The sequence below is a fragment of the Haliotis rubra genome, unplaced genomic scaffold (assembly GCF_003918875.1).
Source record: "Haliotis rubra isolate DU_JTF1 unplaced genomic scaffold, ASM391887v1 Scf203, whole genome shotgun sequence".
Classification (NCBI taxonomy): domain Eukaryota; kingdom Metazoa; phylum Mollusca; class Gastropoda; order Lepetellida; family Haliotidae; genus Haliotis; species Haliotis rubra.
Genome location: NW_025766037.1, coordinates 1,342,832 through 1,414,920, shown reverse-complemented (window position 1 = coordinate 1,414,920; position 72,089 = coordinate 1,342,832). Strand labels below are relative to the sequence as shown.

General features: G+C 42.1%; 4 protein-coding genes across 4 annotated transcripts in view; 1 reads left to right on the top strand and 3 right to left on the bottom strand.

Annotated features, from left to right (window-relative positions):
- LOC124275858 (putative ankyrin repeat protein RF_0381) overlaps window positions 1-4,041 on the bottom strand; it is a 20,762-nt gene extending 16,721 nt beyond the window's left edge. The window contains exon 1 of the mRNA XM_046711540.1: window positions 3,657-4,041. Coding sequence (XP_046567496.1) covers window positions 3,657-4,041 — 385 coding nt within the window. The remainder of the gene's footprint in view (window positions 1-3,656) is intronic.
- Window positions 4,042-13,081: 9,040 nt separating this feature from the next.
- On the bottom strand, window positions 13,082-39,568 carry LOC124275847 (probable methyltransferase-like protein 24). Its single transcript, XM_046711528.1, has 9 exons — window positions 39,551-39,568; window positions 26,260-26,283; window positions 22,462-22,563; window positions 20,691-20,831; window positions 17,284-17,351; window positions 16,645-16,773; window positions 16,235-16,309; window positions 14,671-14,812; window positions 13,082-13,424 (listed from the first exon to the last, which is right to left on the bottom strand). The coding sequence occupies exons 2-9, from the start codon at window positions 26,278-26,280 to the stop codon at window positions 13,125-13,127; spliced, it is 978 nt and encodes a 325-aa protein (XP_046567484.1). The 5' UTR covers window positions 26,281-26,283; window positions 39,551-39,568; the 3' UTR covers window positions 13,082-13,124.
- Window positions 39,569-40,240: 672 nt separating this feature from the next.
- LOC124275857 (extensin-like) lies at window positions 40,241-43,443 on the bottom strand. Its single transcript, XM_046711539.1, has 4 exons — window positions 43,400-43,443; window positions 41,794-42,697; window positions 40,492-41,640; window positions 40,241-40,258 (listed from the first exon to the last, which is right to left on the bottom strand). The coding sequence occupies exons 1-4, from the start codon at window positions 43,441-43,443 to the stop codon at window positions 40,241-40,243; spliced, it is 2,115 nt and encodes a 704-aa protein (XP_046567495.1).
- Window positions 43,444-46,061: 2,618 nt separating this feature from the next.
- On the top strand, window positions 46,062-61,333 carry LOC124275846 (1-acyl-sn-glycerol-3-phosphate acyltransferase alpha-like). The gene is made up of 6 exons (XM_046711526.1): window positions 46,062-46,266; window positions 53,283-53,416; window positions 56,545-56,720; window positions 57,243-57,338; window positions 59,760-59,832; window positions 60,829-61,333. The coding sequence occupies exons 1-6, from the start codon at window positions 46,082-46,084 to the stop codon at window positions 60,987-60,989; spliced, it is 825 nt and encodes a 274-aa protein (XP_046567482.1). The 5' UTR covers window positions 46,062-46,081; the 3' UTR covers window positions 60,990-61,333.
- The last annotated feature ends 10,756 nt before the right edge of the window (window positions 61,334-72,089 follow it).

The window sequence follows — 72,089 nt, the reverse complement described above, 5'->3', positions numbered from 1 at the left end:
TATGTGCCAATAAAACAAGACATTGAGTTTTGTCTGTGACAACGACATATCTATATCACAGTTAGAAATTCTGTCAACGCTAAATAATGACATTGCTTTTAAGTATCGAACTGAGAAAGTGACTCGGTAAGAAGAACGTGTGGTGAAATAGACAAATGAAATTATATAAACAGTTAAATCGGTAATCTACTGTCATAACATATAAAAAGCTCGCGCCTGTGAAATATCAACAAAACATTAGAAAAATAGCTCACACCAAAGCCTTCAACGAATATTCACCGGACAACCCGCTTCTCAGCTCCGCGCATGTGCTATGAGCGCAGCCCAGCTGTTGAAACCACTTGAATTTCCCCACGCGCTGGGGGAAAGTTAGTGAATCGTTTGAACTACGATTTCGCGCGGGTTTTTTCATCGCATTATTTTTCAACTTTATAAGTTGAATTTGCATTTTTGATGATTTGTTTCGGTAAGTCCATACCGAAAGGTATCAGAATCTGCAAAGTTGTGTTTTACGTTGCATGTGACCTTTAAATAAAACCAATGGAGGCAGCTGAAGGAAGACACAAGATGATTGATAGCATCCTGGGCCATGTTCCAAATGTAGGATTGGATCAACTGCGCCGGCAATGTGGTCTTGATAGTATGCGCCATTCAAATTGCAATTACGAATGAAAAGTAATGTTCCTCCATGAGTTCCGATGCCATCTCATAGCATTACACTTCAATACGTAAAGGACCCGTGAAGGTTGCGGGTTAGAATGAACCTTCAGTAACCCATGCTTATCGTAAGAGGTGACTAACGGGATCGGGTGGTCAGGCTCGCTGGCTTGGTTGACACATGTCATCGGTTCCCAATTGCGCAGGTCGATGCTCATGCTGTTGATCACTGGATTGTCTGGTCCAGACTCGATTATTTACAGACCGCCGCCATATAGCTGGAATATTGCTGAGTGGGGCGGAAAACTAAACTCACTCACTCACTCCAAGCAATCTCTGAATCGCATCTTTCTGATCACCATCGTTGCTGGGTGTCATGTTAAACGGTTTAACGCCGCACTCTGGACAATCTGGTCCAGACCCTAACATTAAAAGACCAGCCTCATACAGCTGCAATATTGTTGAGTGAGACGCTAAACACACAGACAAACCTGCAATCAGAGCTTCACAATTCCTTTATGGAATCCCTTCGGATTTCTTCCAATTCTGTATTATTTCTGTAACTGTAAATCCAACACATCCCCAAAGGTAAAAATGGTCCAATGGGACAATCAATGAATTGACAAATCTACATGATGGGGATACATGAATAAACGCAACGGGATTGGCGTAACCACCTTCTTGTCCATTTCCCTCCAACAGTTCCAAGCGTTGAGATCATGTAAACCTGTGACAGTTATTCAACTTCCGTGACTCAGGGACGACGTGCAGACATTTTTATAATTTATTTTTTATTCCATTTTAAGTTGCATGTACAGACAAAAGGGTGACATGTGTTGGCAGTTACATCATCAAATTAGTACAAAATTGTATACACATATGAGGGTGCACATATGTAGATAATTTTATTGATAAAATAGGAGAATAGTTTGATTAAGTCAAGTTGTATGTGTGCTAAATTAAAATGTCAGGGTACGGTATCTAAGGGATGCCGTTTCCTAGTAAAACAACTAAATTTATTATTTTTCATTGCAATAAACCTTTCGATATAGCATATGTCCTTACATCCTCGATAATCTCCAGGGTATACCTTCCGATAAATCTCCACTATACCCTGGATGCATCTACGGGTCGAGCCGATGATTTTATTACCTGCATTGGTTGGCTTTTTATCCAATCAGGTGTCTACGCTGGGACGTTGAGCGTACCAATCACAACTCACTTTCGCTTTCTAAATTATCTAACCGATTAAACTTGGCAACACAATAATATATTGTTGCAGAGGTACTCTGAAAGAGGTAGAAGAAGTTCTTGCATATATTTTTGTAAGATTTCAGACCTGTCAATTTGTCTGTATGTTTTCCCCCAAAATCTGAGTCGCACTGCGAACAAACTTTCGCGGCTGCGATCGCTATCTTTGTTGATACTGGCAAGCTCGGTTGTAATGGCGGCTTATCTGATTGGCTACTGTGAGAATGCGGAGCCAGCAAAGGGACGTAATAAAATTATCGGCTCGAGCCGTAGATGCATCCAGAGTATAGTGGAGATTTATCGGAACGTATACCATGGAGATTATCGAGGAGGATGTCCTTGAGCAACATGAGAAATCCTGCGAAGAATATATCTGGCTGTTTAAGACTTGAAGTATAGATTAATCTTTTGGCAAGTAGTAAAAATGTGATTTACTACTTGGTTGTTTGATGACAGTCCAAACATTATAATGAATTTAGATAGTGTCAGATTGGTTTGGAGGTTATCATTCAGGAATTCTTTAACTTTAAGCCAAAGGTTCTGAACAAGTTGACATTAAAAAAAACCATGTGATATATCTTCTGAGGCAGTTTTACAAAATGTACATGTATCATCATTTGTACATTTCCTATAATAGCTAAATACATCTCTACCCAGTGAATCTCATGCAGAAAGACAGTGTTCCCATATTCTAAGGACTTTGGTGTAGTATCATTTTTAATTAGTTCATCATAGAATTTCCTTGAACCTTTAGCATCACAGATAATATATTTGTATATATTATTAAGATGTGATTGATCGAATGTACGTGTTCTGTTTCTGATCTGATATCTCCAGTTATTTCGAATATTGTTAAACAAGAGTTGGTAGTCTAAGAAAGTTCCCTGTATATTTAGAAAGCCATTTTCATCACATATATCTTTTATACTATGTATACCGCGACTAAAGCAGTTTTTTTTATATTATAGGATTATTTAAAGAAATGGTTCAACCAAAGTGGTCGAGTCAAGATTTGGTCTACATCATTTTCTTCAAAAGTGACGTCCAGACACTATCCTGAAGTGTACATGGCCTCTTGGGCAATGACTGAGGGGTCGGGCGACTGTCAAAATCAGATTCACACACTGGCATATATTCATTCAATGATAACCGCCATTTATGCCAGGATCAGCACGGTTTGCTGAAGATCAATTCTAAAATTCAGTTCTTTCGTCTTTTGACAAAGGAAATTTGGAACAAGTTGGTCAGTTATTATGTAACTAGTTCAGGAATTGGTATCATGTTATTGCGTAGATCAATGCTCATGATCTCAATTACTGGTCTGGTCCAGACTCGATTATTTACAGACCACAAACATAAAACAAATTATAATGTATTAAATGAAAATATATCTTGAGTCATTCAAGACTTCTTTCCAATGTGCACTCTAAATTAGTGAGTGAGTGAGTTTAGTTTTACGCCGCTTTTAGCAATATTTCAGCAACATCACAGCGGGGGACACCAGAAATGGGCTTCACACATTGCACCCATGTTGGGAATCGAACCCGGGCCTTCGGTGTGACAAGCAACAGCTTTAACCACTAGGCTACCCCACTACATTAAGACTATGCTATGTGTTCTGCTTAACTCTCAACATCACACACTTTTTTCCTACAGTGTCCCTTTTTACTTGTAAACGCCAAATGAAGGAAGAAGATCATTTATTCTACCAAAACCTTTGTCTCTGGCTAGGTCTGCTGCTGTCTTACCGCCTTTATTCCTGGCATAAATGTCTGCTCGACGACGTGACAAAAGATGCTGCACAACCATCACATTTCCTCCAAGACAGGCGCAGTGGAGGACGTTGTTACCGGAATTGTCCACTGGTGACATGTCAGCTCCTTCCAAAAGAAGCAAGTCCACCACTCCACTATGCTTATGGATTGCGGCCAACATCAATGACGTTTTTCCGTTATGTCCCTTACTGTTGATGTCCAACACGTCCCGTGAGAGAAGATAGTTCACAATCTGCACATCTCCTCCGATACAGGCGCCGTGGAGGACGTTGTTATGGAATTGGTCCACAAGTGACAAATCTGCACCTTCGTTCACAAGGAACTCAACAACGTCTCTATGTCTCCACCTCGCCGCCATCATCACAGGTGGCTTTTGATGGGATTTAAATAAGTTGATGTCTACTCCTTCTTCCGACAAGATGAGTTTGACCTTGGATAAGTCTCCTGCCCTACAGGCACGAATGAGGTGGTCTTGCGCTTTTGTGTGACGTCGACGTGCAGAAGCAAGAGTCACTGATCAATAAAAGATGGAAACATTGTGAGTGAGTTTGTAAGATCATGAGTTCGTGCGTGCGTGGGTGAGCATGTGAGGTTTTACGCCGCCTCCAGTAATATTCCAGCAATATCACGGCGGGGAATACCACAAATGGGTCTCACACATTTTACCCATGTGGGGAATCGAACCCAGGTCTTCGGCCTGATGAGCGCACGCCTTAACCACTAGGCTACCCCACCGCCCCTGGAAACTTTATTAGAAAGATGGATTGAGTTTGAAAAGGGTTTCAGTGATATCAGAACATGTTAGCTTCAGGCAGGAGTAAGTAAGTGAGTGAGTAAGTGAGTGAGTGAGTGAGTAAGTAAGTGAGTATGGTGTTACTGAACTTTTAGCAATATTCCAGCAATATCATTCTAAATAATGATTAATTAGCATGTACCCACTGTAACAGCGTTTTTGAATGGACGGAAGGTGAGCGAGTATGATATTTGTACACCGCTTTTAGCAAGATTCCAACAATATCACCGCGGAGACTAGAAATGGGCTTGACACATTGTACCCATGGGAGAAAACGAACCCGGGTCTTCGGTGGGATGACCTTTAACCTGTGGGCTACCCTGCGCCCCAATGGTGAGTGGGTGTATTTATCATTATTCCACTTTTAGCCTGATTCTGACAATATCACGGCGGGAGAATAGAAATGGGCTTGACACATTGTACCCATGTGATAAAACGAACCTGGGTCTTGGGTGGGATGAGCCTTAACCACTGGACGACCCCTGCGCCCCAATGGACGGAGGAACGTCTTGGCCCTGGCATGATCACGTCCACTTTCTGTAGTACCAAGGTTCAGTGATGCCCTTTCATGCTCAGAGGTTCCTATAGTCGATGCTGGAGACAGATATATCACTTTCAGAAACAACAAAACCATTTTTTGTCTTGTCAAGAAACATGATGTGGAATTAGTGGCAATGAACATTTCATATTGGGTCTGTAAATGTAACGAGTGGCCATTGAACGACTTGCATAACATTCTGATTTGTATTCAAACACTTTTGTCCTAGTTTTAGATGTAATGTTCAGCAACTAATTAAACTAGGTTACACCATCGACTCGCTTGAGGCAGGAAGAGAACCTCGGGTCTGGCGATGAAGAAATGAACGCCAGGCCAACATCAACGTAAGACCACATGATCGAAGTTCCCCTACTTTTTTAAAGAGTATTTTTAATGAAACCCATGAGCACGGGTCGGCGTTGACGAACAGAAAAACAATCAGGTTGCACCTGCAAAAATGAAACTGATTGAAATAATTAAAAGAAAAGGAAAGACTATTTTAGTAGTTACATTTGAATATGATTGTAAGAAAAAAAGGAAAAAAACATGATTAATTAACATATACCCTGGATAACGGCATATTTGAATGAACGGAAGGTGAGTAAGTGTGTTTTTATTATTACGCCACTCTTAACAAGATTCTAACAATATCACAGCGGAAACTAGAAATGGGCTTGACACGTTCTACCCATATGAGAAAACGAACCTGGGTCTTCTGTGGGATGAGCTGTAACCACTGGGCTACCCTTGCGCTCCAATGGACGGAGGAATGTCTTAGTACTGGCATGATCATGTCCACTTTCTGTAGTACCAAGGTCCAGTGATGTACTTGCATGCTCAGTGGTTCCACTAGTCAATGCTGAAGACAGATATATCACCTTCTGATGATCACTGGATTGTCTGGTCCAGACTCGATTATTTACAGACCGCCGCCATATAGCTGGAATATTGCTGAGTGTGGCGTAAAACTAAACTCACTCACTCTAAATGATACTGAATCATAGATCAGTAGATCAATGCTCATCATTTCAATCACTGTATTGTCTGGTCTGGACTCCATTATTAATAGACTGCCGTCATATAGCTGGACCATTTGCTGAGTGCTGCGTTAAACAATGAACAAAACCACAAAAGGTACAAAATTAAACATAAAGCATCAACACGAGATGATATCCAGTCTCAATTTTCCATCGAAACGAATCAATTTGGGCCCAAGGCAAAATAGCGTTGACAAGTATACAAATGGTTTGCAGAAATTTTTTGGTGTTTGAGTAAAAAGGTGATTATCACTACTTGTAGCACCCACAAGCACACAGGTTTCACAGTGATGATCACCATGTACACAATTGTCATGAAATAAGTAGGTGATGTGGTTTGCCGTACGCAACATGCGGCAATTTGCCTGCAAGACGAAGTTAAAACCTTCTGCTGTCCTAACATGTCTGAGAATATAGTGTTGGCAGCGAAAATGCGGACTTATAACTGACTTGAAGATGTCCAGTTTGGCTGCACTACTCACAAGCGACGCAGGCTGTATTTCGTATGACGTAGGTGAGTTTATAACACTTCGGACAGCACTGGCTCTCACCCATATCCTGAAACAAAGAAGTGTGTTATGTACACAAAGAACCAAAAGTACTAATTACCCACAAGCCTAAACTTTGCCTGAAGGTCTACAAACATAATGTTGCATTTATCATGTTAATGGACCACTTTCCATTTAAGACACTATGGTATTCATATAGAACAGGAGGAGGAGGCGGAGAGGAGGAGGAGGAGGAGGAAGGTTGAGGAGGAGGAGGAGAGGGAGAATGAGGAGAGGAGGAGGAGGTTGATGATGATAAGGAGAGGAGGAGGAGGAGGATAATGAGGAGGAGGAGGAGAAGAGGAGGAGGAGGAAAGGAGGAGGAGGATGGTTGAGGAGGATGAGGAGGAGAGGGGGGAGGAAGAGGAGAGAAGGAGGAGATTATGATGAGGAGGAGGAGAAGGAGGAGAGGAGGAGGTTGATGAGGAGGAGGAGAATGATGAGGAGGAGGAGGGGAGGATGAGGATGATGAGGATAAGGAGGAGAGGAGGAGGAGGGGAGAGTAGGAGGATGAGGATAGGAGGAGAAGAGAGGAGGAGAGGAGGATAAGGAGGAAGAGGAGAGGATAAGGAGGAAGAGGAGAGGAGGAGGAGAACACTTGGAAAGAGCCCTGATTAATTTGTTTTCTTAGGTGTGCAAGATATATCTAAGAATAGGTCAGTGAAAATACATCTGTATTACCGGTGATTAATAGTGTACCAAGAAACATTGCAGACCATCTGGTTGCTCCCTACTGACAGTTATTTGTTACCTGTATTAGGACCTTCTTTGGAGTGCACATGATACCACCTTCCGTTGAAGACTCAGTGGTACGTAAAACACACTTCGAATCATAAAACAGGAACTGCGAGCACCCTGTGGTACGTCTACAAAGGAATGCGCACATCTTTGATCCAAATAGCCTCTTGAAGTTGGTGATGGTTTCTGATGACCCGTTAGTCACTGACAGTAACATCAGTGAACTCACGCATATAAGCAGCCATAGTTGAATTGCCATTGTGTCTCTAAAAACGATGCGCCTGGTGGAGAAAAGAATAGCATCAGACAGACAGACACACAGACACACAGACAGACAGGTTTATTCACTAATTTAGGCCCAAGGCCCATAATACATACATTTGGCAAAAGTAAACACATTCTGAGTAAAGCTGAGAGTAGTTTAGTATTGATTAATGTTAGATTTTTTTCATTCCTTACATGGCAAACTTGATTTTAACATATGGATAACAACGAATAATGAACTCAAAGTGACCACTAACTTAGTTCTTCCTAACCGCAGTTTGTTATACGCATTTAGACTATGACACACAGCAAGTTGCCAGGACAAAAAGACCCAGTTCGTTACATCCGTCAGTAAGCGTGTTTGCTATAAACGTAGTCGACTATTAGAATTGGTTTGCAGCAACTCGTGTTTGTCGTAAGAGGCTCACGCAAATCAAGACTGGGATAAAGTTTTCTTTTCTGATGAAAGTTCTGTTATGTTTCCCAATCTGTGTGAAAATATGGACAAAAAATCTCCCAATGCCCAAAACACAGCCCCCAAAATTTCACGTTGGGTGGGATATCATCACGTGGAGTGACGCCGTTGTGTACTTTCACTGGAAATTTGATGAAAGAAAGATATGTTGACATCTTAAATGATCACTTCCTTCCAATGTTTCATTAATAGTTGGATTTTCTTGCGTGATAACAACCCAAAAACAAACTGCGGGCTACACACAAGAGTTGTTCTCAGAAGAAAATGTTCAAGTTTTAAATTGGCCCAGCTACAGCCCAGATCTTAATCCTGTTGAGAATGTGTGGGGACTAATGAAGGACAGAACAAACCAAAAATGTCTGAGGAATATTGATATGAAGAAAGAATAGGTCTAATAGTGGGATACGCTATGACACGATTTTCTACAAACTTGATCGGTAGTGTACCTAGGCGCATTCAGTCGTGTATTGCATGGCAAGGCAGTCGCACAACTACTGAAAAGACACTTAGACTGTAAGAGAATCATATCTTAACATATTCAAAAAAGTAAAACTTCTATAGTTTATATACATGTATTAGATATTTGCCGAAACAACATTCTCAGTAATTTCTGGGAATACTGTGAGACTTCAAGATGAGAAATACAAACAATACCAGTCTTCGTGTATGAATCAGTTATTATACAGTGTAAGACCTAAAGATGAGAAATACAAACAATGAAAAACACAATCACATTCAATACTAGTCTTCATGTATGAATCAGTTATTCCACGGCGTAAGACTTAAAGATGAGAAATACAAACAATGAAAAAGACAATCACATTCAATGCTAGTCTACATGTATAAATCAGTTATTCCACGGCGTAAGACTTAAAGATGAGAAATACAAACAATGAAAAAGACAATCACATTCAATACTAGTCTTCATGTATGAATCAGTTATTCCACAATGTAAGACTTCAAGATGAGAAATACAAACAATGAAAAACACAATCACATTCAATACTAGTCTTCATGTATGAATCAGTTATTCCACGGCGTAAGACTTAAAGATGAGAAATACAAACAATGAAAAAGACAATCACATTCAATACTAGTCTTCATGTATAAATCAGTTATTATACAGTGTGAGACCTAAAGATGAGAAATAAAAACAATGAAAAACACAATCACTTTCAAAACTAGTCTTCATGTAGAAATCAGTCATTATACAGTGTAAGACCTAAAGATGAAAAGTACAAACAAAGAAAAACACAATCACATTCAATATTTGTCTTCATGTATAAATCAGTCATTATACAGTGTAAGACCTAAAGATGAGAAATACAAACAATGAAAAACACAATTACATTCAATACTAGTCTTCATGTATAAATCAGTCATTATACAGTGTAAGACCTAAAGATAAGAAATAAAAACAATGAAAAACACAATCACATTCAATACTACTTTACATGTATAAATCAGTTATTCCACGGCGTAAGACTTCAAAATGAGAAATGCAAACAAAGAAAACACAATCACATTCAATACTTGTCTTCATGTATAAATCTGTCATTAGACAGTGTAAGACCTAAAGATGAGAAATACAAACAATGAAAAACACAATCACATTCAATGCTAGCCTACATGTGTGAATCAGTTATTCCACGGTGTAAGACTTCAAGATCAGAAATACAAACAATAAAAAACACAATCACTTTCAATACTAGTATTCATGTATAAATCAGTCATTATACAGTGTAAGACCTAAAGATGAAAAATACAAACAAAGAAAAACACAATCACATCCAATACTAGTTTACATGTTTAAATCAGTTATTCCATGGCGTAAGACCTAAAGATGAGAAATACAAACAATGAAAAACACAATTACATTCAATGCTAGTCTCCATGTATGAATCAGTTATTATACAGTGTGAGACCTAAAGATGAGAAATAAAAACAATGAAAAACACAATCACTTTCAATACTAGTCTTCATGTAGAAATCAGTCATTAGACAGTGTAAGACCTAAAGATAAGAAATACAAACAAAGAAAAACACAATTACATTCAATACTAGTCTCCATGTATGAATCAGTTATTATACAGTGTGAGACCTAAAGATGAGAAATAAAAACAATGAAAAACACAATCACATTAAATATTTGTCTTCATGTATAAATCAGTCATTATACAGCGTAAAACCTAAATGTGAGAAATACAAAGCAAGGAAAACACAATCACATTCAATGCTAGTCTACATGTGTGAATCAGTTATTCCACGGTGTAAGACTTCAAGATGAGAAATGCAAACAATGAAAAACACAATCACTTTCAATACTTGTCTTCATGTATAAATCAGTCATTATACAGTGTAAGACCTAAAGATGAGAAATACAAACAATGAAAACCACAATGACATTCAATACTTGTGTTCATGTATAAATCAGTCATTAGACAGTTTAAGACCTAAAGATGAGAAATACAAACAATGAAAAAGCAGAATCACATTCAACACTACCTTTCATATATGAACAAATTGTCAAACAGCCTACGACTGTGAGATGAGAGAAACACATACATGAAAAACAGAATCACAATCAAACCGAAACAAGTATAAAACAATTACCATGCAACATAGGACTGTGAGGTGTGATGTACAAGCGCGAACAACACAGTCACACTCAACACCAGCCTTCACCTAGGAACCAGTTTTCCAGTCATGCAAACGGATATTGGTATGATCGAAACATTCATGTGATGTTTCGACTGACTACATTTTTGCCTCTCACAACATATCAGAGAAGGTATTTTGTTTCCCATTAAGATATTCAACGTTTCGTAATCCGATCCAATGAATAATTTACGCCATTAAATGGCAATCAGTCAGAAAACCACATTTGACATTTTAATAAATCGTTGTTATGCCCCAGTGACAATACTGCACGATTAGATTACTCCTGAACAGAAAACAGGGATGTATAACTGCAAACAGTCATGAGGAACTCAAGCAATACTTTGTTTCTCCATGTAATTGGTTTTGGTGCATGGATACCTTTCCTACACAGTTAGCAAACATGCGAACAAGGACAACGTGGAAAACTTGCAAGGACAACGTGGAAACCACTGCTCGAGGATCTGAGTAGCCACAAGAACAGTACATCAACATTCATGAAAATACTCTAATCCATATACAGCCACCACAAGTTTTCAAAAATGATTTAACGGCTTATTTTAAGCAGATGAATGGAGGAAATTTGTGAAAATGGGAAAGTATTTCAACAATAGGTTTAGGTGAGGAGAGGTAAAATAGGGTTTAACATCGCACTTAAGAATATTTCGCTCATATGACGACGTGCATGCGTGTGTATGTGTGGCTGCTTGTACTTGCCCAGACTTAAACTGATTTTATAGTGCCAGCTCACTGAGATACCATGCCGCGATTAAACATGAATATCCCACTCAGACATATTATACTGACTCCGAGCCGACCAGTCCTTGTTGTACCCATTAATGCCCAGCGCCAGGCAGGGACCAACAAGTACCATTCTATTGGTATGACGCAGCCGGGAATCGAACCCGCGACCTTCTGCTCTCCGAGCAGCATCTCTAACCACTACACCACGGAGGCGGTCAATAGGTTTAGGTTTCTGAGTCAGTCAGTCAGTCTTATTCCAAGACCTGATGAACATATTTCATGTCAGTATCCACTGTTTATCCTGTGACCGGGTGTAAAAACCCTAGAGTCAACTTTGTGTGCAGAATCTTTCAGTGTTGTCACAACCCCTAGTGTACAGTACACAACCCAGTGCACTCAAAGAACCTACGAATCCGTTGGTAAATGACCAGATGGCGGCCACACTACTTGCGGGTACAGCAACGTCCAGTAAACTGACTATGTGTCCCAGTCCACCCAGCTGTGAATGGGTACCTCGTAAGGATTCGGAAAGCCACATCAACTTGGTGCACCCAGTGGCTGCACGAGATGTACGATCCTCAGCGAGGTGAGATTGAAAATACGATGTGCTGTTGACATTGACATACAATGATCGGGGGAAATAAAGCGCTTTGAGTATACATGTAGATGGGATGGACCATAGCGGTATATAAATACCCATATAACCATATAATAACAAACTCCTTAACCAAATACCCTCTAACATCTTTGTAACAACTAAACTAACGGCCAAAAGAAACGATACCAAGACAAAATCACTGATATTACAAAACGACAAACCACCATTGTGAAAAAGGAAAAGGAATTTTAATAACAGGTTATCGTTTCTTTTGCCCGTTACTTTGTATCCCAAACGTCTGCTGCCTTCCCTCTAAGATATTTGAACAACTATCGGCTTGTACTAAACAGCCTACCCTCTAAGATATTTGCACAGATATCCCCCCCTATCCTTTGCGTCTACTATCGAAGATTCTTGAAAAAATATCTCCCTACCTTCTGCAGCTACCCGTTAAGACGTTAGAACCAATGAGTCTTCCAAAGTTAGTTCATATCCCTTGTTTAGCTACTTCCGTGAGTGAGTGAGTTAGTTATTTTTTACGCAATTAGTTAGCAATATTCCAGCTATATGGCGTAAATAATCGAGTCTGGACCAGACAATCCAGTGATCAACAGCATGAGCACAATCTACGCAATTGGGATACGATGACATGTGTCAGTGAGCCTGACCACCTGATCCCGTTTGTCGCCTCTTACGACAAGCATTGGTTACTGAAGTCACATTCGAAACCGGATCTTCACCTGTTAATGAAGATAAATTCTAAGTCGGATCTTCACCTGTTACTGAAGATAACTTCTAAGCCGGATCTTCACGGTTACTGAAGATCAATTCTAAGCCGGATCTTAACAGGTTACTGAAGATCAATTCTAAGCCGGATCTTCACAGGTTACTGAAGATCAATTCTAAGCCGGATCTTCGCGGGTTACTGACACCGTTGTAGTACCGGTGAAGTGATGACGTAGCGGAACTCACCTTACCAACTTTATAGTCAAAACAGTACAGTGGTTCTCTCTCCAACAGTTTAATGTCTACAACAGTACACAGACGCCTACTCCAGCAGGTTATGGTTCACAAAGTGAACCTCGTAGCAGCTGGTTCTCATGACAGGGAACTCTTTCCACCTGAACCGGCAAACGCGGTTCTTGTGGACATAGAACTTCCGGAAGCCCATGGCGTGCAGATCCGCCAACAGGTTGAGGGCAGGTAGGGAGGCAGCCCTGGTCTTGAATGCCCCGTGGAACTCAATCAGCAGCTGCCGCACCCGGTTTAGCTCCCACGACGTCACCAGCTGCGGCATGGCCCTCCATTCCGCACTCTCCACGTCCATCTTCAACACGTCGATGATGCGCTGCATGGCAACCATAGTTAATTCAGTCTTCATATCGGGTTTAACACATGGGGATTTACAATTGTGTATATTAGCGGGTTATAACAATGACGTTAATGTCGGCTCTGCCATCAATATATGGGACACTAATAGATTCAGTGAGTGAGTTTAGTTTTACGCCGCTTTTAGCAATATTCCAGCAATATAAGGGCGGGGGACTCCTGTTTAGTAGTGCCTTTGGGAAACCTGTAAACGAAGGTGAGACCTCTCGTCAAAAATCGAATATATTCTGCTTCCGCCATAAACTTAGGAAATACAACATATACTCAAAATAATTTTTTTTTCCAGATTTGGACTCCATAACACAAGTAAAGTTAGCTAAGAACCGCGTCTTTTGGTATGATGCGGTCGGGGATCGAACCCGCGACCTTCCGCTCTCCGGGCGGACGCTCTAACCACTACACTACGGAGGCGGGCCCAAAATGATTGGAATTCATGTTGATTTTATGATGATATTGTTCAATTACAAAATACCACTGATTTTCATGCAAAACCATGTTTGTACAAGTATGGCCCTGGAATGTTTGATATTGCATTTATTGGTGAATGTGAAGATTCAAAATGTCATTTTGCGTGTCTTGTACGATTCAAGGTCAATACTGAGTGTAACCTCTATGTGACTGTATGACATCCAGCACTCTCCTCCTCATACCCCCTGTCATCCACCTGATCCTCTGAAAGGGCAGTCTACGCCATTCCTCGTGTAAAGCAGCTTCCAATTGGGCCAGGTTCTATACAGACGGATCCCTTTGTTGCACACGACGACCAGTCATGTCCCAGATGTTATCCAAAGGGTTAAGATCGGGGCTTATTCAATTCTTATATATATCAGGGGTGCTTAACTTAATTCTTTGTGTATATATATTATATCAGGTGTTACAGTTACTAAGACACCTCGTCATTAAAAGGTTGAAAGAGCAGTCTGAAGGTCTAGAGTTCTAGTCGGCGGAAATAATTAAGAACAAAACTTGTTTGTCTTCGGGTTGGCGGCGAAACTGAGAAATTGTTGGTCTATGAGAAACACAATAATAAGAAAATGTCTCCGTGCACTGTGTGGACTGAGGGAAGGAAACAGGCTAAAGTCTATGTTAAAGTATGGGAGTAACGACAGTAATAGCGCTACGATCGCTTGAGGAACAGGGCCCAGGATTGCTTCTGTATGTTGAGTGCATTGAGGGAAGGGATCAGGCTTAATTTCGAGTCTTACCTCTGTGTGATTAAATTGTCGTTTCAATGATGACAATGATCGGAGTTGCCAGCCCTTTTCCGGTGCAACCCTGTCAGATTCAGCAATGCCAAGGTCATAGAAATGAACCAGCGGCGACCTCTGGTAGCTTTTCTTGTTCATACTGCAAAACAAGGTGAATCGCCAAACATTCCGTTAAATATGTACGTTGGTATGTTGGGGCATTGAGAAATTTCTCATAACCTGCAGTTGTCATATGGCTAGTTTTGTGACAACTTATCAAGACGGTGGCTAGCCATTTTGACTGCCGCTTAGTCTCTGAATATATATAATTATGATAGAAACAAATAGACCTATCTACATGGAAATGGAGACACAGTGAGAAGGGACATTCAGAACCTGAGGAAATCTTGACTTGCTTCATTCAGGGCTTAGTATTGCAGGGAGGGTTGGGCTGTAGTGAAAATAATATGGTTCAGGGACCGTGAGACAGACTACTAGCCTGTCGGTAGCAGGGTCCAATACAAGGAATAATGTAATGACATAAATCCTGTCTGCATGCTTTCTCTCCTCTCAACATAAGGATTAGACAGTCTTCCTCCTCGTCATCGTTGTTGTTTCAGCCGGTAACAACCACGTGTTTGGTTTGTTTGTTGTTTAACGCCACTCAGCAATATTCCAGCTATATGGCGGCGGTCTTTAAATAATCGTGTCTGGACCAGACAATCCAGTGACAACAGCAGGAGCATGAAACCACGTGGTTGGGATACGATGACATGTGTCAACTAAGTCAGTGAGCCTGATCACTCGATCCAGGGTTTTACACAGACTTTTGAAAATGGGAGTCATGGTGACTCACAGTATTCATTTTTGGGAGTCATTTTCAATATTTTGGAGTCATGAAAATTTTAATATTTCTTTATGTTAATCATTCTCAGTATGTAACTGTGTATGTCACACCACCAAATGCCAGGATTGTTCAATGACTCTCTCTGAGTTCTCTGGAATAATCTGACAGCTCTGTAAAAGTCAAACTATCATCGAACAATATCATTTTTGCTTATCAAATCGATTTTATTGAACTGAATTGTCATAAAACTTGCGTCAAGGTTGATAATATTTTGAGGGTCGTTTACGAAATCGTTGTGTCAAATACGCAGGAATCACGCGTCATGTAAAACCCTGCCCGATCCCGTTATTCACCTCTGCGACAAGCATGTGTTACTGTAGAACAATTCTAACCCGGATCTTCATGGGTTGGTTGGCCGGTTGTTTTACGCCGCACTCAGCAATATTCCAGCTATATGGCCGCGGATTGTAAATGATTGAGTCTGGACCACACAATCCAGTGATCATCAGCAGGAGTATCGATCTAAGCAATTCAGATACGATGACATGTGTCAATCTTCATTGGTAACAACCATGCGAGTACACCTTCGGCAAAGATGGGGATGAAGCGAAAAGATAATACACTTGGTAGGTGTATTGTTGTTGGTTTTTATTGAAAAATAACGTATAAATAACGCATGAGGTTAGTTAAATAACATGAGTTATTTGGCGACACATTGTAACAGTTTGACTCTACCTCGGGTCAAAGGACAAGACTTGGCACTGGTAGTACTTGGCGACGTCATCGTCAAATGTGAAGTCGTTGTTTATGCTGCAGATAAAATGCGATACATTAACTACATAAAGCCATAGAGATGTATAGAGGGATGGGGTGAGTATATTGATGAAACTTGGAAGAGTGAGCAAGCTTTTACGCCGCTTTTAGCAATATTCCAGCAATATCACGGCGGGAGACACCAGAAATGGGCTTCACACAGAGTACCCATGTGGGGAATCGGACCCGGGTCTTCGGCAGGCAAGCAAACGCTTGGACCACTAGGCTACCCCACCGCCCTGTTTACGTATGAATATACGACACATACACAATCGCATCAACTCATTAGGACTTAAAGCCCAGCGGAGATGAATAGAAGATATTTCTCTTACCCAAAGGAATATACAAGACAAGGTGCGATTGGTCGAAATTCTTCATCGTCGCACACTTCCCATCCTCCATCACCGACCCTCCCCATCCGCAACCTCCGGTGACACATGTGGTTCGTGTTGTCAAGGTAACTAAAACATACACAATATTCACGTCAAGTGAGTGAGAGAGTGAGTTGAGTTTTACACCGCACTCAGCAATATTCCAGCTATATGGCGGCGGTCTGTAATTAATCGAGTCTGGACCAGACAATCCAATGATCAACAGCATGAGCATCGATCTGCGCAATTGGGAACCGATGACATGTGTCAACCAAATCAGCGAGCTTGACCACCCAATCCCGTTAATTGCCTCTTACAACACGCATGGGTTACTGAAGGCAAAACAAGTCTTTTACCCGCCGCTTTTGAGGAGTGAGCAGCAATATTCCAGCAATATCACGGCGGAGTAAATCAGAAATTTGCTTCACACAGTGTACCCATGCCGGGAATCGAACACGGGCTTAGGCGTTACGAGCGAACGCCTTAACCAATAGGCTACCCAACGAAGCGGGGACAAGGTAGCTGACACACAGGACATACCATGGCGTGCTACCCTCGAGGACAGATGTGGAGCTTGTTGAGAGTAGGAATCATGTTTACCTGTGGTAGATCTTGAACAACCTGGAACTGTTCAGTTTATCCAGTACGTCTTTGGAAGGAATGTCCAGCTGTCGAAATATAAAGAGTGAGTGAATAAGTGAGTTAAGCTTTACGCCGAACTCAGCAATATTCCGCTATATGGCGGCGGTCTGTAAATAATCGAGTCCGGACCAGAAAATCCAGTGATCAACAGCATGAGCATCGATCTGCGCAATGGGGAACCGGTGACATGCGCCAACCAAACCGGCGAGCCTGATCACCCGATCCCGATAGTCGACAAGCATGGGTTACAGAAGGCCAATTCTAACCCGGACCTTCACGGGTCTGAAATACAAAGAAGTTGAACGACGCTGACGTAACACGACTAACTTGTCACACCATGAAACGCCACTTAGGTGACATGGTACCAAGATAAAGTGAGGGAGTGAGTGAGTTTGGTTTTCGCAGCTTTTTAGCACACCAGAAATGTACTCATGTGGGGAATCGAACCAGGGTCTTCGGCATGACAAACGAACACTTTAACCACTACTTTACCCTACCGCCCCACCAAGATAACGCTTCATCCCAAAGCGTGAAAATATATAACACGTAACATGACACCTATAAGGAGTTCTAGCTTAACACGTAACATGGCACCTATATGGAGTTCTAGCCTAACACGTAACATGACACCTATATGGAGCTCTAGCCTAACACGTAACATGGCACCTATATGGAGCTCTAGCCTAACACGTAACATGACACCTATATGGAGCTCTAGCCTAACACGTAACATGACACCTATATTGAGCTCTAACCTAACACGTAACATGGCACCTCTATGGAGCTCTAGCCAAACACGTAACATGACACCTATATGGAGTTCTAGCCTAACAGGTAACATAACACCTATATGAGTTCTAGCCTAACACGTAACATGACACCTATAAGGAGCTCTAGCCTAACACGTAACATGACACCTATAAGGAGCTCTAGCCTAACACGTAACATAACACCTATATGAGTTCTAGCCTAACACGTAACATGGCACCTATAAGGAGCTCTAGCCTAACACGTAACATGGCACCTATATGGAGCTCTAGCCTAACACGTAACATGACACCTATATGGAGTTCTAGCCTAACAGGTAACATGACACCTATAAGGAGTTCTAGCCTAACACGTAACATGGCACCTATATGGAGTTCTAGCCTAACACGTAACATGACACCTATATGGAGTTCTAGCCTAACACGTAACATGACACCTATATGGAGTTCTAGCCTAACACGTAACATGACACCTATATGGAGTTCTAGCCTAACACGTAACATGGCACCTATATGGAGTTCTAGCCTAACACGTAACATGACACCTATAAGGAGTTCTAGCTTAGCACGTAACATGACACCTACAAGGAGTTCTAGCTTAGCACGTAACATGACACCTATAAGGAGCTCTAGCCTAACACGTAACATGGCACCTATATGGAGCTCTAGCCTAACACGTAACATGACACCTATAAGGAGCTGACCGTGAAGATCCGGGTTAGAAGAGTCTGCAACAACCCATGCTTGTTGTAAGAGGCGACTAACGGGATCGGTAGGTTATGCACGCTGACTTGGTTGACACATGTCATCGTATCCCAGTTGCGTAGATCGATGCTCATGATGTCAGCATTCGAAATTAACGTCGCTCCTTAGGCCAGAAGCCAAGTGAAAACCAAGAAATGAACAAGGCATTCCATGAATCGACGGTTATCTTGAAATAGTGGTCATCTTGAAAAGTGGTATCTCTACATGCAAGGTATTTAGATTATGAAGTGGGAAAACAAAATGATATATTATCGGAAAATTATATATTCGTCTTTTTTCAATCCGTGAGGTCTGTAATGCCTTTGCAATAATACTAAAGTACTGTCGAAAATGCTAGAAAAATGCTTTTTAGGCTTAATATCTTTAGGAAGGTGATAAATGTATTATGTTGTCAATATATCAACTCACCTATAGTCTACCTAATTTTTATTTCAATTGATTTAACATTCCCATGCATCCAAAGGGCAGTTTACAGGAGAGAATTCGGTACCAAAACAACAACTTAAGATTTTTTCAGAGTTCAACAACAGAAATCTGAAATAGTCTTTACATTTATGCTAATAATACAGGTGGCGTAAAAATATAAATGAACGTTTTCCTTAAACAAATAAATGTTGAATGTTTGTGTTACTTTACTTAATTATCGTTTCTTTATTGAAGAAATATTAATATAAATGTTAAGTCTTGATAAATAGGTTTCCCGTCATGCATGCACATCTTTATCACAGCGTCCACTATGGCCAACTATTTGCAGGCGATTGTTGCAAAGGTTTATAAGTTTTTTGTGCTTGAAAAAGACAGAGGTAAACCTTTCATTAGTATAGAAATGGTTTAATACAGAACTTATAGAGCTGTTGGTATGTCTTACCAACAAGTTTACAATATTGTTAACAAATCAGACGAGACAGGGACCGTCTCAAATGCAAAACCGGGACGTAAAACCATCCTTGACAACTTTGACAAGGGAGTACTTAGACGGGCGGTCTACAAACTTTAGGAGAAGAAGAATATATATATTCTAAAGAAGCTACACCAGTGACTTCGATAAATCTTTGGCCAGTGTTCACAACTAGATTAAACTGACCGAATTACATCCATATTTTTTCAATGAAATATACTGTTGACATGCCAAACATTTATTAAAACTTTGCACATTTCTACAATCAATCGATAAGATAACACAAGTGATAGGATTCTTTCCAATTTACAGTAATTCGTATGTTTACTTCACAACAAACACACATGCACAAATGATCCCTTCCATAACCAATGCGTATACTATACGTACACATATTCAACATTTTGAAGAAATCATCTATTGAGATGACCCCTCGCCCGAGCGTGTGCTCAGGTGTCAATTTCACCTGTCGATACCGTGCATGCTGATGACGTAACACAGGCAGTTAATGTTTGTATCAAATAACGTTCCACTACTCCTTTTTTTCTAAGTTTTTAGTATTTTCATCAGTAAAAACGCATTTTAGGGCATGTCTCACAATTTATTCCCTCGGTCTACATTAGGTAGATGTTTCTTAAAGTGATATTTGTTATTAAAGTAACTGTAATACCTCTGAATTTTAAATATAAGTCAAAAAGCATTTTTCTAGCATTTCCGACAGTACTTGAATTAAAATAGGGGATCCTTGAGAAAAGGAGAAACTGAAAAATGTAGTGGTAAAATCCTTCCTAAATTTTGTAAATATGCATTTTACAAATTTATAACTTTTTGTAAATCATCGGGTTTTTTTATGTGTAAATTTTCCATGCTGGTTTTTGTATTAACAGGCTTTTGAATAATGGCACTGGTCTTGTCCCTCGTACTAAAATTCTTACCGAACCAAGGCGACGGAGACTGGCGAGTGGCGATTTATCAACCAAAGGCACGCGTCGTTTATGTGACTGGAAAGTTTTCTCATCGACGTTGCCTTTACTGACGACTGGTGGTGGAACAATCACACTACTGGGTCTTCTTACCTGCGAAACATGAAGCATGACCCTTTAACGTTGAATTGAACTTGATCGTTGGCATGAGGTGAACTTCGCGACGTTGAAAGAACGTTACACTGTAATGTGTGAGTGCGTGTGTTTTTACGCCGCTTTAGCATTATTCTAGCAATATTATGGAGGGGGACACCAGAAATGGGCTCCACACATTGTACCCACGACACCTACCAACGCTGTAACCACTAGGTTACCCCACAGCCCCTACTCTTCAATGATGAAACAACATTACTGTTTGACGGTGAAATTGTCCCAGTTCATCTAACGTTTGGCGTAAACGTCGCGCCATTTCATCCCAAGCGTGCTCGATAGGGCACAGGTCCGGAGAAACAGCTGGCCAGGAGAGTACCGGAATGTTCTGCTGTCTCAGGAAATCTGTCACAACACGGGCGACATGTGGATGGGCATCATCTTACTGAAGCTTGGAGTAACGTCTCTGTCCTTGAATGAGCTGCTGCACATGAGGCTCAATGATATCATCCCTGTGTCGCAGACCTGACAGATTGCCATTGACAAGGACAAGTTGTGTCCGACCAGGAGATGTGATGTCTCCCCATACCATAACGTTTACACCACCGTACTGTCGACGTTGAACAACGCGCGCGTCAGTATACCGTTCACATTGTTCTCTGTACACACTTGTCCTATCATCGGAGCTGTGAGGATGAAATCTCGACTCCACCTGCTCATCTACATGTCTAACACCTACCTGCTCATCTACTTGAGTGACACCTACCTGTCTATCTACATATGTGACACCTACCTGTCTATTTACATGTGTGACACCTACCTGCTCATCTACATGTGTGACACCTACCTGCTCATCTACATGTGTGACACCTACCTGCTCATCTACTTGAGTGACACCTACCTGCTCATCTTCATGTGTGACACCTATCTGTCTATTTACATGTGACACCTACCTGTCTATTTACACGTGTGACACCTACCTGTTTATCTACATGTGTGACACCTACCTGTCTATCTACATGTGTGACACCTACCTGTCAATTTACATGTGTGACACCTACCTTCTCATCTACATGTGTGACACCTACCTGTCTATCTACATGTGTGACACCTACCTGTCAATTTACATGTGTGACACCTACCTTCTCATCTACATGTGTGACACCTACCTGTCTATCTACATGTGTGACACCTACCTGCTCATCTACATGTGTGACACTTACCTGCTCATCTACATATCTGACACCTACCTGCTCATCTACATGTGTGACACCTACCTGCTCATCTACATGTGTGACACCTACCTGCTCATCTACATGTGTGACACCTACCTGTCCATTTACATGTGTGACACCTACCTGCTCATCTACATGTGTGACACCTACCTGCTCATCTACATGTGTGACGTCAATATGTAAAAAGCAAACTCGACCAAGTTTTGACAGACGTGCTGAACATGTTTTACTCGATATAATTGTACTCACAGATGTGCTTATACTCTCTTCCAACCTTCGCCCTCTCTCCGCCCTCAAATCAAATCCCCATCCACCTTCTCCAAAATGCTGAACTCTATTAGTACATGTTTATTGATGCGTTTGTTACAAATATCCTTCTCCACGATACTGTCACTTACCAGAGGGGAATGAAACAGGAACAGTGTCACCATCACGATTGCACAGGTGCTGGCAATGACGCCGCGGTCCCTTCTCGACAGCATGTTGTAGACGTGTGATTTCTGAAAGCATGAAACAATATATCCTTACTCACAGGGGCACACTACCACACAGAGACGCGGAAAGTGTTTTATAAAAGCACCCTCCAAATGATACTCCTACCCACATTCAGTTCATTTGACCTTTCTCACTATGAATTGATACACTTGTGCATTTCATCACGAAAAACTACTATAATAACGTTTACACAGTATTTCACTACCGTGAGCAACTGCTATAGTTACTCTTCCGTGAATACATTACATCATGTGCAACTACCATAGCAACTCTTCCGTGAATACATTACATCATATACAACCATGAAACTACTATAGTAACTCTTCCGTGAATACATCTACACCATCCGTGCAAGTACACCATATGCAAGTAAAGTAGTAACCCTTCCGTGAATACATCTACACCATGTGCAACTACTGTAGTAACTCTTCCGTGAATACATCTACACCATGTGCAAGTACTGTAGTAACTCTTCCGTGAATACATTACACCATGTGCAACTACTGTAGTAACTCTTCCGTAGTAACTCAAATCCGTGAATACTCTTCCGTGAATACATCTACACCATGTGCAAGTACTGTCGTAACTCTTCCGTGAATACATCTACACCATGTGCAAGTACTGTAGTAACTCTTCCGTGAATACATTACACCATATACAACTACTGTAGTAACTCCTCCGTGAATACATTACACCATATACAACTAATGCAGTAACTCCTCCGTGAATACATTACACCATATACAACTACTGTAGTAACTCTCCGTGAATACATTACACCATATACAACTAATGCAGTAACTCCTCCGTGAATACATTACACCATATACAACTAATGCAGTAACTCCTCCGTGAATACATTACACCATATACAACTAATGCAGTAACTCCTCCGTGAATACATTACACCATATACAACTAATGCAGTAACTCCTCCGTGAATACATTACACCATATACAACTAATGCAGTAACTCTTCCGTGAATACATTACACCATATACAACTAATGCAGTAACTCTTCCGTGAATACATTACACCATATACAACTAATGCAGTAACTCCTCCGTGAATACATTACACCATATACAACTAATGCAGTAACTCTTCCGTGAATACATTACACCATATACAACTAATGCAGTAACTCTTCCGTGAATACATTACACCATACAACAACTAATGCAGTAACTCTTCCGTGAATACATTACACCATATACAACTAATGCAGTAACTCTTCCGTGAATACATTACACCATATACAACTAATGCAGTAACTCCTCCGTGAATACATTACACCATATACAACTAATGCAGTAACTCCTCCGTGAATACATTACACCATATACAACTAATGCAGTAACTCCTCCGTGAATACATTACACCATATACAACTAATGCAGTAACTCCTCCGTGAATACATTACACCATATACAACTAATGCAGTAACTCCTCCGTGAATACATTACACCATATACAACTAATGCAGTAACTCCTCCGTGAATACATTACACCATATACAACTAATGCAGTAACTCCTCCGTGAATACATTACACCATATACAACTAATGCAGTAACTCCTCCGTGAATACATTACACCATATACAACTAATGCAGTAACTCCTCCGTGAATACATTACACCATATACAACTAATGCAGTAACTCCTCCGTGAATACATTACACCATATACAACTAATGCAGTAACTCTTCCGTGAATACATTACACCATATACAACTAATGCAGTAACTCTTCCGTGAATACATTACATCATGTGCAACTACTATAGTAACTCTTCCATGAAGATGTAACTTTTGTTACACTCACGTGTTACGGGCACCGGGTACATTACCTTCTTCCCTGCTACATTGTCCAGACTGTACGATTATCCGTATCCTTACATTTGTCTGAACGAATGGGTGACACTTAACAGTATGTACACTGGATGCAGGTGCGCTACTACAGTGTTGAATCAGATGAATGGTGCAAACAGCATTAGCTTTGTCTAAAGTGTGTTATTGATTCCGTCTTGGACATTTAACACCTTTTGTGAATCCCTATACGTAGTTTTCTGTGCATTACTTGCCCATCAGAGCACAACCTGCCACATAGAGCGTTACTCGTCCAATAGCATAACTGTCCACCAGAGCATTACTCGCCCACATGTATAACCCATTCGCCTTCTTGTGCATTGTTCACCCTCTTGTGCGTTGTTCGTCCTCTTGTGCATTGTTCGCCCTCTTGTGCATTGTTCGCCCTCTTGTGCATTGTTCGCCCTCTTGTGCGTTGTTCGCCCTCTTGTGCATTGTTCGCCCTCTTGTGCATTGTTCGCCCTCTTGTGCACTGTTCGTCCTTTTGTGAACTGTTCGCCCTCCTGTGCACTGTTCGCCCTCTTGTGCCCTCTTCGCCCTCTTGTGCACTGTTCCCACTATTGTGCACTGTTCCCACTATTGTGCACTGTCCGTCCTCTTGTGAACTGTTCGCCCTCTTGTGCACTGTTCGCCCTCTTCTGCAGTGTTCGTCCTCTTGTGCACAGTTTGCCCTCTTGTGCACTGTTTGCCCTCTTGTGCACTGTTCGTCCTCCTGTGCATTGTTCGTCCTCTTGTGAACTGTTCGCCCTCTTGTGCATTGTTCGTCCTCTTGTGCCCTCTTCGCCCTCCTGTCAACTGTTCGCCCTCTTGTGCATTGTTCGCCCTCTTGTGCGTTGTTCGCCCTCTTGTGCGTTGTTCGCCCTCTTGTGCATTGTTCGCCCTCTTGTGCATTGTTCGCCCTCTTGTGCATTGTTCGCCCTCTTGTGCCCTCTTCGCCCTCCTGTCAACTGTTCGCCCTCTTGTGCGTTGTTCGCCCTCTTGTGCATTGTTCGCCCTCTTGTGCATTGTTCGCCCTCCTGTGCACTGTTCGTCCCTCTTGTGCCCTCTTCGCCCTCTTGTGAACTGCATCTGTTCGCCCTCTTGTGCACTGTTCGTCCTCTTCTGAACTCCTGTCAACTGTTAGCCATCTTGTTGCATTGTTTGTCCTCTTGTGCATGTTGTTCGTGCATTGTTCGTCCTCTTGTGCCCTCTTCGCCCTCCTGTCAACTGTTCGTGTAAGCCCTCTTGTACATTGTTCGTCCTCTTGTGCAGTGTTCGCCCTCCTGTGCATTGTTCGTCCTCTTGTGCCCTCTTGGCCCTACTGTGCACTGTTCGCCTACCTGTGCACTGTTCGCCCTACTGTGCACTGTTCGTCCTCTTGTGCACTGTTCGTCCTCTTGTGGTGTTCATTGTTACGCGTTCGCCTTATCTTACTATCAGTGACCAGACAATAACATACAACCACCCTCCATGGTGTTGAAAATATCTACTATAGAACCAGACAATAATATACAACCCACCCTCCCTCCTGGTGTTGAAAATATCTACTATAGAACCAGACAATAATATACAACCCACCCTCCCTGGTGTTGAAAATATCTACTATAGAACCAGACAATAATATACAACCCACCCTCCTGGTGTTGAAAATATCTACTATAGAACCAGACAATAATATACAACCCACCCTCCCTGGTGTTGAAAATATCTACTATAGAACCAGACAATAATATACAACCCACCCTCCCTGGTGTTGAAAATATCTACTATAGAACCAGACAATAATATACAACCCACCCTCCCTGGTGTTGAAAATATCTACTATAGAACCAGACAATAAGATACAACTCACCCTCCCTGGTGTTGACAGCATCACCTGTAGAACCAGACAATAATATACAATTCACCCTCCCTGGTGTTGAAAATATCTACTATAGAACCAGACAATAAGATACAACCCACCCTCCCTGGTGTTGAAAATATCTACTATAGAACCAGACAATAATATACAACCCACCCTCCCTGGTGTTGAAAATATCTACTATAGAACCAGACAATAAGATACAACTCACCCTCCCTGGTGTTGAAAATATCTACTATAGAACCAGACAATAATATACAACCCACCCTCCCTGGTGTTGAAAATATCTACTATAGAACCAGACAATAATATACAACCCACCCTCCCTGGTGTTGAAAATATCTACTATAGAACCAGACAATAAGATACAACTCACCCTCCCTGGTGTTGAAAATATCTACTATAGAACCAGACAATAATAAGATACAATTCACCCTCCCTCCTGGTGTTGGTGTTGAAGCTATCTACTATAGAACCAGACAATAATATACAACCCACCCTCCCTGGTGTTGAAAATATCTACTATAGAACCAGACAATAAGATACAACTCACCCTCCCTGGTGTTGAAAATATCTACTATAGAACCAGACAATAATATACAACCCACCCTCCCTGGTGTTGAAAATATCTACTATAGAACCAGACAATAATATACAACCCACCCTCCCTGGTGTTGAAAATATCTACTATAGAACCAGACAATAATATACAACCCACCCTCCCTGGTGTTGAAAATATCTACTATAGAACCAGACAATAATATACAACCCACCCTCCCTGGTGTTGAAAATATCTACTATAGAACCAGACAATAAGATACAACCCACCCTCCCTGGTGTTGAAAATATCTACTATAGAACCAGACAATAATATACAACCCACCCTCCCTGGTGTTGAAAATATCTACTATAGAACCAGACAATAAGATACAACCCACCCTCCCTGGTGTTGACAATATCTACTATAGAACCAGACAATAAGATACAACTCACCCTCCTGGTGTTGACCCAAAAATATCTACTATAGAACCAGACAATAATATACAACCCACCCTCCCTGGTGTTGAAAATATCTACTATAGAACCAGACAATAATATACAACCCACCCTCCCTGGTGTTGAAAATATCTACTATAGAACCAGACAATAATATACAACTCACCCTCCCTGGTGTTGAAAATATCTACTATAGAACCAGACAATAATATACAACCCACCCTCCCTGGTGTTGAAAATATCTACTATAGAACCAGACAATAAGATACAACTCACCCTCCTTGGTGTTGAAAATATCTACTATAGAACCAGACAATAATATACAACCCACCCTCCCTGGTGTTGAAAATATCTACTATAGAACCAGACAATAATATACAACTCACCCTCCCTGGTGTTGACAGTATCGCCTTTTCAACCCACCCTCCCTGGTATTGAAAATATCTACTATAGAACCAGACAATAATATACAACTCACCCTCCCTGGTGTTGACAGTATCGCCTCTTCAACCCACCCTCCCTGGTGTTGAAAATATCTACTATAGAACCAGACAATAATATACAACCCACCCTCCCTGGTGTTGAAAATATCTACTATAGAACCAGACAATAATATACAACCCACCCTCCCTGGTGTTGAAAATATCTACTATAGAACCAGACAATAATATACAACCCACCCTCCCTGGTGTTGAAAATATCTACTATAGAACCAGACAATAAGATACAACCCACCCTCCCTGGTGTTGAAAATATCTACTATAGAACCAGACAATAATAATATACAACCCACCCTCCCTGGTGTTGAAAATATCTACTATAGAACCAGACAATAATATACAACCCACCCTCCCTGGTGTTGAAAATATCTACTATAGAACCAGACAATAATATACAACCCACCCTCTCTGGTGTTGAAAATATCTACTATAGAACCAGACAATAATATACAACCCACCCTCCCTGGTGTTGAAAATATCTACTATAGAACCAGACAATAAGATACAACTCACCCTCCCTGGTGTTGAAAATATCTACTATAGAAGCAGACAAGAATATACAACCCACCCTCCCTGGTGTTGAAAATATCTACTATAGAACCAGACAATAAGATACAACTCACCCTCCCTGGTGTTGAAAATATCTACTATAGAACCAGACAATAATATACAACCCTCTCCTGGTGTTGAAAGTATCTACTATAGAACCAGACAATAAGATACAACCCACCCTCCCTGGTGTTGAAAATATCTACTATAGAACCAGACAATAATATACAACCCACCCTCCCTGGTGTTGAAAATATCTACTATAGAACCAGACAATAATATACAACTCACCCTCCCTGGTGTTGAAAATATCTACTATAGAAGCAGACAAGAATATACAACCCACCCTCCCTGGTGTTGAAAATATCTACTATAGAACCAGACAATAAGATACAACTCACCCTCCCTGGTGTTGACAGTATCACCTTTTCAACCCACCCTCCCTGGTATTGAAAATATCTACTATAGAACCAGACAATAATATACAACCCACCCTCCCTGGTGTTGAAAATATCTACTATAGAACCAGACAATAATATACAACCCACCCTCCCTGGTGTTGAAAATATCTACTATAGAACCAGACAATAAAATATACAACCCACCCTCCCTGGTGTTGAAAATATCTACTATAGAACCAGACAATAATATACAACCCACCCTCCCTGGTGTTGAAAATATCTACTATAGAACCAGACAATAAGATACAACCCACCCTCCCTGGTGTTGAAAATATCTACTATAGAACCAGACAATAATATACAACCCACCCTCCCTGGTGTTGAAAATATCTACTATAGAACCAGGTATTGAAAATATCTACTATAGAACCAGACAATCTATACAACCCACCTGAAAATATCTAAAATATCTACTATAGAACCAGACAATAATATACAACCCACCCTCCTGGTGTTGAAAATATCTACTATAGAACCAGACAATAATATACAACCCACCCTCCCTGGTGTTGAAAGTATCTACTATAGAACCAGACAATAAGATACAACTCACCCTCCCTGGTTTTGACAGTATCACCTTTTCAACCCACCCTCCCTGGTGTTGAAAATATCTACTATAGAACCAGACAATAAGATACAACTCACCCTCCCTGGTGTTGACAGTATCTACTATAGAACCAGACAATAATATACAACCCACCCTCCCTGGTGTTGAAAATATCTACTATAGAACCAGACAATAATATACAACCCACCCTCCCTGGTGTTGAAAATATCTACTATAGAACCAGACAATAATATACAACCCACCCTCCCTGGTGTTGAAAATATCGCCTTTTCAACCCACCCTCCCTGGTGTTGAAAATATCTACTATAGAACCAGACAATAATATACAACCCACCCTCCCTGGTGTTGATATCAACCCACCAACTCACCCTCCCTGGTGTTGAAAATATCTACTATAGAACCAGACAATAATATACAACCCACCCTCCCTGGTGTTGAAAATATCTACTATAGAACCAGACAATAAGATACAACTCACCCTCACTGGTGTTGAAAGTATCTACTATAGAACCAGACAATAAGATACAACTCACCCTCCCTGGTGTTGACAGTATCAACCTCCCTCTATAGAACCAGACAATGGTGTTGAAAAATATCTACTATAGAACCAGACAATAATATACAACCCACCCTCCCTGGTGTTGAAAATATCTACTATAGAACCAGACAATAATATACAACCCACCCTCCCTGGTGTGTTGAAAATATCTACTATAGAACCAGACAATAATATACAACTCACCCTCCCTGGTGTTGACAAATCCTGGTGTTGAAAATATCTACTATAGAACCAGACAATAATATACAACCCACCCTCCCTGGTGTTGAAAATATCTACTATAGAACCAGACAATAAGATACAACCCACCCTCCCTGGTGTTGACAGTATGTCATGTAGAACCAGACAATAATATACAATTCACCCTCCCTGGTGTTGAAAATATCTACTATAGAACCAGACAATAAGATACAACCCACCCTCCCTGGTGTTGACAGTATCACCTGTAGAACCAGACAATAATATACAATTCACCCTCCCTGATGTTGAAAATATCTACTATAGAACCAGACAATAAGATACAACCCACCCTCCCTGGTGTTGACATGTTGAAAATTGAAAATATCTACTATAGAACCAGACAATAATATACAACTCACCCTCCCTGGTGTTGAAACCCAACCAGACAATCCTGGTGTTGAAAAATATCTACTATAGAACCAGACAATAATATACAACCCACCCTCCTGGTGTTGAAAATATCTACTATAGAACCAGACAATAATATACAACCCACCCTCCCTGGTGTTGAAAATATCTACTATAGAACCAGACAATAATATACAACCCACCCTCCCTGGTGTTGAAAATATCTACTATAGAACCAGACAATAATATACAACCCACCCTCCCTGGTGTTGAAAATATCTACTATAGAACCAGACAATTATCTACTAAGAACCAGACAATAAGATACAACTCACCCTCCCTGGTGTTGAAAATATCTACTATAGAACCAGACAATAAGATACAACCCACCCTCCCTGGTGTTGACAGTATCTACTATAGGACCAGACAACAGTATCACCTTTTCAACCCACCCTCCCTGGTGTTGAAAATATCTACTATAGAACCAGACAATAAGATACAACTCACCCTCCCTGGTGTTGACAGTATCGCCTTTTCAACCCACCCTCCCTGGTATTGAAAATATCTACTATAGAACCAGACAATAATATACAACCCACCTCCCTGGTGTTGAAAATATCTACTATAGAACCAGACAATAATATACAACTCACCCTCCCTGGTGTTGACAGTATCGCCTTTTCAACCCACCCTCCCTGGTATTGAAAATATCTACTATAGAACCAGACAATAATATACAACCCACCCTCCCTGGTGTTGAAAATATCTACTATAGAACCAGACAATAATATACAACCCACCCTCCCTGGTGTTGAAAATATCTACTATAGAACCAGACAATAAGATACAACTCACCCTCCCTGGTGTTGAAAATATCTACTATAGAACCAGACAATAATATACAACCCACCCTCCCTGGTGTTGAAAATATCTACTATAGAACCAGACAATAAGATACAACTCACCCTCCCTGGTGTTGACAGTATCACCTTTTCAACCCACCCTCCCTGGTGTTGAAAATATCTACTATAGAACCAGACAATAAGATACAACCAACACTCCCTGGTGTTGACAGTATCACCTTTTCAACCCACCCTCCCTGGTGTTGAAAATATCTACTATAGAACCAGACAATAAGATACAACTCACCCTCCCTGGTGTTGACAGTATCGCCTTTTCAACCCACCCTCCCTGGTATTGAAAATATCTACTATAGAACCAGACAATAATATACAACCCACCCTCTCTGGTGTTGAAAATATCTACTATAGAACCAGACAATAATATACAACCCACCCTCCCTGGTGTTGAAAATATCTACTATAGAACCAGACAATAAGATACAACCCACCCTCCCTGGTGTTGAAAATATCTACTATAGAACCAGACAATAATATACAACCCACCCTCACTGGTGTTGAAAATATCTACTATAGAACCAGACAATAAGATACAACTCACCACCTCCCCACCCGGTGGTGTTGAAAATATCTACTATAGAACCAGACAAGAATATACAACCCACCCTCACTGGTGTTGAAAATATCTACTATAGAACCAGACAATAAGATACAACTCACCCTCCCTGGTGTTGACAGTATCACCTTTTCAACCCACCCTCCCTGGTGTTGAAAATATCTACTATAGAACCAGACAATAAGATACAACCCACCCTCCCTGGTGTTGAAAATATCTACTATAGAACCAGACAATAATATACAACCCACCCTCCCTGGTGTTGAAAATATCTACTATAGAACCAGACAATAAGATACAACTCACCCTCCCTGGTGTTGAAAATATCTACTATAGAACCAGACAATAAGATACAACTCACCCTCCCTGGTGTTGACAATATCTACTATAGAACCAGACAATAATATACAACCCACCCTCCTGGTGTTGAAAATATCTACTATAGAACCAGACAATAATATACAACCCACCCTCCCTGGTGTTGAAAATATCTACTATAGAACCAGACAATAAGATACAACTCACCCTCCCTGGTGTTGAAAATATCTACTATAGAAGCAGACAAGAATATACAACCCACCCTCACTGGTGTTGAAAGTATCTACTATAGAACCAGACAATAAGATACAACTCACCCTCCCTGGTTTTGACAGTATCACCTTTTCAACCCACCCTCCCTGGTGTTGAAAATATCTACTATAGAACCAGACAATAAGATACAACCAACACTCCCTGGTGTTGACAGTATCACCTTTTCAACCCACCCTCCCTGGTGTTGAAAATATCTACTATAGAACCAGACAATAAGATACAACTCACCCTCCCTGGTGTTGACAGTATCGCCTTTTCAACCCACCCTCCCTGGTGTTGAAAATATCTACTATAGAACCAGACAATAATATACAACCCACCCTCCCTGGTGTTGAAAATATCTACTATAGAACCAGACAATAATATACAACCCACCCTCCCTGGTGTTGAAAATATCTACTATAGAACCAGACAATAAGTATACAACCCACCCTCCCTGGTGTTGAAAAAATATCTACTATAGAACCAGACAATAAGATACAACTCACCCTCCCTGGTGTTGACAGAATATCTATAGCCTTTTCAACCCACCCTCCCTGGTATTGAAAATATCTACTATAGAACCAGACAATAATATACAACCCAGCCTCTCTGGTGTTGAAAATATCTACTATAGAACCAGACAATAATATACAACCCACCCTCCCTGGTGTTGAAAATATCTACTATAGAACCAGACAATAAGATACAACTCACCCTCCCTGGTGTTGAAAATATCTACTATAGAAGCAGACAAGAATATACAACCCACCCTCCTGGTGTTGAAAATATCTACTATAGAACCAGACAATAAGATACAACTCACCCTCCCTGGTGTTGACAGTATCACCTTTTCAACCCACCCTCCCTGGTATTGAAAATATCTACTATAGAACCAGACAATAATATACAACCCACCCTCTGTGGTGTTGAAAATATCTACTACAGAACCAGACAATAATATACAACCCACCCTCCCTGGTGTTGAAAATATCTACTATAGAACCAGACAATAAGATACAACTCACCCTCCCTGGTGTTGAAAATATCTACTATAGAACCAGACAATAATATACAACCCACCCTCACTGGTGTTGAAAATATCTACATAGAACCAGACCACAATAACAGTATCACCTCACTGGTGTTGAAAATATCTACTATAGAACCAGACAATAAGATACAACCCACCCTCCCTGGTGTTGAAAATATCTACTATAGAACCAGACAATAATATACAACCCACCCTCACTGGTGTTGAAAATATCTACTATAGAACCAGACAATAAGATACAACTCACCCTCCCTGGTGTTGACAGTATCACCTTTTCAACCCACCCTCCCTGGTGTTGAAAATATCTACTATAGAACCAGACAATAAGATACAACCCACCCTCACTGGTGTTGAAAATATCTACTATAGAACCAGACAATAATATACAACCCACCCTCCCTGGTGTTGAAAATATCTACTATAGAACCAGACAATAAGATACAACTCACCCTCCCTGGTGTTGAAAATATCTACTATAGAACCAGACAATAATATACAACCCACCCTCACTGGTGTTGAAAATATCTACTATAGAACCAGACAATAAGATACAACTCACCCTCCCTGGTGTTGACAGTATCACCTTTTCAACCCACCCTCCCTGGTGTTGAAAATATCTACTATAGAACCAGACAATAAGATACAACCAACCCTCTCTGGTGTTGACAGTAATATCTACTCCAGACCTTAATATACAACCCACCCTCCCTGGTGTTGAAAATATCTACTATAGAACCAGACAATAAGATACAACTCACCCTCCCTGGTGTTGACAGTATGTCATGTAGAACCAGACAATAATATACAACCCACCCTCCCTGGTGTTGAAAATATCTACTATAGAACCAGACAATAAGATACAACCCACCCTCCCTGGTGTTGAAAATATCTACTATAGAACCAGACAATAAGATACAACTCACCCTCCCTGGTGTTGAAAATATCTACTATAGAAGCAGACAAGAATATACAACCCACCCTCACTGGTGTTGAAAATATCTACTATAGAACCAGACAATAAGATACAACTCACCCTCCCTGGTTTTGACAGTATCACCTTTTCAACCCACCCTCCCTGGTGTTGAAAATATCTACTATAGAACCAGACAATAAGATACAACCAACACTCCCTGGTGTTGACAGTATCACCTTTTCAACCCACCCTCCCCTCCCTGGTGTTGAAAATATCTACTATAGAACCAGACAATAAGATACAACCCACCCTCCCTGGTGTTGACAGTATCTACTATTCAACCCAATAATATACAACCTCCCCTGGTGTTGAAAATATCTACTATAGAACCAGACAATAATATACAACCCACCCTCCCTGGTGTTGAAAATATCTACTATAGAACCAGACAATAATATACAACCCACCCTCCCTGGTGTTGAAAATATCTACTATAGAACCAGACAATAATATACAACCCACCCTCCCTGGTGTTGAAAATATCTACTATAGAACCAGACAATAAGATACAACTCACCCTCCCTGGTGTTGACAGTATCACCTTTTCAACCCACCCTCCCTGGTGTTGAAAATATCTACTATAGAACCAGACAATAATATACAACCCACCCTCCTGGTGTTGAAAATATCTACTATAGAACCAGACAATAATATACAACCCACCCTCCCTGGTGTTGAAAATATCTACTATAGAACCAGACAATAAGATACAACCCACCCTCCCTGGTGTTGAAAATATCTACTATAGAACCAGACAATAATATACAACTCACCCTCCCTGGTGTTGAAAATATCTACTATAGAACCAGACAATAAGACAACCCACCCTCCCTGGTGTTGAAAATATCTACTATAGAACCAGACAATAATATACAACCACACCTCCCTGTGGTGTTGAAAGACAATATCTACTATAGAACCAGACAATAATATACAACTCACCCTCCCTGGTGTTGAAAATATCTACCAACTCAACCCACCCTCCTGGTGTTGAAAATATCTACTATAGAACCAGACAACAATAATATACAACCCACCCTCCCTGGTGTTGAAAATATCTACTATAGAACCAGACAATAATATACAACCCACCCTCCCTGGTGTTGAAAATATCTACTATAGAACCAGACAATAATATACAACCCACCCTCCCTGGTGTTGAAAATATCTACTATAGAACCAGACAATAAGATACAACTCACCCTCCCTGGTGTTGAAAATATCTACTATAGAAGCAGACAAGAATATACAACCCACCCTCACTGGTGTTGAAAGTATCTACTATAGAACCAGACAATAAGATACAACTCACCCTCCCTGGTTTTGACAGTATCACCTTTTCAACCCACCCTCCCTGGTGTTGAAAATATCTACTATAGAACCAGACAATAAGATACAACCAACACTCCCTGGTGTTGACAGTATCACCTGTAGAACCAGACAATAATATACAACCCACCCTCCCTGGTGTTGAAAATATCTACTATAGAACCAGACAATAAGATACAACCCACCCTCCCTGGTGTTGAAAATATCTACTATAGAACCAGACAATAATATACAACTCACCCTCCCTGGTGTTGACAGTATCTACTATAGAACCAGACAATAATATACAACCCACCCTCCCTGGTGTTGAAAATATCTACTATAGAACCAGACAATAAGATACAACTCACCCTCCCTGGTGTTGAAAATATCTACTATAGAACCAGACAATAAGATATATACAACCCACCCTCACTGGTGTTGAAAGTATCTACTATAGAACCAGACAATAAGATACAACTCACCCTCCCTGGTGTTGACAGTATCGCCTTTTCAACCCACCCTCCCTGGTGTTGAAAATATCTACTATAGAACCAGACAATAATATACAACCACCCTCACTGGTGTTGAAAATAAGAGACCAGACAATAAGATACAACCAACACTCCCTGGTGTTGACAGTATCACCTTTTCAACCCACCCTCCCTGGTGTTGAAAATATCTACTATAGAACCAGACAATAATATACAACCCACCCTCTCTGGTGTTGAAAATATCTACTATAGAACCAGACAATAATATACAACCCACCCTCCCTGGTGTTGAAAATATCTACTATAGAACCAGACAATAAGATACAACCCACACTCCTGGTGTTGAAAATATCAGTATCAACTTTTTCAACCACCCTCCTGGTGTTGAAAAATATCTACTATAGAACCAGACAATAATATACAACCCAGCCTCTCTGGTGTTGAAAATATCTACTACAGAACCAGACAATAATATACAACCCACCCTCCCTGGTGTTGAAAATATCTACTATAGAACCAGACAATAAGATACAACTCACCCTCCCTGGTGTTGAAAATATCTACTATAGAACCAGACAATAATATACAACCCACCCTCACTGGTGTTGAAAATATCTACTATAGAACCAGACAATAAGATACAACTCACCCTCCCTGGTGTTGAAAATATCTACTATAGAAGCAGACAAGAATATACAACCCACCCTCACTGGTGTTGAAAATATCTACTATAGAACCAGACAATAAGATACAACTCACCCTCCCTGGTGTTGACAGTATCACCTTTTCAACCCACCCTCCCTGGTGTTGAAAATATCTACTATAGAACCAGACAATAAGATACAACCCACCCTCACTGGTGTTGAAAATATCTACTATAGAACCAGACAATAATATACAACCCACCCTCCTGGTGTTGAAAATATCTACTATAGAACCAGACAATAAGATACAACTCACCCTCCCTGGTGTTGAAAATATCTACTATAGAACCAGACAATAAGATACAACCCACCCTCCCTGGTGTTGAAAATATCTACTGTAGAACCAGACAATAATATACAACCCACCCTCCCTGGTGTTGAAAATATCTACCATAGAACCAGACAATAAGATACAACACACCCTCCCTGGTGTTGAAAATATCTACTATAGAACCAGACAATAAGATACAACTCACCCTCCCTGGTGTTGAAAATATCTACTATAGAACCAGACAATAATATACAACCCACCCTCCCTGGTGTTGAAAATATCTACTATAGAACCAGACAATAAGATACAACTCACCCTCCCTGGTGTTGACAGTATCTACTATAGAACCAGACAATAATATACAACCCACCCTCCCTGTGTGTGTTGAAAATATCTACTATAGAACCAGACAATAAGATACAACTCACCCTCCCTGGTGTTGACAGTATCACCTTTTCAACCCACCCTCCCTGGTATTGAAAATATCTACTATAGAACCAGACAATAATATACAACCCAGCCTCTCTGGTGTTGAAAATATCTACTACAGAACCAGACAATAATATACAACCCACCCTCCCTGGTGTTGAAAATATCTACTATAGAACCAGACAATACAACCCACCACTCCCTGGTGTTGAACCACCCTCCCCTGGTTCAATCCCACCCTCCCTGGTGTTGAAAATATCTACTATAGAACCAGACAAGATACAATAATATACAACCTCCTGGTGTTGAAAATATCTACTATAGAACCAGACAATAATATAACTGGGTGTGACAGTATCACCTTTTCAACCCCCTCCCTGGTGTTGAAAATATCTACTATAGAACCAGACAATAAGATACAACTCCAGACAATAAGATACCTCACCCTGGTGTTGAAAATATCTACTATAGAACCAGACAATAATATACAACCCACCCTCTCTGGTGTTGAAAATATCTACTATAGAACCAGCCAATAAGATACAACTCACCCTCCCTGGTGTTGAAAATATCTACTATAGAAGCAGACAAGAATATACAACCCACCCTCACTGGTGTTGAAAGTATCTACTATAGAACCAGACAATAAGATACAACTCACCCTCCCTGGTTTTGACAGTATCACCTTTTCAACCCACCCTCCCTGGTGTTGAAAATATCTACTATAGAACCAGACAATAAGATACAACCAACACTCCCTGGTGTTGACAGTATCACCTTTTCAACCCACCCTCCCTGGTGTTGAAAATATCTACTATAGAACCAGACAATAATATACAACCCACCCTCCCTGGTGTTGAAAATATCTACTATAGAACCAGACAATAAGATACAACTCACCCTCCCTGGTGTTGAAAATATCTACTATAGAACCAGACAATAATATACAACCCACCCTCCCTGGTGTTGAAAATATCTACTATAGAACCAGACAATAAGATACAACCCACCCTCACTGGTGTTGAAAAATATCTACTATAGAACCAGACAATAAGATACAACCCACCCTCCCTGGTGTTGAAAATATCTACTATAGAACCAGACAAGAATATACAACCCACCCTCACTGGTGTTGAAAATATCTACTATAGAACCAGACAATAAGATACAACTCACCCTCCCTGGTGTTGACAGTATCGACCTTTTCAACCCACCCTCCCTGGTGTTGAAAATATCTACTATAGAACCAGACAATAAGATACAACCAACCCTCCCTGGTGTTGACAGTATCACCTTTTCAACCCACCCTCCCTGGTGTTGAAAATATCTACTATAGAACCAGACAATAATATACAACCCAGCCTCTCTGGTGTTGAAAATATCTACTATAGAACCAGACAATAATATACAACCCACCCTCCCTGGTGTTGAAAATATCTACTATAGAACCAGACAATAATATACAACCCACCCTCCTGGTGTTGAAAATATCTACTATAGAACCAGACAATAATATACAACCCACCCTCCCTGGTGTTGAAAATATCTACTATAGAACCAGACAATAAGATACAACTCACCCTCCCTGGTGTTGACAGTATCACCTTTTCAACCCACCCTCCCTGGTGTTGAAAATATCTACTATAGAACCAGACAATAAGATACAACTCACCCTCCCTGGTGTTGAAAATATCTACTATAGAACCAGACAATAATATACAACCCACCCTCCCTGGTGTTGAAAATATCTACTATAGAACCAGACAATAAGATACAACTCACCCTCCCTGGTGTTGACAGTATCACCTTTTCAACCCACCCTCCCTGGTGTTGAAAATATCCTCCCTGGTGTTGAAAATATCTACTATAGAACCAGACAATAAGATACAACCCAACACTCTCCTGGTGTTGACAGTATCACCTTTAGAACCCACCAATAATATGGTGTTGAAAATATCTACTATAGAACCAGACAATAATATACAACCCACCCTCCCTGGTGTTGAAAATATCTACTATAGAACCAGACAATAATATACAACCCACCCTCCCTGGTGTTGAAAATATCTACTATAGAACCAGACAATAAGATACAACTCAACCCTCCCTGGTGTTGACAGTATCACCTTTTCAACCCACCCTCCCTGGTGTTGAAAATATCTACTATAGAACCAGACAATAAGATACAACCAACCCTCCCTGGTGTTGACAGTATCACCTTTTCAACCCACCCTCCCTGGTATTGAAAATATCTACTATAGAACCAGACAATAATATACAACCCACCCTCCCTGGTGTTGAAAATATCTACTATAGAACCAGACAATAAGATACAACTCACCCTCCCTGGTGTTGAACCTATAGAACCAGACAATAATATACAACCCACCCTCCCTGGTGTTGAAAATATCTACTATAGAACCAGACAATAATATACAACTCACCCTCCTGGTGTTGGATGGTATCGCCTTTTCAATACACCCACTCTCCCTGGTGTTGAAAATATCTACTATAGAACCAGACAATAATATACAACTCAGCCTCTCTGGTGTTGAAAATATCTACTACCTAGAACTCAGACAATAATAATACAACCCACCCTCCCTGGTGTTGAAACCAGACAATATCTACTATAGAACCAGACAATAAGATACAACTCACCCTCCCTGGTGTGAAAATATCTACTATAGAACCAGACAATAATATACAACCCACCCACTGACAGGCCCGGGGACAAGGTGGGGCGAAGACTGACCAGTCTGGGACATGGAGGGAGGAACACTGACCGGCCTGGGACAAGGAGGGAGGAACACTGACCGGCCTGGTACAAGGAGGGAGGAACACTGACCGGCCTGGGACAAGGTGGGGCGAACATTGACCGGCCTGGGACAAGGTGGGAGGAACACTGACCAGTCTGGGACAAGGAGGGACGGACACTGACCAGCCTGGGACAAGGTGGGGAGAACACTGACCGGCCTGGGACAAGGTAGGAGGAACACTGACCAGTCTGGGACAAGGAGGGAGGAACACTGACCGGCCTGGGACAAGGTGGGGCGAACACTGACCGGCCTGGGACAAGGAGGGAGGAACACTGACCAGTCTGGGACATGGAGGGACGGACACTGACCAGTCTGGGACATGGAGGGACGGACACTGACCGGCCTGGGACAAGGAGGGCGAACACTGACCGGCCTGGGACAAGGTGGGAGGAACACTGACCGGCTTTGGACAAGGTGGGGCGAAAACTGACCTGCCTGGGACAAGGTGGGGCGAACAATGACCAGTCTGGGACATGGACGGACGAACACTGACCGGCCTAGGACAAGGAGTGAGGAACACTGACCAGCCTGGGACATGGAGGGACGAACACTGACCGGCTTGGGACAAGGTGGGGCGAAAACTGTCCAGCCTGGACAAGGATGGACGAACACTGACCAGTCTGGGACAAGGAGGGAGGAACACTGACCGGCCTGGGACAAAGAGGGAGGAACACTGGCCAGTCTGGGACAAGGAGGGAGGAACACTGGCCAGCCTGGGACAAGAAGGGAGGAACACTGACCAGCCTGGGACAAGGGGGCACGAACACTGGCCGGCCTGGAACAAGGTGGGGCGAACACTGACAAGCCGGAGACAAGGAGGGAGGAACACTGGCCAGTCTTGGACAAAAACGGAGGAACACTGACCAGCCGGGGACAAAGAGGGACGAACACTGGCCGGCCTGGGACAAAGAGGGAGGAACACTGACCAGCCTGGGACAAGGAGGGAGGAACACTGGCCGGCCTGGGACAAGGTGGGGCGAACACTGACCAGCCGGGGACAAGGAGGGAGGAACACTGGCCAGTCTGGGACAAGAACGGAGGAACACTGACCAGCTTGGGACAAAGAGGGACGAACACTTACCGGCCTGGGACAAGGTGGGGCGAACACTTACCGGCCTGGGACAAGGTGGGGCGAACACTGACCGGCCTGGTACAAGGAGGGACGAACACTGACCGGCTTGGGACAAGGTGGGGCGAAAAACTGACCTGCCTGGGACAAAGAGGGACGAACACTGACCGGCTTGGGACAAGGTGGGGCGAAAACTGACCTGCCTGGGACAAGGTGGGGCGAACAATGACCAGTCTGGGACAAGAACGGAAGAACACTGACCGGCCTAGGACAAGGAGGGAGGAACACTGACCAGCCTGGGACATGGAGGGACGAACACTGACCGGCTTGGGAAAAAGGAGCGACGAATACTGACCAGTCTGGGACAAGGAGGGAGGAACACTGACCGGCTTGGGACAAGGTGGGGCGAAAACTGTCAAGCCTGGGACAAGGATGGACGAACACTGACCAGTCTGGGACAAGGAGGGAGGAACACTGACCGGCCTGGGACAAAGAGGGAGGAACACTGGCCAGTCTGGGACAAGGAGGGAGGAACACTGGCCAGCCTGGGACAAGAAGGGAGGAACACTGACCAGCCTGGGACAAGGGGGGACGAACACTGGCCGGCCTGGGACAAGGTGGGGCGAACACTGACCAGCCGGGGACAAGGAGGGAGGAACACTGACCAGCCTGGGACAAAGAGGGACGAACACTGACCGGCCTGGGACAAGGTGGAGCGAACACTGACCAGCCTGGGATAAGGAGGGAGGATCACTGGCCCGCCTGGGACAAGGAGGGAGGAACATTGGCCGTCCTGGGACAAGGTGGGGCGAACACTGACCAGTCTGGGACATGGAGGGACGAACACTGACCAGTCTGGGACAAGGAAGGAGGAACACTGACCAGCCTGGGACATGGTGGGGCGAAAACTGACCAGCCTGGGACAAGGAGGGAGGAAAACTGACCAGCCTGGGACAAGGAGGGACGAACACTGGCCAGTCTGGGACATGAAGGGAGGAAAACTGACCAGCCTGGGACAAGGAGGGACGAACACTGGCCAGTCTGGGACATGAAGGGAGGAACACTGACCAGTTTGGGACATGAAGGGACGAACACTGACCAGTCTGGGACAAGGAGGGAGGAACACTGACCAGTCTGAGACAAGGAGGGACGAACTCTGACCAGCCAATCCAACACATTTGTTTCCCAAGTGTCAGTATGTCTTCACCGCCTTCACATGGCAGTGTGTGTCGGAACTGTTCACACTACCTCATATAGTTGTTCTGCGAGAATCAAAGCACACATTCTTTAACGGAACTACGAATCGCATTGTTTGGTGAGTGCCGGAGGTGTTGCGCCAAGTTCTATATTGATTGAAGTAGTCTAGAATATTTCGTGAAGTATACACAAGGAACTTAATGAAGCGCCCCTGTATTTTAGGACAGGTTTTCAACACGTACATATTTTAACGTCTCGTGGTGACCTCGATCGAAAAACATGAGTTCTGACCCTTATGAAATTTGACTCATAAAAAACGACAAAATGATTGGAATCCATGTTGATTTTATAATGATAATTGCCCATTTAAAAAGACAACATACAAAACCATGTCTCTACAAGTATAGCCCTGGAATGTTTCATTTTGAATTTATTGGTGAAAGTGAACATTTAAAATCTCATTTTGCGTGTCTTACACGATTCAATGTAAATACCGAGTGTAACCTCCATGTGACTGTGTGACAGCCAGCACTTTCTTTGTTATACCCTCTGTCAGCCTCCTGATCCTCTGAACGGGCAGTCAACGCCATTCCTCGTGTAAAGCGGCTTCAAATTGGGCCAGGTTCTGTACAGGAGGATCCCTTTGTTGCACACGTCGACCAATCATGTCCCAGATATGCTCCAAAGGGTTAAGATCGGGGCTCATTCAATCGTGAGAGTGAGTGAGTGAGTGAGTGAGTTGAGTTTTACGCCGCACTCAGCAATATTCCAGCTATATGGCGGCGGTCTGTAAATAATCGAGTCTGGACCAGACAATCCAGTGATCAACAGCATGAGCATCGATCTGCGCAATTGGGAACCGATGACATGTGTCAACCAAGTCAGCGAAACTGACCACCCGATCCCGTTAGTCGCCTCTTACGACAAGATAGTCGCTTGTTATGGCAAACACATGGGTTGCTGAAGACCTATTCTACCCCGGATCTTCACGGGTCCCAATCGTGAGATATTCCAAGAGGGGCTTAACTAAGTTCTTTGTTTACATATTGATTGAAGTAGTGTCCACGTTCTGTTTATTGATTACATTAGTGGGTTCACGGTCTTTAGTGTTTGGTGTTTGGTTGGTAGTTGTTTTACGCCGCAATCAGCAATATTCCAACTATACGGCGGCGGTCTGTAAACAATCGAGTCTGGACCAGACAATCCAGTGATCAACAGCACCAGACAATCCAGTGATCAACAGCATAATCATCGACCTACGCAATTGGGATGTCAACCAAGTCAGCGAGCCTGACCACCAGATCCCGTTATCGCCTCTTACGACAAGCATGGGTTACTAAGGTGGTGGGGTAGCCTAGTGGTTAAAGCGTTGGCTCGTCACGCCGAAGACCCGGGTTCGAATCCCCACATGGGTACAATGTGTGAAGCCCATTTCTGGTGTCCCCCGCCGTGATATTGCTGGAATATTGCTAAAAGTGGCGTAAAACCAAACTCAGTCAGTCAGTCAGTACTGAAGATCAATTCTGACCCGGATCTTCGAATTCTCGGGTCTTGCTGATCTTGAATCCATAACACAGATTGCACTGCCAGTAATAGCAGCAGAACAACCAAGATATGCAGCGGAGAACAAAAAAATAGACCGAACAAGGTGTTACAGTCACAGAATTCGACTCCTCGGTTAATAAAACGTTTTACATATTAGAATATGTATTGTAAAGAAAGACTTAGCCTTCTTGTGAAGTGGCACTTGTCCTCTACCAACACTGTTTCCGGAGTTCGAGTCGGCGGAAATGAAACACAACCTCAGAATTTTAAAGCTGCATCATTAACGCGTCCGCTTGTCGCGCTAGTTCGATTCCCCAAATGTGTACAGTGTGTGAAGCCCATTTCTCGTGTCCCCCGCCCTGATTTTGCTGGAATATTGCTAAAGGCGGCGTAAAACCATACTCACTCACTTACTCACTACATGTGTATCTGGCTGGTCAGAAATATTGCAGCTATATCACGGTGGTCAAAAATATTGCAGCTGTATCACGGTGGTCAAAAATATTGCAGCTGTATCACGGTGGTCAAAAATATTACAGCTGTATCACGGTGGTCAAAAATATTGCAGCTGTATCACGGTGGTCTGTAATCACACATATCACAGCTGTATCACGGTGGTCTGCTGTCTGAAATGTTACAGCCGTATCACGGTGGTCTGTAATCACACATATCACAGCTGTATCACGTTGGTCTGCTGTCTGAAATGTTACAGCCGTATCACGGTGGTCTGTAATCACACATATCACAGCTGTATCACGGTGGTCTGCTGTCTGAAATGTTACAGCCGTATCACGGTGGTCTGTAATCACACATATCACAGCTGTATCACGTTGGTCTGCTGTCTGAAATGTTACAGCCGTATCACGGTGGTCTGTAATCACACATATCACAGCTGTATCACGGTGGTCTGCTGTCTGAAATGTTTCAGCTGTATCACGGTGGTCTGTAATCACACATATCACAGCTGTATCACGGTGGTCTGTAATCACACATATCACAGCTGTATCACGGTGATATCACGGATATATATATCCTATGATAATAAAATAAAATAATATTCGTGATATGTCACACCAACCTGTAGTCAGCAATATTTAAGCGAAATCATGCTGGTCTGTTATCTCTATTGTACAATAGTTAATGTTGATTAGTTAATGCGTCAGGGTATCATGTAAAAGGACTACATTAAGTAGTCTTTTGGTGACGTGGACTTTTATGTCTTGTTCTAACATCGTGCAGGACCCTATACATATCTTGTGTAACTAGAGTATTCACTGACTGTTAAATTGGTGTAAATAATATTAAAATGTGAACTAGCACACGCAGCAAGTATTGTTTGAAGGACTGTTTGACGAACATAATACTCTGGCTGGTTCACCTGGGACATTTGTTTGGTATTTTTGTTTTTTTAAACTTGCTTTATTTCAACAGAAATCGGCTACTCTGACTTTTGTGCCAGAACGGTTATTCGCCAGAAGCTATATGTCAGCAGTACCAAACTACCCATTCATATTTCGGAATTATTCTTGGTTATTCTCGTATTAAAAGACATTAAAACAATTATTGGATTTATCATATCGACCTCTAAAGCGCCAATGAGTGTTTGCGACATTACAACTCGCTTTACGTTACACCAGACCACTTTACGGCAATAACCTTTGTCACGTGTGAAAACTGGAGGAAATGGCGCTGGATGTGTTGCAGTGGGTTGTCATTGGCTTCCTGTTGATACTTCCTATTCTGTACGAGCTGAACAGCACGTTCAAGTATTATGCCAAGTTTTTCTTCTACTATGTCATTGTCAATCTTTTGGCTTTCATGGTTATTTTCCTGAGTCTTCCACGGGCGAAGGATGTCACGAATTATGGGTAAGCTAATGAATGTTTACATCTGAGTGAAGCAGACGATGACCGAGCAGTTTCGTTTTCGACATCACACAAGTTTTCCTTATTTTACTATCAAATTTGAAACTGAGTTCTAAAGTAATGCTCCAAGCACTCGTCATATCTGCATACATTTTGGTTGTCAACAGGGATGCTATTTGCGTACCTCAGAGTGTGATAGCAGTGTACTGCTGAAGCAAGGGGTCGTTGTCGACACGGGTACAACAGATATGTACCCCATGTGCGTTTCTGTATACAGAAATGTACCCGGTACCCTAAACGGCGGACGAGTCCAAAGTCCTCAACCCGAAACCGTGTGTAGTTGTTCCCGCTTGCCTGATCGCGAGTGGTACTATGCTTCGCGAAATATTCTACTAGTCTTTGTACCATTTGCTTAGTTAACATGATTAATAATTGAGTCCGGGCAGGAATAGATATAGATGAAACTGGGACATATGATATCGAGGATTCTGACTGTTTCCCCTTAATCAAAGTTTCCTTGGTAATATATCTTGGTTATATCAGACAATATGGTCTCTGGTTATATTAGCCTAACTCAAACCTACAAACTGATATTTTAACACTTCTACCCAGGTGTTGTATCATAGAGAACACTCACACACTACAACATAACACCCCTGCATTCAGGGGGTTGAACATTTCATCAAAACTCTAGTGGACACAGGTCCAGAAACTTTCAAAATCCATGTGAGCAAATATTAATTTCACTAGTCCACATTTAACAATTTGGGTTTTTTTGCAAATAGTCTTTATCAATTGCATTTTTATTTCATCATCAAAATACATATATCAAAACATTTCAGTAGTTTGGCACTACTGTACCACGGTTAAGTTTAATGTGGATATTTACTTGACCAACCGGAGAATTCGACTGGACCCTGGTGTCAGCCAATGGTATTTTCAACCCCTGCTGCATTGGACATTGCAGGTTACACATGAACTATATATTTATCCTAACTGATCATGCTGAGCATAAATGTACCAACACATGACATGAAACAAAATCATGCATAATGTTCAACAGCTACTGATGTTAGTTTGTGATTATTCCTCTGATCAGACAGAGAATGATCTTTGACCTACTGACCCCCCCATGAGCCAGGCTGATGACACATCTCTTATACCTCAAGTTCAAGTGTTGGCGTTAAAACCCAAACACTATTCTGACTATTCTGTTTGTTTTCAATGCAAGCAGGCCAATGCTTACGTTGCCATGGAAGTAGGTTAGCAATGGTCAGTCCTGGTGAAAAAGTAAATATTGGCAAATTGATGTCTGCCTTCCTTGAAGGACAACCAGATAAACTTGACAGAATTCCATGGACACGTTGCTGTTTTACATACATGTATGGACTATTATGTAACATTGTAAACATGGTCAATCATACCTATACAGTCGAGCACCGTTGTGTCGAACTCTGATAACTCGATATCTCGGTTGTCTCGATATAACATCTCATCCCAGCAAAATCCTTCATGATTTATCATTATTCTTGCTCTTTTAACTCGATACGGATGTCTCGATATTTGGGATATCTCGATATATCTCATGGTCCCAACAATCAAAATTACCCTTTTAACTCGTTATTTGCAAAGAAACTCAATATTCACCTACCTTTCATGGGCAAGTATCCCTCTGAACTGAGGATGTTTTCACACGTTTACACATGGTGCAGCATGAATCAAAGGGATGCAATAGTGTAAACTAATTAGGGCTAATTGAGTTGAAGGTGTCACTTGTTAATTAATTAGGATTAACTAAGAAGGAATTAATTAGGAAGTACTCACTGTTACGACTAAACACTACTGATAACAGATTATAGTTTCAAATCAAAACATACTGAGAATAGTGAAATGTGATGATATGCCCTGGTTGGATGTCTCGAAGTTCGGTTACTCGATATTGTTTCTTGGTCCCATGAATATTGAGACAAAGGTGCTCGACTGTAAATGGCAGTAAGTTGACTAAGTGTTGCCAACATTACACACCACATGTCTTTATGCTATTGAGGACCAAATAATTGTCATTTGTTATATGATATGCTTGTCAATAGGTTATGTCATCTGTGAATTCCTTTGATCTGTAGTTACTGCTTACTTTTGGAAAAGGATCTTTCGTGTAATCACAGAATCTGCGCTAGAACCACTACACTTACACACTAGTTTGTAGGGGTGTCACGATACACCAATCTCACGATACGATCCGATACGTATCACGATTTTAAGGTCACGATACGATACGTATCGCGATACATAATTTTCTCGCCTTTTCATAGCATTACCTTACCGGCAACGTACGCGCTCGCTTATAGGTCCATCAAAATAGTCTAGCCAATCACAAAAGCTGTTAGTTTCCAACCTATTTTTTAAGTATAGCTAGCTACATCTATTCATCGGAGCGGTCTCGTATAATTTTACTATCAAGACTTTGAAGGAGATGGATATAGCATAAAAAATTGAATCGATAAAGTTTTAAAATAGGAATCGATACACGCAAGCATGTATCGCGTATCGTATCGTCAGTAAAAATCTATCGATGCATCGATACATTCGCGTATCGCGACACCCCTACTAGTTTGCATATAGTTTAGAATTTAGCTTTCCCAGGGTTTGACACCAAGGCACGTCCAAACGACATTGTAGAGTAAATAGCTGGTTCAGTCTAGTTAAAATCTTGTCTGGCTAGTCTGACTGGTTGTGTAGATATTTAACGAACATTGTTTCAAATCACTGTATTTGTTTATTTTTGCTTTTGAAAATCTTGCACACATCTATTACAATGAGTGTTACAGAGATCGTTATTAAGCTTATTTAAGTGTAAAAAGACTATCATAGTTTTTCTTCAATGATATATGTTCTTCAGAAAAATCAAAAGTTAAAGTATACAATATTCATAATGGACAAAAGAAAACAACAATTATCACATGGTTTTGTGTTTAATATAGTTTGTTCTTCTAGTATGCACTGTAGTATAAACCTGCTGATAACAAAAATAACCTTTTGTCTGCCAGCAGTTTGGTATAGTTCACATTAGGTTAGGTCTAGTACTAATATAAACCTGCTGATAACAAAAATAACCTTTTGTCTTCCAACAGTTTGGTATAGTTCACATTAGGTTAGGTCTAGTAAATTTGAATAGTTCACATTAGATTAGGTTTAGTACTAATAGTAAAAATATTAACATCAAACTCTGCTTTCCTGGCCAATAATCATGCACACACTCTTTCACTGTATATTGCTAGGTACATACTTCCATCCAGTGCTGGGTTCACACTTCTCTTTTTCCAGAGGTAGTGTCACTTCAACAAATGTTCATTGCAATGGTTTTCAACTGCATATCAAAACCACTTCCTCCATATCATATATACTGATCTTTTTTTTTTGAGGAAATAAAAGTCCGTGCAGGTCAACTTACAAAGCCACAGCGTTAGTTATAACCTAGACTAACATCTAGTCTCTGAAATGAACATATTTTACAGAATAAACAGTTCCTAAATTATAATCCTAAAATATAATGATAAGGAGCCCAGAGACTTTTTTCATTTTGAAACTGGCAACCTAGACTTGCCACATAGTGTTATAAATTTGTTTCAGGGTCTGTATGACAGAATAGTTATAACCATGTTAGCTCTATACAGTTTGGAAATGTTTTATACTAATTTTTGATTATTACAGACATTTGCACTATACTGAGCTGGCCAAGACAGATTCCTGTGTAGGCCAGGTAATGAGGTATCATTATCATTCAGTAACATGTTACCATGGTTACTGCACCATGCTGAACTAATTGTCCATTATGTCACCATATGTGCCATTTTGACATGTGACGTGTTTGTGGACAATCAGATGTGCCACTTAATCATGATCATGTTGGTTTCGTGACAGTTTTCATATTCCTAACATGTGTCTATCATTGTCTATATCAAGCTGTTTCACATTGAGCATTTTTAGATTATCCAAAGTACCTTCACAGGTCACATTTTATAGCTTAACAATCTTCATGATCATTGCGTTGGTTACCATGGTGTCATGTATAGTTTGAGTATATATACTGAACATCATTGAAAACGCACCAGTCTAAAATTGTCCATATTTTCATCAAGATGGATTTCAGCATGACAATGATCAATGAATATAACTAACATGAAGTCGAAGGGCATGTCCAGTTGAAAAATGCTTTAGAAACAAATTCCTGTCCACAGTATGACTCTTAATTCCAAAATGCATCAACATGCAGCCACGCCACAGGGGTTAAAATATCCCATCGCCCGACGTCAGGGACAAGTCAGTTTTCATTTCGGGCAATCAAATAATGGTATCTTACTTGTCCGTGGGCTACTAGATAATTTCCACTTATGGTTTCAAACTGCAAATAAACTTGGATTTAATTTCATATCTGCTCAAAATGTAGCTATTAAATTTCGCAATGATAATGAAGTAGAGTTATCTTTCTTTGCTATTTATCACTTTTCAATAAATAGTCCAGTAAACATTAACATCAAATGCCATGTTGAGAACTTGATTTATTCTTTCATAATTACATCATCATGATTATTTCATAAAATCAGGGCAAGTGGAAAATTAGTCAGTACAAGTTACTTTTTTAAAGTCACTTGCCCTATGGCAAGTGACTTTTTAAGAAAATGTTGAACCCCTGCGCCATGAAATAAGCGCGAATATCATTCTGAAATCATATTGACTGTGACATTAAAAGCAGGTGTATGAGAACCGATTGTCATTGCTTCACTAACGATGGTGAAACGAGGACAGAGATGCCGAGGTTAACACCTCACGAAAGAGAACGTGCACTAGGCATGATTCAGGTTGGCACCAGCAGCAGGGATATTGCTCGACAACTTGGACTTGGCCACTCCACCATCGTTAGGCTTCATAGACGACATCAGTAGACAGGCAGCACCCGTGACCTTCAATGACCTTGGCAACAACGTGTTACAATGCTCCATCAGGATCGCCATATTGACCTTGTCCGTATCAGTGATTGAACACTGCTGACTGCAAGGACTGCTGCACTAGTTCAAGGTTGACGTGGTGGGTCATCAGCGCTGACTCCATGCGACGCCGTCTACACGCTACAGGGCTCCATGCTCGACGTCCTTACGTTGGACCAGTTCTGACTGACAGACACTGTAATGAGCGTATACAATGGGCTAGCAGGCATTTTCAATAAAGGTTACAACAATGGCATGGTGTGTTAGTCACTGATGAATCACGTCTTCATCTACGTAATGCTGACGGCCGATTACGTGTTTGGCGTAGATGTGGTGAACGTTATGCTGATGAGTGTGTGGTTCAGACAGACCTTTGGGTGGTGGGAGTGTCATGGTCTGGGGTGGAATAAATTACAATCACAGGACTGCCTTCATGTCTGTCAAGGGAAAGTTAATGCCCTTTATTACCGTGAGCAGATTCTTGAGAATCACATCGTATCTGTCTTCAATCACCACCAAGATGTCCATACTTTTCAACAGGACAACGCACGGGCACACACAACAAGACTTTCCATGCAGTATTTGGCCCAGCAACACATCCAGGTTATTCATTGGCCAGCACAGTCGCCAGATGTATCCCCCCATGGAACACTTGTGGGACGAAATTGGTCAACGTCTTTCGCGGCGACAACAGATGTGAAACATCCGGGAACTTGAGGCTGCACTACTGCAGAAGTGGAATGCCATCCTCAAGAACTCTATTTGGACGCTTATTGACTCAATGAGGAGACGTTGAACTGCATGTGTCAATGCAAATGGCGGTCACACCCGATATTGACTTTTCGATTTGACCCCACGTGTGTTTGATCCTTTCTGACTGTGGAACATTTCAGTGAATGAGTGTCTTTTCTGTGTTGTTGTTTTTGTCAGTCGTCCATCCACTCAATAAATATCAATTCATTACACATGCTTTTAATAATCTGAACTTTTATAAGTGGTGCGTTTTCAATGATGTTCAGTATATTTCATGTTTTTAAGCCAAGAAATGATTAGTCACATGATCTTTTACTCAAACTTTCTAAGTCTAACGGGCTGGTGGGATAGCCTAGTGGTTAAAGCGTTTGCTCTTCATGCCGAAGACACTGGTTCAATTCCCCACATGGATACATTGTGTGAAGCCCATTTCTGGTGTCCTCCACTGTGAGTGTGATATTGCTGAAATATTGCTAAAACTGCATAAAACTCAACTCACGCACTCACTGTTTTTAACATTTTCAATATGGCGGCAATGATCATGATGATGCTTACCTTGTTTTATTTTACTTTTTAAATTGTGTATTGATCTTCAATTTTCATAAATAAAAGTGAGATGTGCTGTTCCAAACATTTGGAGAATTCAGAAACCTCCCTGTTGATCATGATGATATACTGATTAGAAAGTTCTTATTGATCTCCATTGAATTGCTTGCCAGGATTTCACCGCGGTTCCAAACCATGTGCCTATGGTGGGCAGATTTGGAAATAGAATCATGATATCAGTCAATATTTAAATTGTTTTAGAGTGCTCATCATGTTTAATGTCATAAATCTATGGTGTTTTGGGAATTGTTTAGTTCAAATTGGGAATTTCTTGTATCATTTGTTACAGACTTGGTGCTGAATATCGGCCCTTATCAGGTCCAGATAATCCCTTGATTTCCTGTTGGCATGAAAGGTGGTTGATCAGACCTTTGGGGGGGATTTGGAGTAAAAGGTCTGATACTAATGAAATTGCCTCTTATGGATTAAGGGTGGTGGTATGGCCTAGTGGTTAACATGGTTAAAGTGTTCGCTCGTCACACCAAAGACCTGGGTTCGATTCCCAACATGGGTTCATTGATTGAAGCCCATTTTTGGTGTATCCTGTCATGATATTGCTGGAATATTGCTAAAGGTAAAAGTGGAGTAAAACCCAAATTACTCAATCTTATGGATTAATACCTGAATAGATTTTATTTTTAATTATTCAGACACATGACATGTGTTTTTTGGTAGATACGTCAGCTCGGCCATCAAGAGCATCAGGAAGTTGTTTGGAATTGAGATCGAAATCCGTGGGAAAGAAAATCTTGAGTCAAATAAACCATACATCCTGGTGTCCAACCATCAGAGCTCTCTCGACTTCTTTGGTGAGTTGTGTTACTTTCACATATCTCCATGTAATACCCCGTGCGACCCGAAGATCCGGGTTAGAATTGGCCTTTAGCATGCTCATGCTCATGCTGTTGATCACTGGATTGTCTGGTCCAGACTCGATTATATTCAGACGGACGCCATATGGCTGGAATATTGCTGAGCGCGGCGTAAAACTCACTCACTCACTAATACCCCATACAACTACCTGTATGTCCTTGTATTACCTGTGCATAACACCCTTTATGTGCTTGTATTACCTGTTGTTACTCCTGGAGTGTCCTGGTTTTAGTACTATTAGTATTACCCATATATAACTCATTGTAGGATCTTGTATTATAATACATACTATTAACTGTATGTCCTTGTATCCCCATGCATTACTCCCTGTATGTCCTTGTATCCCCATGCATTACTCCCCCCACGTACTTGTATGTCCTTGTAAAACCAAATCCTGAGTTCTCTAATTACTCCTGGTCTGTATGTACTTGTGTGTCCTTGCATTACTCCCTGTGTGTCCTTGTATCCCCATTGCATTACTCCCTGTATGTCCTTGTATCTCCATGCATTACTCCCTGTATGTACTTGTGTGTCCATGCATTACTCCCTGTATGTCCTTGTATCCCAATGCATTACTCCCTGTATGTCCTTGTGTTCCCTTGCATTACTCCCTGTATGTCCTTGTATCTCCATGCATTACTCCCCCTGTATGTCCTTGTATCCCCATGCATTACTCCCTGTATGTCCTTGTATCCCAATGCATTACTCCCCCTGTATGTCCTTGTATTCCATGCATTACTCCCTGTATGTCCTTGTATCTCCATGCATTACTCCCTGTATCTCCATGCATTACCTGTATGTGTCCTTGTTGTCTCTCCATGCATTACTCCCTGTATGTCCTTGTATCTCCATGCATTACTCCCTGTATGTCCTTGTATCCCCATGCATTACTCCCTGTATGTCCTTGTATCTCCATGCATTACTCCCTGTATGTCCTTGTATCTCCATGCATTACTCCCTGTGTGTCATTACTCCCTGTATGTCCTTGTATCCCCATGCATTACTCCCTGTATGTCCTTGTATCTCCATGCATTACTCCCTGTATGTCCTTGTATCTCCATGCATTACTCCCTGTATGTCCTTGTATCTCCATGCATTACTCCCTGTATGTCCTTGTGTTTCCATCTTGCTTTACTCCCTGTATGTCCTATTATCCCCGTGCATTACTCCCTGTATGTCCTTGTATCCCCATGCATTACTCCCTGTATGTCCTATTATCCCCGTGCATTACTCCCTCTATGTCCTTGTATCTCCATGCATTACTCCCTGTATGTCCTTGTATCCCCATGCATTACTCCCTGTATGTCCTTGTATCTCCATGCATTACTCCCTGTATGTCCTTGTGTTCTCTTGCATTACTCCCTGTATGTCCTTGTATCCCCATGCATTACTCCCTGTATGTCCTTTTGTGTTCCCTTGCATTACTCCCTGTATGTCCATGTGTCCCCATGCATTACTCCCTGTATGTCCTTGTGTTATCTCCATGCATTACTCCCTGTATGTCCTTGTATCCCCATGCATTACTCCCTTGTATGTCCTTGTATCTCCATGCATTACTCCCTGTATGTCCTTGTATCTCCATGCATTACTCCCTGTATGTCCTTGTATCCCCATGCATTACTCCCTGTATGTCCTTGTATCTCCATGCATTACTCCCTGTATGTCCTTGTATCTCCATGCATTACTCCCTGTATGTCCTTGTATCCCCATGCATTACTCCCTGTATGTCCTTGTATCTCCATGCATTACTCCCTGTATGTCCTTGTATCTCCATGCATTACTCCCTGTATGTCCTTGTATCCCCATGCATTACTCCCTGTATGTCCTTGTGTTATCTTGCATTACTCCCTGTATGTCCTTGTATCCCCATGCATTACTCCCTGTATGTCCTTGTATCTCCATGCATTACTCCCTGTATGTCCTTGTATCTCCATGCATTACTCCCTGTATGTCCTTGTATCTCCATGCATTACTCCCTGTATGTCCTATTATCCCCATGCATTACTCCCTGTATGTCCTTGTCCCCATGTCATTGTATCTCCATGCATTACCCCTGTATGTCCTTTTATTCCATGCATTACTCCCCTGTATGCATTACTCCCCCTGTATGTCCTTGTATCCCCATGCATTACTCCCTGTATGTCCTATTATCCCCATGCATTACTCCCTGTATGTCCTTGTATCTCCATGCATTACTCCCTGTATGTCCTATTATCTCCATGCTTTACTCCCTGTATGTCCTTGTATCTCCATGCATTACTCCCTGTATGTCCTTGTGTCCCCATGCATTATTCCCTGTATGTCCTTTTGTTCACTTGCATTACTCCCTGTATGTCCTTGTATCTCCATGCATTCCTCCCTGTATGTCCTTGTGTTATCTTGCTTTACTCCCTGTATGTCCTTGTATCTCCATTCATTACTCCCTGTATGTCCTTGTATAACTCTTTGTATTCACTATGGGCACAGTGTATAACTGTCTGTTAGTCTACTTCTATTCCCCCAGTCACATGGTTACAGAATGAATTGAGGAAATATGAACTACACAATGCCTTTCAGGAAGGCAACATGTGGAAGTATAATGGGTTGGATAGACAGAGCTACAGATAACTTTTCGGGTCATTGAGTTATGTACTCGCTTGTCTTCATCTCAATTGGGTATCCTAATTTTCCTTGGAGTAACCAAATAAATTGTACTCACCACACTCAAACTCAATTGGGTATTTTGCCATTTTCCATTAATTTGAAACATATAATAAGTTTAAATGTTGGTGTTTGTGATTTAAAATAGAGCCTTTCAATATGCGTCAGTTATTTTATCTATCCACCCGCTTGCATAGCATTAAAAGATTTGACATTTTTGTGTGTGTATTATTTCAATCTAAGATCACATCTATTGAGTATTTACAAAATTTTATAGGTAATGCGTGCTTGCCACATCTCTAATAGACTTTCACATAAATATTTATAACTTTACGCAGATATAGCGCAGCTTATCTGTACCTCTGGATAGAGGAACTATTTAGACGTACATGTATATCACATCTGTATGTTGACCATGTTGCAGGTATGATGGAGATTTGGCCATTACGTTGCACCAGCTTGGCCAAGAAAGAACTGATGTACACTGGGCCATTTGGCCTGGCAGCATGGCTGTGTGGGACAGTGTTCATTGACCGTTTGAACCATGACCGGGCCGTCAGCACGATAAAGGAAACTGCCGACTTCATCAACAAGAACAATGTAAATGTGATAGCTAATGGGTCCACATTGCAGGAACTGCTGCATGAAATTACATTTGATGAATACAAGTGACACTCTCGTAATATTGACTCTCATAGATTCACTTAATGTAGTCTTTGGTGATGTATACTGTCTGAGGACTTTGGACACATCGGCTCTGGTCAATTCGGCTCATATAGCCTTTGGTTGGTTGGTTTGTTGTTTAACGCTGCACTCAGCAATATTCCAGCTATATGGCGGCGGTCTGTAAATAATCAGGTGATCCCTACACAAATGGGATACAATGACATGTCAAACAAGTCAGCAAGCCTGACCACCTGATCTCATTAGTCCATGCACCCCACCCACCCAATGCCTGTAATAACATGCATGGGGTGCTGAAGACCTATTCCATTTACAGACCAGTGCATATAGTCAGAATATTGCTGAGTGTGGCATTTTGTTTTACCTTTTTGCTGACATCAGCATGATGACATTATCAGTGAACCAACGCAAACTGAAGGTGTGTTTTGATTCTCACAGGTGAAGGTGTTCATTTTCCCTGAGGGCACCCGTAACCATTCAGGCTCCATTTTACCCTTCAAGAAGGGCGCCTTCTACCTGGCTGTGCAGGCCCAGGTGAGATTGTTTGTCTCCTCTGTGGGCACACAACTTCTACCAAATACTCCTACACATCTTTTAAACATGCGTGTTGGACATTGTGCTTTTGTTGTATGATATGCCTATTTTTGTACGTTGGGCTTGTGTTGTTAAATATGTTCAGGTTATGCAATGTGCTTGTGTTGTATACACTTTGTATGAAGCGTATTGTTGTTGTCATCAGGGGTGGAAATTGCCCGACGTCCCAGTCCTGTGGGTTTTTTCTGTAGGGCAAGCAAATTTGTAAATCATGCTGTACCGGTGTCCAGTTGACTTTCCAATGTTGATTATGTTGTTTATTAAAAAAAATCATCAAGAAATTTGGCCGGTATAGTGGAAAAATGATCAGGGCAAGTGGTTTTATATGTGCCACTGTACTGGGGTACACTAGAAATTTTAAAGTTATTTCCACCCCTGCTTGTGTGCTACACTTTTTATCTCCCGTCACGCGTTTAGCGCGAAGCGGGGGATATAGTATTAGGCTTCGATCAGATAGGCCTCCTCCTCATGCGCATGCGCATTTAATTGGAATATCTTAACAACCGTTCGCTAGATTCTTTTCATAATTGGTACCTAGTTTCATCACATTATAAAAAAGGTCCAACTCAGGTTTGGTGACATTGACCTTCATTTCTAGGTCACAAGGGGACTTTAACATTTTACCTGCATGTTAAGCTATATCAATAACCGTTCACTGGATTTTCTTCATATTCAATACCAAGCTTTATCTAGGGAAGGCGCAGGGCCCGGTCGATTTTGGTGACCTTCACTTAATTTTCAAGGTCATGGCAACACTTTGAAGATTTCAGCATGTAAACCTGCATGTTAAGCTATCTCAAGAACCGTTCACTGGATTTTCTTCATATGTAACACCAAGTTTTATCTAGGGAAGGCGCAGGGCCCAGTCAATTTTGGTGACCTTCACTTAATTTTCAAGGTCACAGAGACACTTTGAAGATTTCAGCATATTAACCTGCAGGTTATGCTTGTCAGCGAGATACTTCAAGAACCATTCACTGGAGTTTTTCATATTTGATACCAAGCTTCATCCAGGGAAGGGGGCAGTGACCTTCACTTAATTTTCAAGGTCACAGAGACACTTTGAAGGTTTCAGCATGTTAACCTGAATTGTCAGCAAGATATTTTAAGAACGGTTCCCTGGATTTTCTTCATAGACTTTTAGGACTTCTCTTGAATGTTTTTCAATAAGCAATTTCTTTAGTACTATTTTTGCATATTTCATACACTATGACATTCATGTCAAGGTCAAAGTCAGTCTTGAAAATATGTGTGTGTTTGAACAACTAAAGAGTCAGATATCAAGAGAGGTTGATTGTCATGTTTTTGTTGACATTTAACTTCATCTTAAACTTTCATTACTTTATAAGTTTGATTTGATAATTTGCAGCGGGGGATTATGTCACCTTAGTGACAATGCTTCTTGTTGTATATTATGCTTGTGGTCAATATGTTGGTGTTGTACAGTGTGCTTGTGTTGTCTTCTGTTGTACACTTTGTGTTGTCTGGGCCTGTGTATTAGGGGTGTCGCGATACGCGAATGTATCGATACATCGATACATTTTTACTGACGATACGATACGCGATACATGCTTACGTGTATCGATTCCTATTTTAAAACTTTATCGATTCAAATTTTGTATGCTATATCCATCTCCGTCAAAGTCTTGATAGTAAAATTATACCAGATCGCTCCGATAAATAGATGTAGTTAGCTTTACTTAAAAAATAGGTTGGAAACTAACAGCTTTTATGATTGGCTAGACTATTTTGATGGACCAGTCAGCAAACGCATACGTTGCCGGTAAGGTAATGCTATGAAAAGGCACGATAATTATGTATCGCGATACGTATCGTATCGTGACCTTAAAATCGTGATACGTATCGTATCGTGAGATTGGTGTATCGTGACACCCCTACTGTGTATTGGCAAATATGTTGTATTGCGATTCTGGTAGCCGTATTCTGATACTTATTGCAATATATTGGGAGCCCTAGCATTTGACAGTGAGTGACTGATTGTACATGCAGAGCCTATTTTCTATGTACTAAAGCCCTAGAAATATATGTTATGGTTGTAATAACAGAAATCTCGAATTTAGATGTGATTTAAATTTTTGTATTTAAAGTATGCTGTTTTGTCACTTAATTACATTGGAAAAAACGTGAATGAAAGTGTGTTGATTTATTAAACCATAGATATAATGACAAAACTTTTTGTATTTGTATCACCTAATATGTCGGTTCTGAGAAAAAACATTGCAACACATATCGTTTTAAAAGTGTATTGTGATGTACCGATATACCGTGCAGCCCTTGCGTTGTGTTGTCTGCTCTATTTTTGGTTGTTGTACTCTCTGATTGTATCTCCTGGCACTGCAGGTTCCGGTTGTACCAGTTGTCTTCTCCTCCTACTCGGACTTCTACAGCAAACGTGACAAGAGATTTGAAACGGGTAGGTATCAACAGTCTGCTAAATGTGACAAGAGATTTGATCCCTTTAGGTTTGATGATTGCTATAAACTCCTTCATACCAGAAAGGACTGTTGGGTTACATTAAAATATTTCAATACTTTGAATGTCAGTGTCGCACAGTTTAAACTAGGCATGACGTAAGGCTTTTCTGCACAAGTCTTCTTGATTACCTGGACCCGTGACGATCCGGGGTAGAATAGGTCTTCAGCAACCCATGTTCTTGCCATAAAAGGCGACTATGCTTGTCGTAAAAGGCGACTAACAGGATCGGTCGGTCAAGCTCGCTGACTTGGTTGACACATGTCATCGGTTCCCAATTGGGCAGATCGATGCTCATGCTGTTGATCACTGGATTGTCTGGTCCAGACTCGATTATTTACAGACCGCCGCCATATAGCTGGGATATTGCTGAGTGCGGCGTAAAACTAAACTCACTCACTCACTCACTCTTGATTACCTGAGTGATTTTGTGATCCTTAAGTTGAGTTCTTGATTGCTTCAGCTCATGAGTGAGCTCCGTGTAAGGTCAAGGCACTAGAAGCCACACTAAGAAACCCAAACATCTTTCCATCTTGGTGAAAATGAACTATTTATGACACGTCTTGTTCTGGTTGTATCATACACACCAAGGCCACACAGAAGATCACATTACGTTGTTCTTTATTCTTGTCACGCAGAAGACCCTTGAAGATCCGGGTTAGAATTGGTCTTCAGCAAACCATGCTTGTCATAAGAGGCGACTAACAGGATCGGGCGGTCAGGCTGGCTGACTTGATTGACACATGTTGTCATGTTCCAATTGCGCTGTTCGATGCTCACGCTGTTGATCACTGGATTGTCTGGTCCAGACTCGATTATTTACAGACTGCCACCATATATCTGTAATATTGCTGAGTGCAGCGCAAAACTAAACACACTCACTCACTGTAGTTTTTAATCAGGAAAAAACACCTGTCATTGTCATTGTGTGTCACAGGTAAATTCATCATCACATGCCTCCCCCCGGTGAATACAGTGGGCAGGAAGGACGCGGATGTTGCGGTGCTCACCGAGGACGTCAGGCAACAGATGCTGGACGCCTTCAATCAAACATCGTTAGAGTCCCGTCAACCCAGAGTTACCACCACAGTCAAGTAGCAGCTGCAGCAGTCGATCTTCAAGTCTCAGATGGATAATTGGTTTTAGAATTCATTTTACAAAACTGAAACTTTCTTGATTGGAAGAATTAGAACAATTTGTGTGCTTTCAACTTGTCATTGAGCATGTTTGTGCTCTCTTTTATGCTTCAGCTTTTTCTCTGCTGGATATGTATATGCTGTTTTTATGACTGGCTCCACTCTTGGAGCAAATCCATATTTACACATGATAGAATGGTGTTATTTGTGTCATTGATCTGACGTGAAATTGTTTTCTTCATTAGATTATTAATATACTAGTGACACTTTGCTAAGGATCAAATCATGGATTCAACAGAAAACAATGATGTGGGGTCAAATTGGATTTAAATATCTAAGCATGGATCCTAGGTTTCAGTGTGTCATTTCATCTTGTGGATCCCATACCTGCTATTGACAGGTGTTGTGTACTTGTCAATGACTCGTTCCATGATTTGCGAAATGGTTGATTTATGCCGCGAAAACCAGTTTTATGGTTACTCATGAAAACCAGTTTTATGGTTACTTTTATGTATCAAGTGCATAAGTAGTATATTAGCTTAAAGTGACTGTTTGCCTAAAGAGGGGTTACCAGATTATTTTTATCAGTTTTACCATCCCTAGAAATGATTCAATTTCAAATTATGAATCTACATTGTTTAAGTAAAGTTGTGAATTTTTTGACACTGATCCTTAGCAAAGTGTGAGTAGTATATATTGAATGAGAGGGTCGTGCAATCATCACCAGCAAACTGGATTTGTTGGAAGAGAGGCTGTTAAATATATTGAACAAAGCATGTTCTGGAATATGAATGCTTTGTTGATATTTTCATGAAATATCATACTAAGTCTTCACTATAAACTCCCCTAAAAATCATGATCCAGGATTTATTTGTGCAGCATATATATCATATCACCGAAATCAAACAGTGTAAGGCAGGTTTAAACCCGGCCTTTAACATAGGGTCCATTCAAGACGGCCTCTGAGGTCAACCCCAAGAAAATGTGGTCACAGTATGCTTTGACACTTGGACCATCCCAAGAAAAGATGGTGCACATTGTGCTTTGGCACTTGGACCATCCCAAGAAAATATGGTGCACATTGTGCTTTGGCACTTGGACCATCCCAAGAAAATAGTGCACAGTGTTTTTTGCCATTTGGACCATCTCTTGAAAATGTGGTGTACAATGTGCTATAACACAGGGCCCATCCCAGGAAACTGGCACACCATGTGCTTTGACACTTGGACCATCCCAAGAAAATATATTGCACAATGTGCTTTGACACTTGGCCCATCCCAAGTAAATATGGTGCACAATGTGCTTTGACTCATGGTCCACCCAAAGAATTCACTTTACCTTTACACAGTTCTAGAGAAACTGTTTGTATTTATCATATTACCTTGAAGACTGTTTTTCATGTTTTGCTGCCTCCAATGATATGTTTAATGAGCAAACAGTGTTTCTCCACAGGCTCTCATCACAACAGACACCTTTCTTGGTGCATTCCAGACACACAGTGTATGTAGCTGTAGATTGAACACATATCGTAAAGCAATATTTTCTCTGTTAATCTTTGACCCTTATAGGATGTTATCAGACATTGTTGGAGCTGAAACTCTGGACTACTCAGGGTACTGAAGTAGTGGTCTCAGGGTACATAACGACGCCACTTTATACACTCTATTATTAAGACATTCTCTTAGTGACTTACTAGGGCTGGCTGAAAAGATCAATGATGGGAAATATTGTCGATGGGAATCATTATTAATGATTATCGATATGAAAATTGTGTAATCAATAATATCGTACATAAACTATTGTGATGAAATATTTTTAAAATTTACTCATAAATAAATGGTTAGGTCTATGTACATGGATTGCTTCTAAAGCATTGTTCAGGACAGGGTTTTATTGGTAATCCAAGTCTACATGTCACCACTCACAAGTGATGTGAAACATGTTGTTCATTTCTTTCAGATTTTGGGGTCATTTTACCTCAAAGTTACATCTCCAATATTTATCGATAATTATCAATGTTTTTTTAACAATTTTCAATCTCTATGAACTATATCGATAGCTACGCCTAAATCGGGGAACTACAGTGGTGGTGTCAGGGTACATTACGACTCCACTCTGTACTCCGATGACATTTGCATTCTATAATTATGACGTTTTCTTACACATTTTTTGTGTTACTGATTGAGATCTGATTAGAATCCTTTGTTTCTTTACATGGAAACCAGTTTCGTTCTTAAGAAAATCATCTGAAATTTCTGGATTAACAAATGATTAATATAGCAATGTTGCTGGAGTGAGTGAGTATGGTTTTACGCCGTTTTTAGCAATATTCCAGCAGTATCACGGCAGGGGACACCAGAAATGGGCTTCACACATTGTACCCATGTGGGGAATCGAACCCGGTCCTCTGCATAACAAGTGTACGCTTTAACCACTAGGCTACCCCACCGCCCCCAATGTTGCTGTATGTGTATGTAGAGCTTTCAAAACCAGCTGGGAGTTTTTTATAGGCTAACAATGATTGACAGTGTTTCTCTGTATATCCACCGACACTATTCAAGTAGGGCCAAGAACTGTCTCAATCAAAATTGGACCTTTATCTTTCAGATTTATGTGTTGCATTTAGCTGACCTGGACAAAAAATCAGGTGAAATCATGCTCCCTCATTTATTGTAGAAGTCTGATTGTCAGTCAGTTGGTGTATGAGTGAGTGAGTGAGATGGGTTTTACGCCACGATGGGTTTTACGCCATTTTTAGCAATATTGCAGCAATAGTATGGCGTGGGACCAGAAATGGGCTTCAAACATCGGGAATTGATACCAGGTTTTGTGGTGATTAGCAAATGCTTTAACCACTAGGCCACCCAACCACCCAGTTGGTGTCTAAAGAGGAGCCCATCCTGCAGTTTATCTATGTGTTTAAGTCAAGTCATAGTAATGAAAGATACAGTTGCACCCCTCTGAAGACCTTTTCCACTGAATGAAGCTGCAGCTTCTTCACCCGCCTTTCTTTGCTGGCTCCCTTATCAGCTGGAACCTCTTCCACTGGACCCACTTCCAAAGGCCCCAGTATCAATTTTATCTTGCTGGACCAATACCACTGGACCCCTCACCAACCCTATCCACCTGGACCCTCTTCCACTGGACCTTTTACCCACCCTATCCAGTTGGATCCCCCTCTTTCGAAGGACCCAGTGCCCACTCTCTCTTGCTGGACCACTTACCAACCCTATCCAGTTGAACCTTAACACAGTCGTACCTATGTCTTCACCCTCCCAAGTAGAATCTTCATCCCCCCCAAAGTTGGAACCCTTGCCCACCCTTCCTCCTTAACTGGACCCTTGTATCCTTAACCTGCTTCTTTAGCTGAATCCCTGTAACTTGAACCAACCTCTTCACCTAGATGATCTGTTACGGACAGAAGGCGCTTTAATAAAATTCTGGTCATTCGTATGTTTTGCCGTCATATTTATTACCACACCCAGTTATCATATGCCACGATATGTTACGATATGTTACCATGCCAACATGTCATGTATTTCAGAGTGTGTGTGACCTTGAGATGTTTGATGTATCAATTTCAACTCTGTGTACAAGATACATATAACCAATGTGATTCGTACGTAACTGATATGAGTATATAAGCGTGTTATGGTGTGATGTTTGGTAGGTTGGACACACGATGAAGCAACAACAGTGGACCAAGAACAGCCATGTGCTGATATCCTGTATGTAGACATATCTGGTACATATGTTGTATTTATTGCCAGGTCTTATCTCCACGTTTCAAGGTAGTAGCCACATGTATCAATGTGATCCTTTATAGTATACAAAGAGTTATAAATAAACTATTTTATGAAATCATTGTGGCTGTTTTGTGATGTGCGAACACACGTACAACTGATGGATACGGGTTATCCAGTAATTTGTATGCGCAGTTTATCGTAGTGATGAGACAGACTGCGCATGCGCGGAGGTCAATCGTGAGCGAAATACTTGACCAGCTCCGGCTACGTGAGTAGCCCTCGAATCAAACGACCTGACCTTCGTGGAAGTAGCCATCAAGTCAAATGGTGAGTGGGTTCTGTACTCATTATGCATTGGTTTGAATGTTCTATAACGCCGCGCTCAGCAATATTCCAGCTGTGTGACGGCGGTCTGTAAATATTCGTGTCTGGACGAGACAATCCAGTGATCAACAGCATGAGCATCGTTCTACGCAATTGGGATACGATGTCAGTGAGCCTGACCACCCGATCTCGTTAGTCGCCTCTTACGGCGAGCGTGGGTTACATTGTGAATCAAATTAGTATGTGAGTGAGTGACTTTAGTATTACGCCGCACTCAGCAATATTCCAGCTATATAGCGGCGGTCTGTAAATATTCGAGTCTGGACCAGACAATCCAGTGATCAACAGCATGGGCATCTTTGGGAACCGATGACATGTGTCAACCAAGTCCGGAGCCTGACCACCCGATCCCGTTAGTGGCCTCTTACGAACAGCATAGTCGCCTTTTGTGGCAAGCATGGGTTGCTGAAGACCTATTCTACCCCGGATCTTCACGGGTCAAATTAGTATGTAAGATAGGCTAATCACACAGAAGTTAGAAACATGGTTTAGACGTAAAAGAAGAAACGAAATATTTTTCGGTAAATAATTTTGTTTAATTAAAGTAAGACTGTCGCTGAACTATCGGCTCTGATATCCGCTTATCAAATAACAGTCGTCTGGAATATTATGACTGGACAGACCCGTGAAGCTGGACAACCGGAAGTTGTCATACAGCATGCATTGATTGCTGGTGATTATCCTAAATGGTCTTCAGTAATCCATGCTCGTAAGAGGCGACAACCGGGATCCGGTGTCAGGCTCGCTGACTTGGTTGACACATGTCATCGTATCCCAATAGCGCAGATCGATGTTCATGATGTTAATCACTGGATTGTCTGGTCCAGACTAAATGATTTACAGACCGCCTCCATATAGCTGGAATACTACTGAGTGCGGCGTTAAACAACAAATAAGCAACCGGTCAGTTTCCGAGTTAAGTATCGATTTCATCTTCCCTACATCCCAAAGTCCAACCGCCAGAGTTCGCTTGACTTCCTAGGTGTCAGGGACGTTCATGCAATGTGTGAAATATTTCATCAGTACGAATAAGTCGGGCTAGCTAGACAATTGTTTACGAGTCAGTTTCAGAGTTAAGTATCGATTTCATCTTCCCTAAAGTACAATTCTAGTGGTAAAAAGGGGGAAATTATTTGCAACAAGGTTGGACAACGAGATTGAAATCGTGAGAGCTGATTAACAAAGGATATGAGATATTGGTTTTAGAAATGGGTATTAGCGTCTGTTGTCCGTGCGTTCCTCACGCAGTCCTACTACAATATTGCTCACTAGATAAAACATAAGCCAGCTAGTAGGACTAACTAGACGTAGGAATAATGCAACTCATTTTGTCATTTTGACTCTGGGTATCAGTTACCTGGGTAATTTAGGAGAGGTATCTTCAGTGTTTAAAAAGACCTAGGTTACCTGTAGCTGTAACGCGACACTGAACAGCACTGTATTGAAACCACGGTATACTCATCTCCTCTCTACCTTGACTATGGGGAAAGGAAAATCTGTGGCGCTTCCGGGTTCGGCGGAGTAGCCTGGTGGTTAAAGAGTTCGCTCGTCACGCCGAAGGTCCGTGTTCGATTCCCCACATGGGAACAATGTGCGAAGCCCATTCCTGGTGTCCCCCGCCGCGATATTGCTGGAATATTGCTAAAAGTGGCGTAAAACTAAACTCACTCACTTCGTCATAACAGTTACTGAGTCTTTGAGTCAGATATGAAAAACCATGCCGAATTCTACTCTCACTGTTATTCCCCAAAATTAGATTTTTTTCTCACCGTCGATGTTGAAAAAAGTTTATTGACGATGTCTGCGACACAGAATTCTTTTTCACGGGCATAACCTTAAAGGGTAATGGAAGTTGTGTCCATGCCCACTTAGGGCCCAGTAGGGCTGTGTCATAACTGTTTCCTTGCCCACGTGGAGTCTGCCAGGGCTGTGTTAACTGTTTCATTGCCACGTAGAGTCCTTCAGGGCTGTGTGTTAACTGATTCTGTGCCCACGTGGAGTTCATCAGGGCTGTGTGTTAACTGATTCAGTGCCCACGTGGGGTCCATCAGGGCTGTCTGTTGACTGTTTCAGTGCCCACGTGGAGTCTGCCATGGTTGTGTATTAACTGTTTCAGTGCCCACGTGGGGTCCATCAGGGCTGTGTGTTAACTGTTTTAGTGCCCATGTGGAGTCTGCCAGGGCTGTGTGTTAACTGTTTCAGTGACCACGTGGAGTCTGCCAGGTCTGTGTGTTAACTGTTTCAGTGCCCACGTGGAGTCTGCCATGGTTGTGTATTAACTGTTACAGTGCCCACGGAGTGGGGCTGTGTGTTAGTTCAGTGTGTGTTAACTGTTTCCCACGTGGAGTCTGCCAGGGCTGTGTGTTAACTGTTTCAGTGCCCACGTGGAGTCTGCCAGGGCTGTGTGTTAACTGTTTCAGTGCCCACGTGGAGTCTGCCAGGTTTGTGTGTTAACTGTTTCCAGGGCTGTGTTAACAGTGCCCACGTGGAGTCTGCCAGGTCTGTGTTAAGTGTAACGTGGAGTCTTAAACTGTTTCCATGCCCACGTGGAGTCTGCCAGGGCTGTGTGTTAACTGTTTCAGTGCCCACCTGGAATCTGCCAGGTCTGTGTTAAGTGTTTCCATGCCCACGTGGAGTCTGCCAGGGCTGTGTTAACTGTTTCAGTGCCCACGTGGAATCTGCCAGGTCTGTGTGTTAACTGTTTCAGTGCCCACGTGGAATCTGCCAGGTCTGTGTGTTAACTGTTTCAGTGCCCACGTGGAATCTGCCAGGTCTGTGTGTTAACTGTTTCAGTGCCCACGTGGAGTCTGCCAGGTCTGTGTTAACTGTTTCAGTGCCCACGTGGAGTCTGCCAGGGCTGTGTGTTAACTGTTTCCAGTGCCCACGTGGAGTCTGCCAGGCTGTGTGTTAACTGTTTCAGTGCCCACGTGGAGTCCATCAGGGCTGTGTGTTAACTGTTTCAGTGCCCACGTGGAGTCTGCCAGGGCTGTGTGTTAACTGTTTCAGTGCCCACGTGGAGTCTGCCAGGGCTGTGTGTTAACTGTTTCAGTGCCCACGTGGAGTCTGCCAGGGCTGTGTGTTAACTGTTTCAGTGCCCACGTGGAGTCTGCCAGGGCTGTGTTAACTGTTTCAGTGCCCACGTGGAGTCTGCCAGGTCTGTGTGTTAACTGTTTCAGTGCCCACGTGGAGTCTGCCAGGGCTGTGTGTTAACTGTTTCAGTGCCCACGTGGAGTCTGCCAGGGCTGTGTGTTAACTGTTTCAGTGCCCACGTGGAGTCTGCCAGGTCTGTGTGTTAACTGTTTCAGTGCCCACGTGGAGTCTGCCAGGGCTGTGTGTTAACTGTTTCAGTGCCCACGTGGAGTCTGCCAGGGCTCTGTGTTAACTGTTTCAGTGCCCACGTGGAGTCTGCCAGGTCTGTGTGTTAACTGTTTCCAGTGCCCGTTGGAGTCTGCCAGGGCTGTGTGTTAATGTTTCAGTGCCCACGTGGAGTCTGCCAGGGCTGTGTGTTAACTGTTTCAGTGCCCACGTGGAGTCTGCCAGGTCTGTGTGTTGAACTGTTTCAGTGCCCACGTGGAGTCTGCCAGGGCTGTGTGTTAACTGTTTCATTGCCCACGTAGAGTCCTTCAGGGCTGTGTGTTAACTGTTTCTGTGCCCACGTGGAATCTGCCAGGGCTGTGTGTTAACTGTTTCAGTGCCCACGTGGAATCTGCCAGGTCTGTGTGTTAACTGTTTCAGTGCCCACGTGGAGTCTGCCAGGTCTGTGTTAACTGCTCTCCAGTGCCCACGTGGAATCTGCCAGGTCTGTGTGTTAACTGTTTCAGTGCCCACGTGGAGTCTGCCAGGTCTGTGTTAACTGTTTCCAGTGCCCACGTGGAATCTGCCAGGTCTGTGTGTTAACTGTTTCAGCGCCCACGTGGAGTCTGCCAGGGCTGTGTTAACTGTTTCAGTGCCCACGTGGAATCTGCTAGGTCTGTGTGTTAACTGTTTCAGTGCCCACGTGAATCTGCCAGGTCTGTGTTAACTGTTTCCAGTGCCCACGTGGAGTCTGCCAGGGCTGTGTGTAACTGTTTCAGTGCCCACGTGGAGTCTGCCAGGGCTGTGTTAAACTGTTTCCAGTGCCCACGTGGAATCTGCCAGGTCTGTGTTAACTGTTTCCCTGCCCACGTGGGAGTCTGCCAGGGCTGTGTTAACTGTTTCCAAATTGCCACGTAAGAGTCCTTCAGGGCTGTGTGTTAACTGATTCTGTGCCCACGTGGAGTTCATCCGGGCTGTGTGTTAACTGATTCAGTGCCCACGTGGGGTCCATCAGGGCTGTCTGTTGACTGTTTCTGTGCGCCCACGTGGAGTCTGCCATGGTTGTGTGCATTAACTGTTTCAGTGCCCACGTGGCGTCCATCAGGGCTTTGTGTTAATTCTTTGTTTCAGTGCCCATGTGGAGTCTGCCAGGGCTGTGTGTTAACTGCTTCAGTGACCACACGGAGTCTGCCAGGTCTGTGTGTTAACTGTTTCAGTGCCCACGTGGAGTCTGCCATGGTTGTGTATTAACTGTTTCAGTGCCCACGTGGAGTCTGCCAGGGCTGTGTGTTAACTGTTTCAGTGCCCACTTGGAGTCTGCCAGGGCTGTGTGTTAACTGTTTCCAGTGCCCGCGTGGAAGTCTGCCAGGGCTGTGTGTTAACTGTTTCCAGTGCCCACGTGGAATCTGCTAGGTCTGTGTTAAGTGTTTCCATGCCCCACGTGGAGTCTGCCAGGGGCTGTGTGAACTGTTTCAGTGCCCACGTGGAATCTGCCAGGTCTGTGTTAAGTGTTTCCATGCCCACGTGGAGTCTGCCAGGGCTGTGTGTGAACTGTTTCCAGTGCCCACGTGGAATCTGCCAGGGCTCTGTGTTAAGTGTTTCCATGCCCACGTGGAGTCTGCCAGGTCTGTGTGTTAACTGTTTCAGTGCCCACGTGGAGTCTGCCAGGGCTGTGGTGTTAACTGTTTCAGTGCCCACGTGGAGTCTGCCAGGTCTGTGTTAAGTGTTTCCGTGCCCACGTGGAATCTGCCATGGCTGTGTTTTAACTGTTTCCATGCCCACGTGGAGTCTGCCAACAGGGTGTCCATGCCCACCTGTCCAACAGGGTTGTGCTTAACTGTTTCCAGTGACCACGCTGTCAATCAAACGATGTTTGTCAATGCAGCTGTGACGTGAAACTAGATAATGCAATGACATTCAACACATTTTAACGAAAGGCTCTATTGTGTGTATAGCACCTGGCATGACGAGTGTCACTTACTGTAAATGCTTCCTGGTAGTCAACAACGAACAGAAGCCACTAAAGGACATCTGTTTCCTTCCGATCATGAATGTAATCTCCCTTTGTCCACACAGGTCGGTGACGTAATTTACCATTTAGCCATGTGCATCTGCAAAGGGAGCCGTGCCAATTTGCATTTGTCAGAGTGGTGCACAAAGGGCGTAATTTAGGTTAGCAGTTCTTAACAGTCAAACTTCTATTTTTGTGGAAGCTGCGGTGGCTGAGTACGTCACTTTTAGAGGGTGGGTTCGAATTCCGGATGGGACTCATTGTCCCAAAGGTTCTGGAATTTGTGCTTAACTGACAAAGTGTAATACCAAATATAAGATATAACATATGTTATATTTTGGATTACACTTTCTCAGTAAAGTACAGATTCTAGTACGTTGAGTGCCATCCGGGATTCGAACCCACAACCTCAGAGTCAGGCACCTAATCGCCAGCACACAAAGTCAGACGCCTAGACCGCTCAGCCACCGCGGCTTCCACAAAAATGGAAGTCGGACAACTGGTAGTCTAGACTGCGGACTTGTGTACCCCTCTGATAAGTGTTAATTGGAACGGCTCCAACGGCCGAAAGCTATGAAAGACACAATGCCATTTTAGAAAGTGGTCAAATGTAACACATGTTATATTTGGGATTACACTTTCTTATGGGACTCAACCCAAAAAGTACTAGATTCTGTACTTTACTAAGAAAGTGTAATCCCAAATATAACATATGTTACATTTGACCACTTTCTAAAATGGAATTGCGTGTTTCAAATATAAGATATGTTTGACCACTTTCCAAAAGACACTGTTTATTCACATGTGGGAACTTATTCCCGACACAGTTTGGTGGTTAGATACATATCTTTTCCATAAATGTAACAGGTCATGGAGCTGTAGCTGAATGAAGCTCCTTGAAAATCTACCAACAACCCCAACTCGTCGGCTTTCCAATGACCAAAGGTATACTTTCTAGGCAGCGACGTATGTTCAAGGCATGACTCTCTCGCACTGTCGCTTCTCTCCGTAACGGCTGGTCGGGTAGCCTAATGGTTAAAGCGTTGGCTTACGTCACGCCGAAGACCCTGGTTCGACGGCCCCGCCCGATGCATTGTGTGAAGCCCATTTCTGGTCCCCGCCGTGATAAGTTGCTGGAATATTGCTAAAAGCGGCCTAAAACCAAACTCAGTCAGTCAGTCTCTCCGTAACAGCTGGATACATCCTCGATAAACTCCAGGGTATCACATCCTCGATAATACTCCAGGGTATTACGATCACTCTCCACTATACCCTGGATGCATCCACGGCTTGGCCCGATGATTTTATTACCTCCCTTGGCTAGCTTTTTATGTCCGTAACAGCTGTCGATACATCCTCGATAATCTCCAGGGTATTACGATCACTCTCCACTATACCCTGGATGCATCCACGGCTTGGTCCGATGATTTTATTACCTCCCTTGGCTAGCTTTTTATCCAGTCAGGTGTCTACGCTGGGAAGTTGAGCGAACCAATCATAACTCACTTTCGCTTCTTAAATTATCTAACCGTTTAAACTTGGCAACACAATTGATGCAGAGGGTACTCTGAAAGATGTGGAAGGAGTTCTTTTATATATTTTTTGGAAGTTTCAGATCTGTCAATTT

Coding starts and splice junctions, on each gene's coding strand:
- LOC124275857 (XM_046711539.1), bottom strand. CDS start 43,443: ATGGCGTTGACTGCCCGTTCAGAGGATCAGGAGGCTGACAGAGG. Junction 42,698..43,399: donor GATCAGGAGGCTGACAGAGG/GTATAACAAAGA, acceptor TTCATGTCCCAG/ACTGGCCAGTGTTCGTCCCT. Junction 41,641..41,793: donor TCCCTCTTTGTCCCAGGCAG/GTCAGTTTTTCG, acceptor CTTTGTCCCAAG/CTGGTCAGTGTTCCTCCGTT.
- LOC124275846 (XM_046711526.1), top strand. CDS start 46,082: ATGGCGCTGGATGTGTTGCAGTGGGTTGTCATTGGCTTCCTGTTGATA. Junction 57,339..59,759: donor ACCTGGCTGTGCAGGCCCAG/GTGAGATTGTTT, acceptor CTGGCACTGCAG/GTTCCGGTTGTACCAGTTGT. Junction 59,833..60,828: donor TGACAAGAGATTTGAAACGG/GTAGGTATCAAC, acceptor TGTGTGTCACAG/GTAAATTCATCATCACATGC.
- LOC124275847 (XM_046711528.1), bottom strand. CDS start 26,280: ATGCTGTCAACACCAGGGAGG. Junction 22,564..26,259: donor TGCTGTCAACACCAGGGAGG/GTGAGTTGTATC, acceptor TCATGCTTTCAG/AAATCACACGTCTACAACAT. Junction 17,352..20,690: donor GTCTCCGTCGCCTTGGTTCG/GTAAGAATTTTA, acceptor ATATTTCGACAG/CTGGACATTCCTTCCAAAGA.